Source organism: Pistacia vera, unplaced genomic scaffold (genome assembly GCF_008641045.1).
Source record: "Pistacia vera cultivar Batoury unplaced genomic scaffold, PisVer_v2 Contig100, whole genome shotgun sequence".
NCBI lineage: Eukaryota > Viridiplantae > Streptophyta > Magnoliopsida > Sapindales > Anacardiaceae > Pistacia > Pistacia vera.
Genome location: NW_022195028.1, coordinates 2085552 through 2154810, shown reverse-complemented (window position 1 = coordinate 2154810; position 69259 = coordinate 2085552). Strand labels below are relative to the sequence as shown.

General features: G+C 37.2%; 4 protein-coding genes across 4 annotated transcripts; 2 read left to right on the top strand and 2 right to left on the bottom strand.

The window, feature by feature from the left end:
• Nucleotides 1-8660: 8660 nt before the first annotated feature.
• LOC116129541 (phosphatidylinositol glycan anchor biosynthesis class U protein-like) lies at nt 8661-15284 on the top strand. The gene is given in 14 exon segments (XM_031415291.1): nt 8661-8751; nt 8754-8828; nt 8924-8971; nt 9046-9106; nt 9471-9503; nt 10509-10633; nt 11165-11299; nt 11876-11952; nt 12081-12334; nt 13347-13403; nt 13503-13671; nt 14336-14393; nt 14485-14564; nt 15228-15284. Coding segments are annotated over 14 exon segments (1320 nt in total).
• A 971-nt stretch (nt 15285-16255) lies between these two features.
• On the bottom strand, nt 16256-17507 carry LOC116129447 (uncharacterized mitochondrial protein AtMg00810-like). Its single transcript, XM_031415218.1, has 2 exons — nt 16376-17507; nt 16256-16263 (listed from the first exon to the last, which is right to left on the bottom strand). Exons 1-2 carry the CDS (start codon nt 17505-17507, stop codon nt 16256-16258), a joined length of 1140 nt encoding a protein of 379 aa, XP_031271078.1.
• Nucleotides 17508-27324: 9817 nt separating this feature from the next.
• On the top strand, nt 27325-29770 carry LOC116131576 (cytochrome P450 87A3-like). The gene is made up of 9 exons (XM_031417261.1): nt 27325-27673; nt 27761-28082; nt 28166-28315; nt 28478-28729; nt 28822-28911; nt 29010-29088; nt 29184-29290; nt 29375-29502; nt 29589-29770. The coding sequence occupies exons 1-9, from the start codon at nt 27480-27482 to the stop codon at nt 29695-29697; spliced, it is 1431 nt and encodes a 476-aa protein (XP_031273121.1). The 5' UTR covers nt 27325-27479; the 3' UTR covers nt 29698-29770.
• A 385-nt stretch (nt 29771-30155) lies between these two features.
• Nucleotides 30156-44116, bottom strand: LOC116129364 (protein HAPLESS 2). The gene is made up of 19 exons (XM_031415136.1): nt 43924-44116; nt 39433-39554; nt 38895-39041; nt 38717-38805; nt 37605-37644; nt 37170-37227; nt 36997-37057; nt 36355-36433; nt 35411-35545; nt 34700-34894; nt 34168-34248; nt 33985-34085; nt 33418-33535; nt 33058-33090; nt 32873-32966; nt 32672-32760; nt 31498-31610; nt 30837-30937; nt 30156-30752 (listed from the first exon to the last, which is right to left on the bottom strand). The coding sequence occupies exons 1-19, from the start codon at nt 44114-44116 to the stop codon at nt 30349-30351; spliced, it is 2253 nt and encodes a 750-aa protein (XP_031270996.1). The 3' UTR covers nt 30156-30348.
• Between the last annotated feature and the right edge of the window lie 25143 nt (nt 44117-69259).

Genomic DNA, 69259 nt, shown 5'->3' with positions numbered 1-69259 from the left:
TCGCCGCGGCGAAGAAAGAAACAGATCTGGAGCGTCTAGCGTACTTCGCCGCGACGAAGGAAAAATCTTCGCCGGGGCGAAGCTATTTGACGAGTTCTGAAATTACAGAACTGCCACTTTGCTTGCTTCTTCGATTCCTTCTTCGATTTTCAATGCTCTCCCTTTGGAACAAGCCTCATCGTGCTTTATCCTGCTTCTGAACTCTCCTAACTTCTGAAATCCGCTAACTTTAGAGTCAAAAACTTCCAGTTTTGTCCTTATTTGCATAAATTGTCCATTTTAACCTGAAACACAGAATGTAAAGAATTAAACAACAATTCAGGTCAAAATGCACCACAAAGTACTTGAAATCCGAATAAAAAGACAAAATAAAATTGTATAATCCACGGATTATCACTACGACCAGATCCATTTCTTGGATGACTCCAATTATTCAGTATCTCTGAGATGAGACTCTACCCAACGATAAAACTGAGGCAAGAATCCTACGAATTAGAGTTGCTCGTTACACACTTATCGAGAATCAGCTGTATAAGCGAGGGTTTAGCACTCCCCTCCTCTGTTGTGTAATTGATGATGAAGCAGACTACATCATAAAGGGAGATACATGAAGGAATCTGTGGTAATCACACTGCTGCATGATCTCTCGCCAATAAAATTGTCTATCAAGGATATTATTGGCCTCTACTTCACGAGGAGACCTTCAATTTTGTGAAGCAGTGTAATAAGTGCCAAAGATTTGCGAATGTTCCGCGAGCTCCTTCCCACTAGCTAACGACAATGGTCAGTCCCTAGCCATTCTGTATGTGGGAAATTGATCTCATCAGGCCCATGTCGACCGGTAAAGGGGGCATCAAGTATGCAGTGGTCGCAGTGGATCCTTTGACTAAATGGGCCGAAGTTGATCCTTTGGCCGCGATCACTACCAAGAAGCTCAAAGACTTTGTCTTCAAGAATATAGTTTGTCACTACGGGATTCCTCATACACTCATATTTGATAATGGGAAATAGTTTGACAATGAGGAATTCAAGCAGTTTTGCGACGAGTTGGGGATTCATAAGAAGTTTGCCTCAGTAGCAAGACCGCAAGCCAATGGTCAGGTTGAAGCTATCAACAAGACTATTAAGCACACATTGAAGGCCAAGCTTGGCGTAGTCAATGACAATTGGGCTGATGACCTCCCGGAAGTCCTATGGGTATATAGGACAACTCCGAGAACCTCTACTTCAGAAACACCCTTCTCGCTAACGTATGGCTGCGAGGCAATTATTCCAATGGAAGTAGGAACTGGTTCACTTCGGAGGGAATTTTTTAATAAGGCAGACAATAAAGCACTCTTGCGTGCAAGTTTAGACTTGGTTAAAGAGCACTGCGACAAAGCTCGGTTAAGGATAGCTTCCTACCAGCAGCGAGCAAAAACATTCTTCGACTCCAAGGTCAGAAAATGAGACTTTCAGGTTGGCAACCTGCTTCCGAAAGAAGTCATTCTCGGTACAAGAGAACCGAGTGCGAGGGTATTGGGACCCAATTGGGAAGGTCCATACCACATCGCAAAGGTAATATGACCTGGGACGTGCCACCTTAAAAGACTTAACAGTTCCGAAGTACCACGAACTTGGAATACTGAGCATCTTCGTCCCTATTATCGGTAATTTCGAACTCGCTTACAGCATCGATCATTTCTTTTTACTTGTAAAATTTTCCTTCTTGTAAGTATTATGAATAAGATTGTTTAGCTTCATCTCGAAGAAAAATTTGTGTTGTGATCTCAAGTCATTTTGTTAATAATCTTGTTCTTTGTAACATTTTGCAAGTTCAATGGTCAGATAAGTAATATTTGTTTTGTGAAGTGTTTAAGTTATAAAAGTACTATCACAAGTGACCAAAAGTTCTTTTTATATATTGAGAAAATATGTACAAGAGGCGACAAAGAGTCACAAAAGTTAAAAGTTGTAAGAACTATAAGAACATAAAAGAGAGCGATCATTGGTCTTCATTTCCAGGACCCCTTAGTGCGACCTCCCGATCCTCTGGACGATCGTCAGCCTCTGGATTGTTTGCCCTATCTTTAGGAATTTTTAGCTGATCATCTTCCGAGGGAGGTTCATGTTCCTCCATCTGCTCGGCCTCTTCAGCCTGAAGCATGGAAACAAGGATGGACTAGTATTCGTCCGGAAGGTCGAAGATGTCCATCTCCAGGTTCCTCAGTCGCAAGCTGTAAATGGCTTGTATTGCCCAATGAGAAGCCTTTCTCTCGAGCTCAAGGCTTTGTTGCTTCATCTGCTCGGTCAATAAAGCAACTCGCCCTTGAGACAGCTCGAGGTCCACTTCCATCGCCCTCTTCTGCTTCTCAGAATTCTCCCACAGTTGAGCCTAATTCTCCTCCACCGCCTTTGCGTGATCGGTGCTCACCTTTAGCTCTTTCTCTTTCTCACTCAGCTCCTTGGTGAGTCTTGCCATCGTCCGTTAGAGCTCCTTGTTGTCCCAATCTCTCTTTTCAAGCTTGACCTTCTGAAAGTCTATAGCCCGAAGTGCAGAATCTCTCTTTGCCAAGTACTGATCCGCCTGGATGCGAGCCACTTTAGCCTTTACAAACATGGCCGCGAGGTCCTGCTTCAGCTTGGCATTCTCCTCCTTTAGCTCGTGGAGTTTGCCAACATAGTCCATATCGATCTTCTCTTGGGCCACAGTCAGGGCGACCAAGGACTGCGTGGAAAAAGAGACAAAAGTTAGTTTCCTATTCTCAAAATCATGAAAAGCTAAGAAAGTTCTCGAAGGGAGTTGGCCGTTTTACCTGACTATGCAATTGGAGCACGGTAGCCACCAAGTCGGTAGGTTAGGAAGCAACGAACTCCTCGAAGGCCGCGACAAGTTAGCATTCCAGCAGGGTGTACATTACCAGTTGCAAGTTGATGTGTTGTAACTACAACATGTAATATAGCAAGTGCACTAGTCGCAAAAAGTAATAAAGTGATAAGAAGAGTATCTTTCCCACGAGGGTAGTGTTACTAAGTACTGATTTCTCTAGTTTAAGTCCTAATTGAAGAAATAATAAATTGGATTGATGGAAAATTAACAAACTAAATACAAATTAACAAAATATAAATGAATGATAATGAAATTAAAGCAAAACCCAACAACTTAACTAATTAAACAATGCTAAAAAATGCTAAGGTGTTGATTTCACCTAGATACGCTAACCCAAATCATAGAATCTATTTCCCAAGTTCTAATTCCTTGATTGAAAATCAAATTCCCTAAGTTGTAAAACATACCTTCTCAGGCTACATTTCCCTACTTATCCCTATCAAGCTTCCGCACCCAACAAAATGAAGATTAATAGTTCAAAGTCTTTTAAGCTTTATGGAATTCTATCTAGATTTCATAGATCGCTAAACCTATCTCTAGCGTTTGCTTAATCTACGGTATTTATCCCAAGAGGCACAATCACAAATCACTTCTCAGTCTCATTGTGAACAACACACATTTGAATGGTGATCAAGCATCCAAAAGTCATTAAGCAAAGAGATAAACACTCAATCATGAAATTAAAACTCAAAGTAAATCAGTTCATATAAATTTGAATCATTGTATCAAGGTTACATCAAACCCTAGCTAAACAACTCAGTTCATACTAAAAAAATGAAATAAAATAACAAAAACAAACTGAATCAAGATTCATCATTGAAAAACAAGCAAAAGATGGAGAAATCTTTTCTAATTTGAAGCCCAAATCTTCAATACTCTTCTCCTTCTAAGAGCTGCCTTCCAAATGATGAACCAAGACCCTTTTCTCTTCCTTTTCACTCTAATTTATACCTCTCTCACTTAAGGATGAAGCCCTAGCAAGCCAAAAAGCGTCATTTTATTTTTACATCTGATGTAGGTTTCGCCACGGCGAGTAACTTTCGGGCCAAATTTGAGCATGCTAGAGTCTGAATCTGGAAAAGTGTTAAACATATGAATTGTAGAACTTTAAATTATTTTTCTAATAGTTTATGAATCAGCACAATCTAAGGTCTTCAGCTCAAGTTATGGAAGAAATACTGAAGCATATCCAAAGACATTTTTCTTCAGTTCCCAGCGTACTTTTCACGAATTCAAGCCAAGTTTTCACCCTTGTCCAGTCAGAATTAGGAAAAACCCAAAACATGAAAGTTATAGCTCTTCTTCTTAGCTTTCCAAAGCTTCTAAATTCAGGTCATTCCAAGTTTTCAAGCTCAAGTTACACAATTTACGCTCAAAATTGTCATTAGTGCTCAAAATCATCGTTTAGGCTTGCGAAGCCAAATTAATAGAATTAGGTGGCAATTATGGCCCAAATTGTATGAAAAATATCCTAAATCCTATCAAAATTCAATGAAAAATCATAGTGTAAAATATGATTATCACAAGTGCTCCGGCAGTTGCCCTAGGGAGTCCAGCACGGACAAGTCTAGTCTCAAGGCGGCAGGTACATCCTCGACCCTTTGCTTGCCCGTTCTCTTTTGGGAAGCTGTGGTCGCTCTCGCTCCCTTGGGCGAGCTCTCGGGGGCAGCCGAAGTGCTAGGGGGCCCCTCGGGAGCACTCCCAAGCGAGTGACAGGATAGGGCTGAGTTCTTTCTGGTAGCAGCCTGTAGCCCTCTGGCTCCGACTCTGTTTCCTCCTTAGCAGTCAATTGTTTCCTTTTCTTGGTCTTATGGCCTATGGTTTTCTATTTCATGGCACGAGTAGCCACGAGCCGAGGAGCTTTTTTGCGTCGCTCCATGGTGGTCGCCTTTCGGCATCGATCTGTATCCCTCATGTGGCGATGGCACTGGGGGTCACTTCGGTTGGCTCAGTCAGGTTGACCCGGGGGAATAAAAACCCCCCAGTCTTCATCGACGGCTTTAGAACCCTTGGTGGCATGGTCGTTGCACGGCATGAAAATGTGTTAGCAAAAAAGTCATCTTTGGTACAAGGCTAAAAGTTCTTCTAGATACGAAGACACTTACGGGCTAGAGCTTCTAAAGATGCCTCGGGGCTGAAAAATTCGTACTTTCGCAGGCTAGCAGTGGCACAAGCAGTGTTGCGTCGCCACTCTGATCTAGTAAACGACCAAACACCTCGATACGACTGAAATCTACTAGAGCCGATAACCTGGTCGTCTTGTTCTCTGCGAAAAAGAAAAATTACCTTAGTCTTAACTACCAACAGAGAGTTAAAGGAAAGGATAATCAGTTTGGAAAATAAAAGGGAAAAACCTACTCGGCTCCCTAAATTTACAAATTCCATCGTATTCGAAGAAGAAATATTTGGTGTCATAAACCCTAACGTTGCGGGGGTAACCAAATATCTCTCCCTCGATCGTAGATCGCTTCGAGAGGTTGAAGGAATCCTTATCCTTGCTTTTCTTTAAATAGTAAGCGCATGCGAGTTCCAATGTTGTTAACTCACCGAATTCTTGTTCGTGACATGCTGTATACATAGCAATAGCTATCATATACGCATTAGGCATCAGTTGGAATGGTGCGACCTCGAAGTGGTTAAGAATCGATCTGATAAAGGGGTGAAATGGTATCGTCACCCCGCATTTAAAGATTGCTTCTGAGATCACAGCTGTTCCCTTTAGAGGGTTCTGAGCGGTGTGTGACCTATGCTGGTAGATGTTTACGTTGATCGCAAACTGGTCTACCGCCTTTTGAATCTCATCCACAATGGCTGCTGATAGCACTGCCTATGCAAGACCCGTCGAGGTGCTCAGGGGCTACGAGCTTGTTCCTTTGGTTGCTCTCATCTCCGAAAGTCTAAAAAAGTATGACACGTAGAGGTGACTCAGTCTCCGTACACAGTGTTTCGTATGATGACTTAACAGAGTAAGAAAACCCCTAATTTTCCTTCCTTAGCCCCTAAAAACCCTAAACGTCCTTGAGTATGAGTTCCCAAGGATCTGTGCCCTTGGTTTTCGATTATTAAGAGTGTTCCTTTTTTAACACTACCCAAGAATGTGCATTATGTAAGTTTACCAGGTGTTCAAACCCACCATTATTGTGAAAGAATCGAGTTTTTAATAGGAATGGGAAGAAGAAAGGGAAGAGTTTTCCTTACCTCTTGGTTGATAGGGATGAATGTTATGTCGTAACGGTGAGTGCGCATCAACTGGAAGAAGGATGAACTGGTTTCTTGAGAGAAAAACTCTGTTTTTCTCTCTAAAGATTCGAGTTCTATGAAAATCATGAAGTGGGCTTAGGGTTTTATAGGGAAGGAGGTGATGCTTGGTTTCCTATGCAAGCGATGTTTGTGCGGGATGCGTTCCTAGCCGTTGGATGCGACCACGTGTTGCCAATTCTCGTGAAGAGTAACCTTCACGCTTTAATCGACGTTTCCCTCTGTTGAAAATACCAAACGTCGGCGTGGTTATCTCCATCACATTAAATGCGCCCTTATCCGTATTTAATGCTTAAAAAGAAAATGTCGTTTCAGCATTGCTCGCATTGAATGCTCATGGTTGACACTTATTGCGCAAAGACACGTCTGTCAGATAAATCTTACTTCATTGACTAGGCCAGCTGTCAAGTGCAACGGATAACATCTGAAGAGGTTGTTCGAATGAAACACTCTTCTCTATGTATTGAGCTTGAAGCGAAGCGACTTCTGATTTTCAGCGAAAATATTCTAATTGTTTTTAGGTCTCGAGCGATGGGCAAAGTTCAAAGCACGTTGGTATAGCATTGAGCAAGATCCGACCCCAGGTCGCTGAACCTTTAGGGGATGATCATCTCAAGTTGCTTGTGCAGTTCGCAAAGCCCTACATCGTGACCTCCACTCAGTTCGCTAGTCAAGTAAAATCGTGAACTTCATGTTATTTCAGCCGTTCTCCACTTGTAGTTCGAGCAAGCAATCCTCGGGATGAGTCAAATCATGGCATAATCATAAAGTTCTCAAAGTTCAAGCCTTGAACCTTAAGAACTGGGGGGCTTCTGTTATGCCTAAAAAATTAGGGCTAACGCAAGCTTACTTCAGCGAGGACCAATCAAAATTCAAGAAGGTGTTGTGCCGCCCAAGCGCTGCCACGTCGTCCAAGGACAGAAGGAGTAAGGTTGTCATCAACTTGGCAGGTAAAGGCCTGGCTAGTGAGTGGTTATGAGTCACCCACCTGCCCAAGCCCTGCGTGATTTAAGGATATCTTCCGTGCAACCAGCCAATAGGAATCAGGGTAGGAACTGTACGGCACCTGCCTACTAGCAGACTTGTAATCATTACCCAGAAACCTCTTGCTATAAATAGAGAGCTCCCCTCTCATTTTTCGGGATTCTGATTCTGATAGCATAAACACTCACTCTCCCTCTCTATATTTCTATTTCTCTGATCTCTACTTGCGACCTGATTGTAATCTTTTATTTATAAAACAAACAATGGACGTATGATTCGCTTTGAGCATCAGAACCACTTTAAAAATCGTCTCCCTTTTATTCATTTCTTTTTCAATTCATGTGTAACTTCTAAGTTGCTGAGCACCTTGCACATGCGAATAGATGGTGTCAAAATCTAGTATCAACAACACAAAAAAATGTATACAAATCAACGTTTTTAACTCAATATAGTATTTACACGTTTTAAATGAGAGATGTTTAAGTAATTTTAAGTGATATTTATTGAAATGTGGAGAAATTTGTGAAAAGTAGTGCTAAAATGTTCAAGTTGTCTGGACTCGTATAGCCTTTCAAATGTTGGTTATTTTATAGATCCGCAATTTTTGGTCATTTGAATTAAAATAGGGCTATTTATGTAATTGTCTCAATAGATCTCATGAATGCACCATGGTTTCAATGGAAAAAAAAAAAAAAAAAAAAACGATGGGTGTGTTTATTTTAGTATTTAGAATAGTAGTTTTGAAATAGTAAGAGTTGGGTGGGAATAACGAGGTAAGATTTAAAAATTAATAAAACACTCCCTAGGTTTGTTAATTTACTAAACATCCCTGTAATGAAAACATTAACAATTATAAAAACACCCCCACTCACCCATTAAATACCGACAACCAACCACCACCACTGAAGGGTGGCTGAAGTCGTCGTATCGACGCATGACCAGCTGGATATGGCCCGTCGTACGCTGAGATAGCCTTTTTCAGCCAGATCCATCAAAATCTGGCCATAAAAGGCCAAATCTACGATGGCCGATCTGGCCGCGTTTGGTCGTCAACGATGGCGAAAGATATGGCCGTCGTTGACGACTAGTTACGACCAAAGATCTAGCCGTCTGTAGATCTGGCCTTTTCTGGCCAATCCATTGTAGATCTGGCCGAAAAATGCTATATCGGTGCACTACCAATCAGATCTAGTTGGTAGTGTCGATTGTGTGCCATTATACCAGATTTCGGCCACCTTTCGACGATGGTGGCCGAAATGTGGCAAATGTGGGTGGTGGGGGTGTTTTTATTAATTTTTAAACTCTTTTTAGGGGTGTTTATTTAAATTAATAAACGTAGGAGATTTAAAAAATAATTAAGTATAATATAATAGTATTTTAGAATAAGAAAACTAACGATATATTTTGAAAATAATAGGAATAAGAGAAGAGAAAATATTGAAACAAACGGATCCGACATGGTTGAAGAAAAAGGTCCTGAAAGCTTATTTTACGCTCAGTGAGGGTACCTCATCCTCCGACAACATCGATGCCGTAATATTCGCCCAAAATGGAGATGAAGATAGAAGAGAAGCGCAACAAAATCTACAAAATGTCGTCGTTTTTAGTTTGGGTCATAGCTTCAGTGATTTTCAGGCTAATTTTATTTACTTCCCGAAAAATTTCAACTTATCTTCTTGTCCCGAAGTCTCCACTCCTATCTCCAGCATACGTCGTTGTACTGTCTCTTCCTATACCTCTCTCTACGCGCTGAACTAAAATCAATTCATGATCTGAATTTTTGACCTTTTTTTTTGTTTTAATTTTTTCCAGTGGCGGAGGGATACTGGCTAAAGCAATCGTCAACGTCTCCATATGCAGGTTTTCTGTTTCTTTGGTTCGTTCTTTTTTATTTATGAGATGTTGTTTGTAAAATTTGGTTTTCTAACTTGCAGGTTCAATGTATCATGGTTCTCCTCTGTTACTTTCTCTGCTTGGGCCGCTCACTGTTAAGAGGTGCTAATAGAGCTCAATTAATGTTGTAACAATTACATTAAAGAAATGATGAATTGTTTATTTGGTTAAAGGTGGCTACCGAAGCGTTTAGAGGTGCAATTTTTAGGTTCTTTTTGAAATGTGTTTAAATTTAAATACTTTAGGCAGATGCATTTGATAGATACTTTTTGATGAAGCACTTTTGGTGTTTTTGCGATACCTACTTTTTACTCGAAGTTCTTTGCACAAAAGCGGTCTACACTCATACTTTCATATTGTTAGGTTTCCTGGATCGAGGCCTGAAATTTAACCCTTATTAGTTTGCGATGATTTGTTATTGGTTTTTGATACTTGTTTTGATATGTATTTTAATTTGTTGGTGCAGAATTGAAGGGCAACCCCATCATCTTCTATGCAGGTACTAAATATTAGGTCTTAGTTATTCAAATGTTATGGTTATGGCCGTCTTTGGTATCATGGAATTGGAGTTGAATTGAATTGGAAATGCCAACCCCTAATTTTTTGGAAGAAGATGGCTATTCATTCTGGCCAAGCCAAATTCTATGTCCAGTTCCAATTTGGCAAATGGAATTTGACATTACATACAAGTCTATCAGTGATAATTTTCACTTTTATAAAGTGAATGGATTATTCATTTTAGGTGTTTGGTAGTATTTTAGTATGCTAATAGTTTTATGTCACAATTTGAGACTTAGTTTTTTTAGTGATAGAAGTTTTGCGTATAACCTCATTGAATAGACTTGTTGTTTTTGTTCATATATCAAATATGTGGTAACATATGGAGTGGATGTTAAATGCAAAATTCTCATATACTTTTGTGTGAGGCTCTCTTAGATCAAGTGGCCGAGTTGTTCCATTGCTCACATAGTGCAACTTTGGCTCTTCTACCATTTGATTGTAGAGACACACAAATAAGAGAAAAAAAACACCACGTACTTATTTACAGTAACCTTTTCAAATAATAAAAATTAAAAATGAATAAAAAAGCTCTTTAAAGTAGCAAACAAGAGTTTGGACATTGTAAAAGTAAGCTTATGCTTCTGTTGTTTCTTTGTTCTGTAATTTTTAATGTATAATATTCATAATAATTAATATTACCATAAAAATGTTATAATCCTGAATGCTATTATTATGTGAGTGATGATTTCACGTCCTAGCTGAGATATATAACACTTCCTGTTAATATTTTGAAGTCAGATATCTTTTGATGATGTTAATGGTATCGCATATCTGCCGTACGTTGCTCATTCTGATAATCTGGGATTTCCGTTCAATTCTTCTTTCCTTCTTATACTTAGTATAATTGATTTAGTATTTTGGTTCTTTTTTTCTTCTTCTATTCCTTTTAAAATCTTTTCTCCATTTAGTTGCTTAGTTGATATCAACACATATTTGGATACAGTTTCCTTTTTGTGCTTGCAGATGTCATGAGTGCAATGCTTCTTCGTGCTGCCAGTCAGAATCTTCAGGCAGCATATACTCAAAGATGGAAATCCCTAGAACTTCATGAACTGTCAAAAAATTCAGGTAATTTTATTTGTTCTGAGCAAAATGCTTTTTTCAAGTTCTCTTGTGCAGAGGATATTATAGGATTTTTTCAGTTTTCGTTGATCATTTATTTAATTTCTTAAATGTAAGGACCCTGGATAAAAAGATTAGAAGATTGAAAACTTGTGAATGAGAGATGGCTTTAGTTTCGTGATTTTCATCTATAATATATTGTGCTTTAGTGCGTGGTAAGATCATCACTGTCATTTTAGAGAATTAGTACTCTTCTTATTGCCACCTAGTCTTTCTTCTCTTTTACGAATATCTTATTAAATTGCTAGGAAGTTTGGATGAAAAGAAATGACAGCATGGAACCTTGAGAAACTTAATTTGGAATTTTTTATTGAATTTAGTAAGATTCCAAGTTAATTTTATTGATAAATTTACAGAGATCATGATGGTAAATTTTGCTTCAAGTTGCTTAATTCTTTGTGTTCAGATGTAAATTCTTGCATATTTCCTGCTTGTCCTTCCTTCCCCTTTCCTCGCAAGTATCAATGTTACTTGCAGAGATTATTTCTTCTGGAGATATTGCCGCTCTTGTATACTTGTGGAATCCTTTCACAATAGTAGCTTGTGTACGTTTGTCCACATCACCAGTTGAAAACCTGGCCATCATATCATCTTTCTATGGAGCATGTACAGGTAAGAAATTTCGATTCTTTGTCAGTACTTGGGTACTTGTTATCTGTGCCAAGATCATTTCACCAATTTTTCCTCCAGTTTTTTGATTGAATGCTTGTGAAATTTAAAGAATGAGTTCTACATTTTTAGAGGTTTACCAATGCATTGATATTCCTTTCTAATGTTTCCACCTTTCTTTTCCCATATGCGTATTTATTTATTTTTTTGGGGGTTGTAAAGATATGAATATCTTAAAAATATATTTAAATAGTATCTGTGTCATGCATGCTTATGATGTTTCAGTTCCTGGCTTTTTCAAAATATTTGGAACAATATATGGATAGAGTCATAAGTTTTTTGTTAATATATATGCCTAGTTTGACAAAGAACCACTGCTTTGTGTGTTCACATAGGGAAAGGAACATTGGTCACTATCTTGTATAGATTTGTCTCCCTCATTGGTTTTTTGATATTTTTGTGGATCTCTAGTCCACTGATGTATCTACCTCAATCTCTTTTTAATATATAGTTTTATTGTTTCCTGTCAAATATATATAATTGCAATTTATTAAATACCGTTTGTTGGATGGAATGTAGGACTGCCTCCCTTGGCTGCTTTTGGGTGGGTTATGGCTACTCATCTATCTCTTTATCCTGCAATTTTAATTATTCCGGTATGTCTTTTTGTCTTTATGAAATAGTTAAAGTCTTATAAGAAACATACGAAAAGCTTATATGAAATTCCTTAGTGCTTTTTTATATCAACTCTGCATTTAGTAACTATTGTTAATTTTTTTCCCAGTTGATTTTTTTACTAGGATATGGTCCAGATGCTCCTCCGAGGAAACTGTTCCTTCAAAGTAGATGCAGCAAAGGTGGAGATAATCCCTTAAGTAGTACATCTTGTCAACAGGAGGAACTGAATCAATCAATGACCTTCTCGTGGAAACCAGTCATTCATTTTTTGTTGTGGATTTCTGTCTGGTCTGTCTATGTGCTTATTCTATGTGGCATATCGGTTCAAAATAATGGTGGTCTGTTGGAGATGTTTAAAAGGTATTCCTTATATACTCCATTCGGTACTTGTCATCTGTATGCTAAATCGAAAAACTATTTTTAGAGCTAATCTTCTCTATTTGTACCCTTCTGGATGCCAAACAATGTCTTGCTTATAAAGCATGATACTTGTAATTAACTTTTATGGAATAGGAGGTTGATTAGATATTGGCCAGTATTATTTCTTGAGTTAAAAGAATTAGAAACTGCATAATAACAAAACTGGTTGGAGGTTTCTTCCTGAAGTTCATATAATCCATGTGGATATGTTGGGTTAATGTTTAAATATATGTCATGTAGTTCTGTACTCAAATCTGATGCATTCAGTTCTTGAATTCAAGACCGTAATATTTATAAGCCTAAAAGCTAAAATATTAATTCTCATGGCTGTCTACCTCTACTTTGATTTTTCTGGTTCCCTTTCAGGATTTCTTTGTGTTAGATGTAAGTTGTGTATGTACCTTTTCCATTTTCTTATTGGCTTGTTGGCGCTATTTGGGTTATAGTTTGTTACTACCTTTCTTGTATGTGTTCTGTTTATTTGGGTTATAGTTTTGTTACTAATAAAATAACAAAATTGGAAAACTGATACCATTACAGAGTTCTCACCTTCATATATTCAGAAGATTTAATACAGTAAGTTCCTTAGGTTAAGTGATCCTCTTTGCTATACATTCTACAACCAAATTTGTACATGAGCGTTATCTGCCAAGATGTGAGAATCAATTCTTGTTGTGGAATACTAGCTTCATGTGAACCAGTTGGATTGAAGTTCAACCTTTTGGCTTTCCTTGGTCGCACTGCTCAAGTACATTTAGCATCATGGTTAATCAGATAGAATGGTATCTGATTTCAGCATTGCCATTAATTTTGATGTCTTATTAATTCATCTTTATAATTATAATATTAACATATACAATGCTGTGGTATATCAAGTAAGAGAGCTCTTTATTTTTTCTTTCATCGCCATATAAAAGCTCTGACTCTTCATACATGTGGCTTGTTTCTGTAGTACATACGGGTTCATCCTCACTGTGGAAGATTTGTCTTCAAACATGGGTGTTTTGTGGTGAGGCAAATCAATTTTTGTTTTATGTAGAATTGAGAAATTTTATCCTACATGTGAGGTGTTTCATTATATCTTGTGCACCTGATTTTTCTTTTGCAGGTACTTCTTTGCTGAAGTTTTTGAATTTTTCAGAAATTTCTTTTTGATAGTGTTCCATGTGAATATTCTATTCATGGTATTGCCATTGGCCATACGGCTGAACCACCGACCTTGCTTCTTGGCTTTTGTGTACATTGCTGTCTCATCAATGCTTAAATCTTACCCTTCAGTAGGTCTAAAATTATTTGCTTGTTTTACCCCAATTTAGGTTGGTTGTGCTAATCAGTCCCGATATATTGCACGTGAGATTGTATGTAACAAACTCTGATGTGAACTTAATGTGCTTGTTAAGAAAAACTTGTATACAACTCGTTCAAAATACACCAAGTATTTATGGGATACTAGAAGCTATTACTTTCCTGTTTTAAAGTATTACATTTCATAGACTTGGTGCTGTCTATGAGTTTTCTCTTCCCTCCCAACCCTCAAAGATATAAAAATAAAAAAAATTGAAACAAAGAATCCATCAAACATGATTGAGAAAGCATACCGGAGTAAGGATGACTAAAGTTGCTCATATGGAAGTTTTGGCAAAACTCTTTATCTTTTGTTCCTTAATACTGGAACAATTGAAGTCTTTGGTTCAATCTGTGAAACATCTCTTTTATACTAGCTGTATACTATTTCTGTGCTTCCCTTTTCGCAAATTATAAGTTTCAGAATTCACCTTCGGATTTGCTTGTGGCTAAAACTTTCTTCCTGAGGATAATCATCCTAGTTGCTGTGATAACAGGTAATTGATGGGCTTCATACTTCTATTGTTGATTTCGTTTCTGAATTTATTTGATGTTGTTATCTAATTTGTTCATCCTCTGTGGTTTGGTTTTCATTAGGTTGGCGATTCAGCTTTATATTTGGGTTTGCTAGGTTGGTTTGTTTTTGAATTGGCAGGCAAGTGAAAATGACTCTTTTGTTACTGGTGAATTTTGACTTGGTCTAGCATCTAAAAACCCTCCATCTTCCATGCTCATACTGATATGCAATTCTGTATTCTTCCTCTTTTGCGGATATGTCGGAGTTCCCCTTCTCAGCCCTATGATGCACAATCTATGGATATGGAGGGTATGCCTTTTCCTTGGATTTCATCTAATTGGCTTTAATGACTAAATAAGTTGAGGCATTAATCTAGATCTTTACTAATGCGTTTGTGGAGGCTTAAAGTGAGTTGTAATTCTTCTAAACAACACAAACTTACAAAGCACACTAAAATACATGAACTAGATAAAGTCAAGGATAAATTAAAGATAATACACAACAAATAACAAGATAAAGTAAAGATAAGTGCTAATGATCTTCAAAGCGTAAAGGTTACGCCACCGGGTATGGAACATCATTAACAAGATAGAAGCCAAATTCCCAAGCCTTAAAGGCAATGCCACCGGCCAAGGGTCTTCAAAACGAAAAGGCATGGTCACTGGTTTTGGATTTTACCACCAAGCATGGCAAGAACTTAGATAAAGGAAAAATGATAAAACTCTCTGAAGAGCTTTCACATTTTCACTTCCAAAAATTTAACTCCCAACTTGTATTACAATGAAGGAGAAGACCCTTTTATATAGGGTTACATTGGATGCCACATAGGATAGAGAATTACAAAGTCAAATTCAAGATAATAACAAACTATGGGACACATTTTTATTAGCCACCCTAAATGTTCCTTAAAAGCCAAAATGCCTACAAACATAAGTAAGAATTTTTGACTTAGAAATTTCTCAAAATGATAAGGAACATGGAGCTGTTAAGGATGACAATCTTGTTTTTGTCAAATTGGGACTATCTTGAGCCGCTCATGTTATAATCTTGTCTATTCCATTAAATGTCTCCATGTGCATATGCTTGATTAGCCTTTGTTTCCTACATTTTAACTTGAAAATCTTGGCTCCAACTATTCAAACTACGCTCAAATAAATGGATTGGACCTATTGGATCAACAATTTAGGGGCTTGGACGAAATGGGTTTAACTTGAGCCCATCTTGTTGCATTCCTTCTCCGTGGGCCGAATTGACTATGGGTTTGGATTTGCCTTGCAATATTACTCCAACTTGGGCTGATTTGCTTCAAGAATTATGAATGGCTTTTGCCATGAAGTTTGCTTGGCTCATATGAAGATTAATGGGCGGCCTTAAATGTGAATTCGCATCATTTACTTAATGAAATTTACAAGGTATTGGCAATGCAAACTCTATTATGCAACTGCTACGGCTTTTGCTTGCTTTCAGGTTTGTTACATCTGCCTAACAGCTACTTATTTTTTGTTACATCAAATAGGTCAATAGGAAAGTCTGTATGAGGATAATGTAGCTTCTTTTTACATATAGTTAATCTTATGACAGAAATTGCTAAATTATTATCACATGATGATATTGACATTTAGGTTCCTAACAGTTACCGTTTTTCTAATTTCTGCTGATTTTGGCAATTCAAGTATATATGGTTTTCTCTCAAATTTTTTCAATTGATTTTTTGATTCATAATTAAACTCTAAGGAAGAGACAAAAAACATTTTTTATTAACTTATAGTTATTGTATACATTTTGAACCAAATTAAGAAATCCTGTGTAAGCTTTTTGTGATTTCAACATTTTTTAGTTTCTGTGAGAAAAAATAGATCTTGGATAAATTCTTTTATTGAACTTATGAAGAAAAACAGAGAGGTTATGGTTTATAGACTAAAATCTATTAGACTCCAGCTCACCAATTTAACAAACTAAAACTAACTTGATGTACAGCTAAAATAACAAACTTCAACTGATTAACTAACTATTAACAGAAGATGTTTCAAGCTTATTATGGCTCCAAGATCAAAGACACACCCCCCCCCCCCCCCCCACCCCCCCCCCCCCCCAAGTTGGAGAATGTATGCTTAACATGCCTAGCTTGGAAATAATTGCATGAAAAGGAGCGACAGCAAGCGGCTTCGTAAAAACATCAACTAGCTGATCAGTTGAGGAATAAGGCATGAGGTGAAGGAGACCATTGTGCACTTTCTCACGAACCAGATGGCAATCTATTTCAATATGCTTTGTGCGTTCATGAAATGTCGGATTGGCAGCAATCTGGAGAGCCGATTTATTGTCACAAAAAATCAAAGCAAATTGAGGGTGATCAACATGGAGATCTTGAAGAAGATAACGCAGCCACTGTAACTCACAAGCTGTGGAAGCGAGAGCACGATACTCAACTTTTGAAGAGGAACGTGATACAGTAGGCTGCTTCTTAGCCTTCCTGTTGATCAAGGATGATCCAAGAAAGACACAGAAACCAGTCACCGAGTGCCTTGTGTCAATGCATCTTGCCCAATCAGAATCGCTAAAGGCTTGAAGAGCTAAAGAGGATCTAGCAGGAAAAAAAAGACCATAAGCTGGACAACCTTTGATGTAGCAAAGAACTCGATGGGCTGCTTGAAGGTGCTGAGAGGTAGGCTTGTTTAAGTATTGGCTCAATTGTTGGACGACAAAAAAGATGTCAGGACGAGTAGAAGTAAGGTAAAGTAAACAGCCAATCAGTCGATGATAGGAAGAAGCATCATGCAAGGTGTCACCATGAGATTGACTAAGCTTAGAGGAGCAATCCATCGGAGACTTGGCAGGTTTAGAATCCAAGAACCCTGCATCAGATAAGATATCAAGAGCATATTTATGTTGACATAATGCAATACCAGCAGCTGTACGAGCGACTTCTAAGCCAAGGAAAAATTTTAAATCGCTTAAGTCCTTTATCTTGAAAGCAGCATCCAAATACCTCTTTACATGATCAATTTCACCAAGATTATTGCCTGCTAAAGTTATATTGTCAACATAGACCAGCAAGACAGTGATGGAACTGTCATGGTGCTTGATGAAAAGAGAATAATCAGAAGAGGACTTAACATAACCCAATGCGAGCAAGGCAGAGGTGAGTTTTGAGAACCATTGGCGGCTAGCTTGTTTAAGCTCGTAAAGGGACTTTTGAAGCTTGCAAACCTTATGAGAATGAGAAGAATGGAGGCCAGGAGGCAACACCATGTAAACTTCTTCATCGAGGTCACCGTGAAGAAAAACATTGTTGACGTCGAGCTGCTAAAGGTGCCACTGATGTATGGCTGCTAAAGCGAGCAACAATCTGATAGTGGTGAGTTTAACAACAGGAGAAAAAGTATCGAAGTAACCGATGCCTTCAGTTTGTGTGTATCCTTTGGCGACTAAACGCGCCTTATAGCGTTCAATACTACCATCGGCTTTGTGTTTAACTCGATAAACCCACTTACATCTGATGGGAGTTTTGCCAGCAGGAAGATCCACTAGAACACAAGTTTTGTTTTGCTTAAGTGCATTGATTTCAATTTGCATTGCCTCTCGCCAGCATTGAAATTTTACAACTTGTTGATAAGATTTTGGTTCAAAGGAAGCAAAGACAACAAGTGTAAAATGTAAATGAGAAGGAGATAAGTTTGAATAAGAGAGAACAAAGGACAAAGGATGAGGAGTACTTGAGTGGAGATCACTAGTTACAGTTGTAGTGGTAGAATGGCAATGATAATCAGCCAAGTATGAAGGAGGTTTAGACACTCTTGTAGATTGATGTGGTACAAGTGGTATAGAAGGTTGATTAACTAAAGGTAAAGAAGAATTAGATGATGGTGTAATAGGAGAAAAATCAGAGGCTGGTAAGGAAGATTCATGAACAAGAGGAACAAAATCATTTTTAAAGATGCAAAAGGGAAAATATGTTCATGGAAAACAACATTACGTGAAACAAATATCTCCCTAGAATTGATGTCCAAGAGAACAAAGCCCTTTGTACCAGATTTGAATCCAAGGAAGATACACTTTCTGGCACGAGGATCAAATTTAGTGCGATGAACAGACAAAGTAGAGGCAAAATAGAGGGAACCAAATACCTCTAAGGTGGCATAATTAGGTGGACATTTGTGTAGAATTTCAAAGGGAGATTTGTGCTCAATAAGAGGAGAAAAAAGCCTATTTATGAGATACATAACATGTAAAGTGGCATAATGCCAAAACATGTTAGGAAGGTTAGATTGAAATAATAGTGATCGAGCTACGTTTAATATATGTTGATGCTTACGCTCCACCACACCGTTTTGCTATGGTGTTTCTACACAAGATGTTTGATGTATTGTTCCCTTAGAGGCATAAAAACTTGGAAGATTAAACTCAAGACCATTGTCACTACGAAGGATTTTAATCTTCGTAGAGAATTGAGTTTCAATGAGTGTAAAAAAGGACTGTATAATAGGTCTCACTTCAGACTTGTGTTTGAATTAAAAAAATCCATGTATATCTCAAATGATCATCAACAATTGTTAGAAAATATCTATGACCATGAACAAAGGGTGTAGAGAAAGGCCCCCAAATGTCAGCATGTACAATATCAAAACAATTATTGGATTTTGTAACACTTACAGGAAAGGGCAAATGTTTTTGTTTGGCTAAATGGCAAATAGTACAAGTTGAGTTATCTAAAAACTTAAGATCAGAAATGTATGGTGCAAGGAGTTTAAGCCTGGAATCAGAAAGGTGACCAAGCCTATAGTGCCAGAGATCCTATTCTGCATTGTAGGTTGTAGATGCTAAAATTTTCGAAGGAGGAAAAGGAACTTTGATTGCTGATTTTATCATTAAGTAAAGACCATTCTCCACCTTAGCTGAACCAATCATCTTCCACGAATTCAGGTCCTGTATAATGCAACATGAATCTTTAAAAATCAGGCAACATGGAAGAAGTGAGGTAAGTTTGATCACAAAGATCAGATTAAAAGAAAATTCAAGGATAAAGAGAACATCTGTGAGAACTAAATTTTCAGTGAGATGGACGGTGCCTGGGTATTGTGTTTTGACCTTGGTGCCATTTGGTAAAGTGACAAAGATGGGTTTGATTTGTTTATAAGATGTGAAAAATGATAAATAGTGGGTTATGTGATCGGTGGCTCTCGTGTCCACAACCCATAGTTGTGAACTGGATGAACAATGCAAAGAAAAATGGTTGCCTGCTGAAGAAGAAAAATTAGAAGAAAGAACAGTTGAGTAGTAACTTGATTGGTAATGTGCAACGACTTATCAACACCAGAAGGCTGAATTAAGGCAAGTAATTGTTGATATTGCTCTTGAGTAAAAAAAAAAAAAACACCAGGTTCAAGAATCCCTTTCTGTGTGACAGTATTTTGATGAGATTCATCAGCTCTTTTAGTATCCTCTCCAGAAATGATATTATGAGTAGTAGAGTTTTGATTTCTTGGCTTGTACCCAGGTGGATAACCATGCTTTTTGTAGCATGTCTCGATTGTATGTCTTGGTTTGCCACAAAATGTACAGAATCTATTATCCCCATTGTGCTGTGATTGATTTGATTTTTTGATTCGTTGCTTAGAGGAACTCTACACTTCTTCTCGTGTAGTCTTGCTTACAAACACTTTGGATGCACCTGAGACCATTTGTCTCTCTTGCTGCACAACCAAAGAAAATACCTTGTTTATGGAAGGAAGCGGTTCCATGAGCATAATTTGGGATCTTATTGTGGCAAATTGATCACCCAAGCCCTTGAGAAATCTAATCACATAATCATTGCTTTGATAAGTCTTGATCTTAGTTAAAGCACCACAAGAACACGGATTTGTGCAAGAACAACAAGGAATTGGCCTAAGATTCAATAACTCTTCCCAGAGAATTTTAAGCTCAGTAAAGTAATTTGTTACATTTCGATCTTCTTGTTTGAAAGCATAAATCTCTTTTAGGAGATCTGAAATTCTGAACACATCTCCCTGTGAAAACCTTTCTCGAAGATCTTCCCAAACTTCATATGCTTTATCAATCCACAACACGCTACTAGTTATTGAAGGTGAAAGAGAATGATTAAGCCAAGACAGTACCATTGTATTGCATCTTTCCCAAGCTGAAAACATTGGATCAGTAGTCAAAGGTGCTCGGAGTGTTCCATCAACAAATTTTAGCTTGTTCTTGGAAAGTAAAGCCATTTTCATGGCGCATGCCTAAGAATGATGGTTGGTGCCGTTGAGAACAGGTGTAACCAAGACAATTGCATGATTTTCATTTGGATGAATATAATAATGGCTTGATGGATTCTATGTAGGATCTGAATTCGCCATTGAATTCACCATTGAAATCACAATAGAACAAAGAAGAAGAAGACAAGGGAGCAGAAGCACTCTGATACCATGAGAAAAAATAGATCTTGGATAAATTCTTTTATTGAACTTATAAAGAAAAACAGAGAAGTTATGGTTTATATACTGAAATTTCGTTAGACTCCAGCTCACCAGTTTAACAAACTAAAAGTAACTTGATGTACAGCTAAAATAACAAACTTCAACAAATTAACTAACTATTAACAGAAGATGTTTCAAACTTATTATGCTCCAAGATTCTGAATCTCTTTTCCTATTGTTCTATCCGAGTATCTCTTCCAAATTGTTGTTTTATTGAACGTAAGTCAAATTGACCAGTGTTCTGAAACAGTGAAACCTGAACAGGATTTATATGACTTTATTTCAACCGATTGATGTATTCTAAAGATAATTGCAATTTAGTTTTTCATTTATCAGTCTCATTATGCATACTTAGACCTACCTGATCGAGAATGTAAGTGCAATACTCAAGCACGACAGGAGATTGAGAAAGTTATCCGTCACAAAATCTTGAGATGTTGAATTTTATTAGTTCTTGCCACGTACCTGGGATAGTTCTTACCACTCATCAGAGCCACCATTCTGACTTCGCGGAACTCATCTCCTTGAATGTTCTCTTTTGATGTGACAGTCAACATAATCAGTTAACAGTAGTGCTTTACAGTTTTGATTTGCAACTTAACAACTCATATTTGAATTTCTTAATGTCTAAGCCCCACCACACATCTGAGTTGGTGTAGGTTCATGGGGAGTTGAAGAATCTTTGAAATTGATTATCATACCAAATTATAAGTGTGTGTGAATTGCCAGAAAGTAGCAAAAACATTATTATTATTTTTGTGTGGTTCATATGTAAGTAGTATAAATAGAAATAGTTTCTTGTAAGAATATACAAATTATTTTAAGTGGGTACAGAGCTGTCATTGCTGACTTTCACTTGCCTCCCATGGCTCATTTTAAGATGTCAACTGTCGGTAGATCCAAGCCCAAGGCCGAAGCCCATTAATTAATACTGTTTTCCAGTATGGTTTATAACCTACTAACAAACATTGTTGAGGGCCGGTCGAATTGTACTAAACAAGAATAATTAATTGTATTAAACAAATACTATTACAGCACATTAAAAACTGTCTTTGATTTTAACTAAAAGTTGGTGGAAATGTTTTGGGTTTATTGCACAAAGGAATTTATTACATTTTCCCTCCGGTAAGGTCCCTTAATATTTTAGAAAGTACATTATTAAATAATAGTGCATTTCTGTTCTTAACCTATTCAATAATGGCCCAGCCCAGAAACCACGTCAGATCCTATATGTATTGTCAAAGAGTTAAAGGGTCAGACTCAGGTGGCCTTCGGTGGAAGGGAAACGAGACACAGCAGCTGAACTGAATTTTAAAAAAATTGTTTCCTAAGGAATCACAATAGTAATCAACACATGCAGTTAAAATTAAGTTTTCTCCGACTTTTGAATTAAATTAAAAGTGGTGTAAAACACTAGGTCTAGGCCACAATGAAAAAAATTAAAATAAGAAAACCCATATTAATGTCTCTGCTTACTGCTGGACTCCCTTTATGGCCAGATTAAGCCAAGGTCGGTCTGGTTAATTACTCAATTTTTTTATTTTTAAATTGTGGATTATTATTATTATTAATCAGTATTCAATATATCATCACTAAACACATTTTTGTATTTTGATTAATAATATTTTTGTAAAATTAAATAAATTATCTACATTACATAATAATTTGTATTGGACCCTTCCAATGGTTTTTTAATTATTTGAAATAAAATANAGAACAAAGAAGAAGAAGACAAGGGAGCAGAAGCACTCTGATACCATGAGAAAAAATAGATCTTGGATAAATTCTTTTATTGAACTTATAAAGAAAAACAGAGAAGTTATGGTTTATATACTGAAATTTCGTTAGACTCCAGCTCACCAGTTTAACAAACTAAAAGTAACTTGATGTACAGCTAAAATAACAAACTTCAACAAATTAACTAACTATTAACAGAAGATGTTTCAAACTTATTATGCTCCAAGATTCTGAATCTCTTTTCCTATTGTTCTATCCGAGTATCTCTTCCAAATTGTTGTTTTATTGAACGTAAGTCAAATTGACCAGTGTTCTGAAACAGTGAAACCTGAACAGGATTTATATGACTTTATTTCAACCGATTGATGTATTCTAAAGATAATTGCAATTTAATTTTTCATTTATCAGTCTCATTATGCATACTTAGACCTACCTGATCGAGAATGTAAGTGCAATACTCAAGCACGACAGGAGATTGAGAAAGTTATCCGTCACAAAATCTTGAGATGTTGAATTTTATTAGTTCTTGCCAAGTACCTGGGATAGTTCTTACCACTCATCAGAGCCACCATTCTGACTTCGCGGAACTCATCTCCTTGAATGTTCTCTTTTGATGTGACAGTCAACATAATCAGTTAACAGTAGTGCTTTACAGTTTTGATTTGCAACTTAACAACTCATATTTGAATTTCTTAATGTCTAAGCCCCACCACACATCTGAGTTGGTGTAGGTTCATGGGGAGTTGAAGAATCTGTGAAATTGATTATCATAATTCATACATACCAAATTATAAGTGTGTGTGAATTGCCAGAAAGTAGCAAAAACATTATTATTATTTTTGTGTGGTTCATATGTAAGTAGTATAAATAGAAATAGTTTCTTGTAAGAATATACAAATTATTTTAAGTGGGTACAGAGCTGTCATTGCTGACTTTCACTTGCCTCCCATGGCTCATTTTAAGATGTCAACTGTCGGTAGATCCAAGCCCAAGGCCGAAGCCCATTAATTAATACTGTTTTCCAGTATGGTTTATAACCTACTAACAAACATTGTTGAGGGCCGGTCGAATTGTACTAAACAAGAATAATTAATTGTATTAAACAAATACTATTACAGCACATTAAAAACTGTCTTTGATTTTAACTAAAAGTTGGTGGAAATGTTTTGGGTTTATTGCACAAAGGAATTTATTACATTTTCCCTCCGGTAAGGTCCCTTAATATTTTAGAAAGTACATTATTAAATAATAGTGCATTTCTGTTCTTAACCTATTCAATAATGGCCCAGCCCAGAAACCACGTCAGATCCTATATGTATTGTCAAAGAGTTAAAGGGTCAGACTCAGGTGGCCTTCGGTGGAAGGGAAACGAGACACAGCAGCTGAACTGAATTTTAAAAAAATTGTTTCCTAAGGAATCACAATAGTAATCAACACATGCAGTTAAAATTAAGTTTTCTCCGACTTTTGAATTAAATTAAAAGTAGTGCAAAACACTAGGTCTAGGCCACAATGAAAAAAATTAAAATAAGAAAACCCATATTAATGTCTCTGCTTACTGCTGGACTCCCTTTATGGCCAGATTAAGCCAAGGTCGGTCTGGTTAATTACTCAATTTTTTTATTTTTAAATTGTGGATTATTATTATTATTAATCAGTATTCAATATATCATCACTAAACACATTTTTGTATTTTGATTAATAATATTTTGTAAAATTAAATAAATTATCTACATTACATAATAATTTGTATTGGACCCTTCCAATGGTTTTTTAATTATTTGAAATAAAATATGAACATGTCGTTGGATAAGAATGTGTCATCAGATACGCCACCCATGTAACAATTCTTTTTCTCCTTTTTAAAGGTTAAGATAAAGTAACCTCCTCGCTTAATTTTAATTTAATTCCCAGAAAGAGGGAGGGAGAGGAAATTATATGCTCAAGTCAACCCCCACCCCAAGACAAGAAGACACCAAATATATAATTAAGAGAAGTAAGTTGATAATTTGAAGGGGGTTTTAATTAATTAAGTCATTAGGAATAAAACATCACAATTATCGAGTGTAAAGATGTTGATAATAGGTCTCCTTAGACATGGATTAATTACATTATCTCACACCCCAATCCATCCGATTAAATGGGTGGTCTCTTCGGTCTTCACACTAACCTTAACGAATCTTCCTAGTCCTACAGCCATATTTTCTGCTTGGGTTTGCTTATTTTACATTTCTTGCTTACCCAAAACGAACTTACATTTCTTTGTAGCAAATTTCGGCGATATTTTGGACTTCCAACTACTTTTCCATCTACCCATCACTTTATATCATGTGAATGGTAGTTATCATGCATTTCATTCATGTTTGTAACTTCAATTTTCAAATCTCGATAACATTGATTGATTAGGGTAATGTGAATAATAAGATTATAAAATGAATTACTGTAAAGATTGACTCATAAAAAATACTACATCCTTTATACAAATACAATTATCTAATAAATTTATGCAACATCTTTCACTCAATAGCGATGGATAGTTACTAAATAAATAGTACCACGTCAATAATACTATATACTTTCCCAAAGACTTAAAAGAATAGCAGCATAAAAATCTTGAAACAAACTGATTTTAGCAAGCAATGTGATTCAAGGGGTAATGAACATGTATTTTAAATGGAAGCAAGATGAAAATATCAACACAACACATGATTCATGTGAAATTCAAAGCTATTAGTATTAATTGCTGCCTTGACTAACACTATTAATTTCAATCCCCACGAGCACGGCACAGACAAGAAGAACAACTTTCTGCTCAATTCTCTCTTCTCATCCTCGATTCCTACACCTATTTTATTCATCTCCTTTATTAATTTGACTACTACCAAAATTAACACAAAAACCTGCACTTCATTTTCGCATTGGTAGGCACCCTTCAACACGTGGAGGATTAACAACTAATCAACCAATCAACTTACATACATGATTATTCATTCAAGTCAACCTGATTTTCAGCCGTCCGATTCAGATATCAAACCTCCATCGGATCTGTGGTATTAGTTTTGTAAACTGACATAAGAAATCTCCAGGATATTAGTTTAATTATCATCACAAGAAGCTTAGTTTACCATTAAACTTGACTTAATAGCAAATTAGCAACACCATATATATATATATATATATATATATAAATACTGTATCTTTAATAAATAGAATAATAGTCTGTTTTAGAATTCCAACGAAAGAGATACTGAGCTGTCATTGGTTGTTGTGTGTACCCCTTAAAGGAGACCTTTCCAAGTCCATTCCAAGCAGTTAAGCAATCTGTGTCATCCTCTTAAAGAAACCATTCAACCATTTCAACACTTTTCTGCATTAAAAGCCAACTTGTGCTATTAAAAATAATCACACAGATGAATAAACTTCTTTCAGTGCTTGGATAAGAAAAAGAAAAGAAATACTTCATCAATGGCTAAATGGGATGTAACTAAAGTTGTTCACTGTCTCATTCTCACGTTATATGTATTATATTTCTGACAGCTATGACTATTGACGAACACTTTCATTTCCTAAGGGAGTGTTGATCACCAAGTACTTTGAAGCAAAGTGTAATACCGCGTTAAAAGCTTAGCAATTGCATTGACTTTACAGCTTTAGAAATTAGAATCCCAGATGTTTATTTTTGGATTTAGCATACGAAATAATGTTAAAGGAATCCCTGTGGTCTTGTTTTCTAGCTCTAAAACAATGCCATTCTCTTAGATCCATCCACATCACATGTACATGAAGCTTCGTTCAAATATTTTAATGAAAGAAAGGTGTATCAATTAAATGTATAATCTAATGGCTTAATGCAAATAATGGAGACATATAATTCACAGTAACCTACCTACATTGTAACAGTAGTTGCAGGACAAGGAGGTGTCTGAGTCCGTGGCTCAATGGGCCGATGGGACGGTGCTCTATGTATTGAATGAGTTAACCTGAAGAAGTAGATTAGATTAGATTAGATTAGCTTAACTGGTCTTGAAAATTTTCACCAGTAAAACATACACAAATAGTAGTTGCATGCAAATCTATAGAACTCCACTGAGAATCACTAATGATGTATGCACTTAGATAAGAGAGTTTGACAAAAAAGAAAGAAGGATTAAGAATATGAAAGAATGACTACAGCTAAAGAAGATATAGGAGGAGATCCAAATCTAAAAAAGAAAAATACATAATATGATATCAACACATCACATAGATACTAAGAGTATTTAACATAGATATGAGAAGATTTCAAGTAGTTGGTAAAAACCCAATAGATTTCAGTATTTAATGATGTATTATAGATTGATTTTTAGATACTTAATTTGGTCAGACAGATCCTTTGAACCTCTATCCACTCAAATCTTGGGAAACCCCTTGTGTTCCTGCAAAATCTCCTTAAAAAAGGCCAGAATTCTGCCTCGTGCTTCTTCAGTTTCGTGTAATATGTTCTCTTACACCTGCATCTACTAGAGAGAGAAGAGACTGATAGGAAACATCCTGTAAGTTTCATATATGATCATGGTAGCTACCTAGCTTTTATATTTAAAAAAAAAAAAAAAAAAATAGGGAAAATTATAAATGGGCGCCGTTGACATATAATTAGGATAATATATGAGACGGTCGCTAGACAGAACTATTCCAAACTTGTACTATTCTATTCTATCTTCAACTACTGTACAACTTTTTGTTTTATGCAAAAACCAACTGCACAGAAACAAAGAACCAAAATTATTATTAATTAGCTACTAGTTGTATAACTTGCCTGCCTATTTAAGAAGGCCTCCCCTCTCATGGTTGATGAGATACATGCCAGCACTTTCTTGTCCTCCCTGTCTATTCTCTCCACGTTTCCACACCTCAAACTCTTCCTTTTTCCAGTAATCCTAACCTGTCCTTGTCCATTTTCTTTTCTGTTCAAACCACATTTATATCACCATTTTCTCAATCTATCATCTTCAATTTACATTCTCATTTTAGTAAGATGTGGGCTTTCTGCATTGGAGCTTTGCTTATCATTACCATCACTCATTGGCTTTACAGATGGAGAAATCCCAGATGCAATGGTAAACTCCCTCCTGGTTCAATGGGCTTGCCGCTTCTCGGCGAGACCCTTCAGTTCTTCACTCCCAACACTTCTTCTGATATTCCTCCCTTCATCAAGAAAAGGATGCAAAGGTAATAATTTGACTTAAATTCTTTTTGGTTCAACAACTAGTGAATTCATCAGTATAATCCTCTCTATATATTATCCACATTTTTCAGATACGGCCCAATATTCCGAACTAGTTTAGTTGGACGACCGGTCGTAATATCAACAGACTCTGATCTCAATTACTTCATCTTCCAGCAAGAAGGACACATGTTCCAGAGCTGGTATCCAGATACATTTACAGAGATCTTCGGACGACAGAATGTGGGTTCATTACATGGGTTCATGTACAGGTACCTTAAGAACATGGTGCTAAATCTCTTTGGTCCTGAAAGCCTAAGGAAAATGCTCCCTGAAGTTGAGCAGGTAGCATGTAGGAAATTACAACGGTGGTCAAGCCAGGATACAGTTGAATTGAAAGAAGCAACTGCAAGTGTAATTTCACCCACCTTTCTTCATCTAATTGATTATCCACCTATTGTTTTCTTGTTTGGGGTCTAATAATTCTATCTTTACAGATGATATTTGATCTAACTGCAAAGAAGCTGATAAGTTATGATCAAGACAACTCCTCAGAGAACCTAAGGGAGAACTTTGTTGCATTTATTCAAGGATTAATCTCCTTCCCTTTGGACATTCCAGGAACAGCTTACCACAAATGTTTACAGGTAACCAATCTCTTCATTACACCTTATATTTTTTCTTCCCCTTTCTCTCTCTTTAACTGGATGAATGGCATTCATGAACTGAGTTATATTGCCCTGAATCACAAGTTCTAAATATCAAACAGTTGGCTCTAGCTTTTGGTCTTGAAGTTTAAAAGTTTTCAGGGTAGACAAAGAGCGATGAAAATGCTGAAAAACATGCTACAAGAAAGAAGAGAAAACCCAAGAAAGCATCGGACTGATTTTTACGATTATGTGCTAGAAGAACTTCAGAAAGAGACTACAATCCTCACAGAGGCAATTGCTCTGGACTTGATGTTTGTGCTACTGTTTGCTAGCTTCGAAACAACTTCCCTAGCTTTAACTTTGGCCGTCAAATTTCTCTCGGATTGTCCTCTGGTGCTGAAGAAATTAACGGTGTGTGAATTTTTGTAGCTTCAATTTCTATATTGTCACTTTTCTTCAGTGTTTCCCCAACTAAAATGTTCTAAATGTTTTCACCTTCTCAGGAAGAGCATGAGGCAATTCTAAAGAATCGACAAAAAGCTGATTCTGGACTTACATGGAAAGAATACAAATCAATGACATATACATTTCAGGTACTTCAATCACTTTCACTTGTATTAAAAATGTTTGACATATTGGAATACTAGTATATAACTCTGTTCAATAAATCTAAAACATTTCAATTTTGCAGTTCATAAATGAAACAGTTAGACTGGCAAATATAGTTCCAGGAATCTTCAGAAAAGCACTGACTGATGTCCACTTTAAGGGTAGGCAACAAATTTATTGGTCAAGTTTGCGTTTGTACAAAATAGGTTTATACAAGCAAACAATTTGACATACAATAAAAATTGTAATGGTGCAGGATATAACATTCCAGCAGGTTGGGCAGTTATGGTATGTCCCCCTGCTGTACACTTGGATCCAGCAAAATATGAAGATCCCCTGGCTTTCAATCCAAGTAGATGGACGGTGTGTAGCTTTCTACAAGTATAAAGTGATCTAAAATTTAATCATTTTTCTATAGTTCAACTTTCTAACAAATGGTTCCATCAGGGAATGGAGACAAACACTGCATCTAAGCATTTCATGGCTTTTGGTGGTGGCATGAGATTCTGTGTTGGAACAGACTTTACCAAAGTGCAGATGGCTGTATTTCTCCATTGCTTGGTCACAAAGTACAGGTAAGAGAACCGTGTGATGAGATGAGTGTGTGCTGTTAGTGAGAGAGATAGAGAGGCTAACCTGTTGTGCTTTGGGATTTCTTCAGGTGGCAACCTATCAAAGGAGGCAATATAGTCCGAACACCTGGTTTACAATTTCCAAACGGCTTTTATGTTCAGATTACAAAGAAAGATGTAACACATGAATCCTCATAATCAAACCAGAACTAACCAGGCAGGTCGTTGATGTGGCTAGAAGCAGAATACCTTAAGCTCCTGACTTGGCATCTTACAACTCAATATTCCTATCGCTACAAAAGGAGTATCATAGTCTAAAAATACTCTTGGAGACTGTAGAAAACAAAGAACCAGTTCAATGGTCCCAGCCAAGCTGCAGTTTTGCTCACGGTCAATTTTTTTGTGCCATACACAAGAGTTATGTGCTTTCCTTTTAGTTTGTGTCATTGTATACTTGAGAGACAAGTAGAAAAAAGGAAAAAGAAACATCAAAGTCATCTACAGTGTTCAAAAATATAACATACTCATTACAATGAAATTTACTTGTGACAATAATTGTAAATGTTCTGATCTCATTCTGTATATGAATATCAATTTTACAGCCACAAATTTTCAGAAACATTTCCATTCAACCCTCCAACCCAAAAAAGGAAGACAGAAAGAAGAATGAAATTATGAAAATATATATATATGCTCTAACACAAGTTTAATATAACAGGCAATCGAAATTTGAGTTTATTATTCTCTGTGCTTACTGTTTAGTTTAAACTAGATCATCCAGCAGCTTATGCTTAAGCAAGTTATAGTCCTCTTGCCTCTCTTCTTGATATATGCTATCTTTGATAGCCCTTAATAAGATTCTCTATCCTTCCTGCGTCTATGGTGCCCAATATGATCATTCTCCCTTCTGTCCAAGTGTACTTGCTGCATGATACTTGATTTCTTACCGTGCCCATGTTTATGCTTATCTTTGTGAACATAGTGAAGATTATAATAATAGTCACTGTTCCTGTCAGACTGATCATGTTTGTGATCTATGTGAATACCACTTCGCCTATGATGAGCATCATGCTTGTGGTGCCTACCCTCTTGCTTGTGATGTTTTTCAACATGGATGTGGGAATGGTCAAAATCAATATTGTGCCTTCTCATATCCCTGATTCTCTGCTTTTTAGTCCGAGAATCGTCTTCCCACCAGTCATAAATAGGATCAAAGAGTCCTTTTTGATGTAAAAGCCACAGAAGCACAAGCACTACAACTCAAAGTACATGGTATTATGTAATTTTAATTTTAATACTAAAGAGTATTGACTACTGAATAATGAAGTAACAATTACCTGTTGGAAAAATTGCCAAAATTAGACCAAACATCACTATCCAACTCATGCATATGTACTGTATATGGCAGCTGAAGTCAAAGAAACCAGCACATTTCCTTCTGCATTAGAAAAAGAAAAAATAAGATAAAGAATTAACATCTTTATATGAACTTCTAGAATAAGTGCCTATGTCTGTAACTCATCTCAAAGCAAAGCTTTCTCAATGCCCACAAGAGAGAGCGAGAGGAGTTTATGATGTTAGATGTATCAGATGCAAAGCTTTCTCAAAGCTCACAATAGAGAGAGAGAGAGAGAGAGAGAGAGAGAGAGAGAGAGAGAGGAGTTTATGATGTTAGACGTATTAGATTTGAAAAATGAATTCGACACTGTTTAGGCTATTGTCTTCCTGTGTTCTTGAAGATGATGAAGATCTTACAAAAATTTTGATGCATATTCTTAGTCACATATACATCTACATATTTGGTGACATCCCAGTGCAATATTTGATTAGACTTGGTTACAAAATAATGTTCAAATTCACCTGATTTTCCTCTTGAAAAATATCTAATTGCAGAGATTGGAAGCAATAGAAGATATTCAGATTAAATAACTTCATCCCAGTCCTTATGAATATAACGTTAAACTAGTATATACTAATAGTCCATTCAAGAAAGTATACCTGCACGTTTTTCCAGTGATGAATTCAATCAAACCTTCCCAAAGATTCTTCCCAATGCTTTCAATGGACTCAAAGAATCCATTTATACTGGTCTTTGGAGATTCAAAAGGAGTCTGCAACAAATTTATGGCTAAATTGATTCATTCGATCATATAATCAATCAACAAAGTTTGCAACTTTTAAGCACTGTTGTCAACATGTTGGTTATTTCTTAATAAAAAATTGCCAATGGTCACAGATCTAAATAAAAGTAAATAATGATTAGAAAAAAAAACCAGAATGCAATTCTGTAAAGATGCAACCGACTTTAACGGGTTAAAAAAAATGGAAAAAAGATATATAAAAAAAAAAAAAGAAGAAGCAATTTTCTGTAGCAATCCTATGAGAGAAAATAAATAGCAATCTTCTCCATACCTATGAGGAAATAAGAAAACAATTTCTTATTCTAAAAGGTAGGTAAGTCAGATAACTTTGCTCATGTTGTAAAAGAAAAAATTCCAGTCCACATTCGTGGATACATTTTATACATATCCAAATTGATGAAGGAAACACAAATAAATATAGAAGACATCTTTGTCAATATCTCTAAAGAGGACAAAAAAGTGACTATATTAAACAACCATCAAAAAATTAGTAGTTTCGACAGGTTCTTCATCATCTTTTGTTCAAGTACACAAGGCTTCTTCTTTCTGGTGGACTCCAGAAGGAGCACACTAACAGTAAAGCATTAGCGACCGAGTTCAGCTACTGTTATGAATTGCTCTCTGCGGCAAATATAATGAGATCCTTATAGCCAGTAAGAAGATGCATGCTAAAAATTCATTGGTTTTCAAACCTTTGAAATGTTTGTCGTCTCAATCATTAAAAATATTAGTGCTTATGCTGACATGAAGAATATGCCCAACAGATATGCAGTTAATCATGCCTACACTATATCAACATCCTAGAATGTCCTTGAGAAAGCTCCAGAACTTCATATGCATAAATTTGAAACTTCCAGAATTTCTGCACCTAAAGCGAATCTTAATAGTTTCATCCGAAGGTAAATACACTTCTCCCAAATGTTTTAATTTTGAGAAATGAACTGTTCCTTTACAAAAAATATTTATCTGCACAAACACCTCAAGGTACCAGAAGCCTATTTAAAAAGTCATAATTTTGAAAACTTCCCAACCTGTGAACCATTGTCAAGGACAGTAGCCATGGTGCTGAATTGGCACTCAGCTCTATCAACTTCACTGAAATCAGAGTCCTTTAATATAGCTGCATTCGAGCATAATATTTTTTTTAGTAAGACTCGAACTTTATTCTGCAATCTGATTTAACTCACCCCAAAAAAAGCCAGATATTCTGTAAAGGTCAAGTTTTAGGTCACCTGAACATGTATATTTTGCTGCTTGATCAGTTGTTGGATAGAGTTTGAATGATCTGTTTAAGGTTTGTTTAGGCGTCATTATGAAGTACTGTTCCTGCAGCCATAACAACTTTAAATGATGGTATCTTTCCTAAAGGCTTAATTATGATACCAGGCACATTTACTGAAATGTTCTGAAAAGATACCTCCATAAGGGTGATTCCTCTTGAGCAATCGAACTGCAAGATTGAAAGTTTCATCACAACTAAAAGTAAAATAAAATATTCCAACAACTATTAATTTGAAACCATAGGTACGATACAGCTGCACAGATTTCCAAGCTGTATTTGGAGGGATACTCTAGAAAGTCTTAACCACTCATGAATGAGTACAGAAAACAAACAGCACGGTGTTTGTGAAACTTTCTTTCAGAGAGTCTTCAATTCTTTTCTTATAGCAGTAGTTGAAACCACATTCAAATTTCAAATAAATCAGTTGCAGACTAGAAGTCAACAAAAAACTAGCAATATGACAGAAAATACTAGGTAAAAGTTTGATAGCATTACCGTTAAGCTATATGATGCTTCCACATCACCAGTATTCTGAGTCATAATTGTAGCAATTCCAAATTGTGTAAGGGCTTCGAAGGATGGGATGGTAATGGTAATTATTTTCCCTGGACTCCTACAAATGAATGGAAATCTTAAGAATTTCGAAGACATGTACAGAATAAGATTTTAAAGCACATAAGCATACAACCATCATCAGAACTTTTAAGACATGATAGAATCTGCTTCATTCTAATTGTGAAAATTCGTTCCCTGTATAAAAATCCCTTCTTATAGATGTCACTAATGAGGGGACATTTTTTGACCCCATTTAATCTCAAAAAAGCCCAAGTGAGCTCAAAATGAGGCAAACCGCTTTAAATCAACAAATAAGTTAAACTTCGTAACATTAAATGGAGGAGATAATCAACTCTCATTCGCTTCACCAAGCTAAAACAAATTTATAACATCTTATCACTGACAAAAGATCAAATGAGCATTGTAAATCCACCTCTGGTGAAGAGCCCATCACAAAAAACTCAAGTAAATAGAAGTAGGAATTAATCATGGGGGATTAATATTAACCTTTGGTAGACATATTCTATATCATCAGCACTTAATTCTAACACGATATTTGTATTAAGAACTTCACTGACTCCAATGGAAAATGAATGAGACCCCGCATTCTGCACCCAAATCAAAACAATTAATTAAGGCATATAATAGATATCCTTCTAAATCTAAAATCTACAATTCCAGGAACATAACTGGATGCTGGTTTATCCTTTCATGCCTTCCTTCCACCACATATAGTGGCAGCTGATTCCTAGCAATGCGGTTCTGATCGGCCTGCCAGAAGTAACACAAATTCAGAAACAACAAAACTTTTTTACTTTTCAATTTAAAAGAACTGCAAGTCTACGAGAGAATTGTTCACATATAATTAGTCAAAAGCTAAATGGTCACATTCTACTAAATGTTTCCTCCTAAAAATTGTGAAAAGAAGTTTCCAACTTAATCAGAGAATAAATGTTATTAGAACCTAAATCAAAGTACAAAAGAAAACAAAATTGTGGACATATATGCAGCAGCACACATCATGGTTAGTGGCCTAATAAAAAAATAAAATAAAATAAAATAAAAAGATGAACAAGAGATAGATAACCAGAAACACAATCATCTACTATGGCGCATAAAATATATTCACTACAATCTATAAAAATTCACAGAGAAGAAAACGAAAAGAACAAGTAAAGAATCACTAGAAGAAAGGTACTACTTTTCAGTTTTGTATACTAACTTCCCGATAGTTCCACAACTGGTTGTGCAAGCAAGTCCAAAATGGTGAAGAGCAGAAACTTGGCTGCCTATTGAAAGCCTCATAACTGACACCAATTTTGTCGCATTCAAGGCCATCTAAAGTAAATCTCGTTCTCTCAAGCAGCATCCACATTGATAAGTTCCGCCCTAAGTCTTGGGGTTGACCAGGGTCACCCTTCCACAAACGAAAGGACTAGCTCTCAGCATTATAACATAATTCACTATGCAATTAAAATCAATAAGCAAAAACAGATTCATGACACTCCGGCAAAATGTTCGGTGAAAATGTTGTAGGAGACATATCAGAGAAGGGAAATAACACTCATTTATATTTGGACATCCTTCTTAGACATTCCTTGATAACGGAATAGAGCTACACCTCTACTTGCAAGTTTCTGAGATAGTACAAAATGAAAGCTCAACATAAGCATGCAACTGCGATAATAAACTCCAAATCAAAGATTTAGTTCAGGCAAGATAAATTGATACTTTTGGCTTGTAAAAAATTGAGATGTCTATACAAGTTTCATCTCAATTTAATTCTACGGATCACTGTAACCAATTTGTTAAACTCAAAAACCAAAAGAAAAAATGTACTTGATAAAATAAAAATTGATCTTGCCAGACTTTTGCTTCTTATACGTGTTGCAAGGGCACTATAATCAAAATTATATAAATTATGCTAGCATACCTGCCTTGGAGTAACAAGGTAGAACTCCTCATACAACGGCAAGCTTGTGTATCCAACGAAATCTCCAATAAGATTAACCCTTAAAAAATTGTCGCTGGACATTACCGTTCTATTTGAAGGACCCACAATCACTTCCTGCTAACAAGAACATTACCAAAGTTCTTCATAACTTAATTTTGCATCCCTACTTAATTAAAGTAAGATACAACTAAAAAGTGGCAAATAATTCAAACCAATCATGATTCCACTCCAATGCAATGCAAACAACTAACTACATATTGATGTAAAATCTTCAACTATTGAAATTAAGAATAAATGACATGATTAAAGAATTGGATATGACAAACCTCTACTTGAAGGCAAGTAAGAGACTGCATTTTGAAAATTTCACTTAAAAAACTCTATTGAAAATAAATAGTATCCATATGTTAAGGAAATGATCATGTAGAGCTCAAAAGATTTACAAACTGACATCATAATAGAGGTGCAAACTTATAGATTGCTTGATATTCAAATTATACATTCTGTAACAGAAACACTCCCCATGGTGTCAGGGGAAGAAGGAAAGGTAAAGGCCTTATTTGAATGCATCTACTCTCAAGGAAGAATCCATTTCCTGTACTAAATAAATGTAAGATTAACCATTTTCAAAGCCATCAAACAAAGGAAGGCCAGAAATATCTCTACAATCAGATATAAACCCGTTCAGAACATGAGTTATTTGAAAACATGTTACAAGCCTCAAAAATTTAAATCACGTCAATAATGAACATTAAGTCCACAGGAAGCATTTTGGAATGTATAGACAACTTAAGAATGTTCTGCTTCCATAAGCAATCATAGAACTAGAGCATAATCAATGCAGAAGATGAGTGCTGTAAATTGAAGCATAATCCATAAGTACTTAACATAACTAGATAAAAGAAGTTCAAAAAATAACATACCGACACTTTAGACCCAGTCTTCACCTCAATTCGAACACTAAATCCTATTGATCGCTGCCCAATGCCAAAAACATGGAACCTGAATGCACAAGATTCATAATTTTATGGCATAAATATCTAAGCTTTGCAAACTTAGGGAGAAAATTACAATAAACAAAAATTAACTCGAACCAAATAACTGTAGTTAAAAGAAATTACTTGAATAGTTAATCTTCAAAGTTTCGTGGTAAAGCAGATATCTGCATGACAACATGAGTTGGAACCTACAATCATCCTAGAGAAAAATAAATCCAAACTCTCTAAGATTCAAAATCTTAGATTCCAAGTTTCTACAACTCTCCTAATGTTTCTATTTGGCATATATGTTAACTGTAAAATACAGCTTCTCGTCCTAAGTGTACTTCAAGAATAACACTCATTAATGTTCAGGGAAGCCCCATGTTATACATATAACAAAGCATTGACGAATAACCAACTAAGATGAGTTTAAATACTCTCAGCAAAAAGATGTCACCAAGAATTTGATCTTAAATCCATATAAGCTGCCTATCAGAAGAACAATTGCATAACATGTCCTCATACAAACTTCATTAAATAGAATTTGCTTAGAAAAAAAAAAGTGTAAGCAAAGTAAAGCCATACCAATCACCTGGAAATCGGAGACAATGTGCGGTATTTGCCTTTCCTTTCAACATCTTGTCAACTAATCAAAATAAAGTAAAAGATCAATCTCTTGGAACCTTACTAATCACTAGGAACCTTAAGCTGCATCATGCATTAATAAATCTCAAAATGCTGAACACTAGAGCACATACAGACAGTTCCGCATGAGGAGGGTATTCGCCTCCGTGGTCCACAAGGGCAACAGGTTGGCTGTACATATAGAACCATTGAGGAGAGAAATTAAAGATAAGTTAATCAAAATGATGTTTTAAAGACAAGTAGAAGCTTAATCATTTAAATGCTATATACTTTATAAAGAGCTGACTATTTGATGACCATATAGAGACAAAAGCTAGAAAGCAACAGAATTGCATTAACACCATAAGAATAAAACAAAAGTGGCTAATATAATTATGATAAACAACCGTGAGGATCACAGTTATCTTTGTCAAAACCAAAAGCCGTAAAATATTGAATCCAAAATTTTTTAAGCAATTTCTAAGAAAATCATAACTCGCTACACCGAGCTAACTTTCAGTATAAAGACTAGGATAATTGGAAGAGCAAATAAGATATAAAAAGTTAACCTGAGTATTCTCAATAATGTGACCATTCTCATCTCGCAACCTTCAAAATGGTTAATAGAAACCAGTAAGTCAGACTTGCTAATATAGAAAACCAGTTTATGATATACCTAGGAAAAACCAATTTAAAATGAAAAAGAAAAAGAAAAAAATGAAACAAACCATAGGCTGCCCAAATTGCAGTAACCACTCTCATATCAAATGTTATCAAACACATCCTTGCTACAATAGGATCAATTAAATTGAGAATAATATAGAAAGTTATACCAGTTTTTAAGATAATCCTTTCCAGCCATATAAACGTAATAGAGACAAAGACACGGGGAATGGGATTACCTATTTTTAATGTCAAAGCAAACCCTTTTCAAATGATATTCTGAATGCTTTTATTTAGAGTGAAAATAGGTAAAGCCAACATCTTTTGTTGAGTCCCTAACTGTCTTATAAATATTTATCAATGTGATCAAATTTAACATCTATTTTGGTGGCCTAGATCAGCAGTTTAAAAAAAAAAAAAAAAATAGCCAAGCGCATAGTTAGCAAAAAGAAATTCAATTAATCGACTGCGAAAGCACAACTCTTAGGCACCTTCATTTTTTAAGGCAGAAATTTGGTGGCTTCAAGTAACAAAATCAATATACAGAGAATGCAGGTTTCTGAGTTTCAAAATAATGTTGCAACCGAACTACTGATTGAGTTGTAATATTCCATTAACTGGTAAGCAGGATTTCTAGAACAAAACAAATGTGCTAAAGAAACGAAAAAAACTACTAGTTCATCAACTAATATATTCTCGTCAATGAAAACAATTGCTAACGGTAGTGAAACATATTGTAGCATATTTAAATCGAAAGGATCATAGTTGAATAATTAGAATGGGAAAAGATTAAAAAAGAAAAGCTATTATTGTATTTATTTGACTCATTATTTCACCATGTTTCTGAAGTCTTAAACAAAGTTACAAACATTCAACAACCTGTACAAGGATCAAAACATTGAAACATCACAACTCATTATTCAAACCAACCAATCTTAGACGATGATTCAAATTTCAACCCAAAAATAAAATAAAGAACTTAGTGAAGAGAGGGAAAAGTAAAACAAGATGTTTTTACCTTTCACACATATGCACAACATTCGCACCAGCATCTGGCTCACATTTCCGAGTTTTTACATAGAACTCTTCGGGTTTGTAGGGAACATCCTACCATTCATAAGAAATATATTCTTCCTTAGAAACTCAAAATATATTCATACATACTTAAAGCTATTTAAGCATTACAGATAGCTTACTCGTATATATGTAAGCTCATAGAGTGCATATGCAGCAGATTTGTTGACTGTCAAAACAGGTGGTATTCTCAATGTTCGCATCTGTTGAGTCGAATTCTCCTCCTCAACCTCCACGATTTCTGCTACAATTGAGGCTTCTCCTCCACTCTAAAAACAAAAACAGCGCAAAGCAACAAAAAACAAACTTCCGTTTTATTAAATAAAATAATTTTGAGCGCCACTCGTCTCAGTAAATTGCACTCGAAGTCCATTATCTCACGGACTCCACAACGCTTTCAAATATAAATTGATTAACAAAAGAATCTTAATTTTAATTTATAGTAATCAATCAAACACTGCTCTTCAGTTTGACGAATTTTACAAATTTTAGAAACTTAAAATTTAATTAACCGTTGAAATGCCTAATTAAACCGTTTAAAACTTTAAAAGCTAAAAGAAAGTCAGAAATAATATTTAGCCAACACTGAACATAATCACACAAAAAAATAAAAAAGAAACTGTAAAAATTAAGGAAAGAAGAGGAGATGAAATCGGTTACCGAGCCGCTAGGAACCGCCATGTTAAGGACAATCTTGGTGGTGCAATTGAGACCATCAGATTCCGAACGCTTTTCACATTTTGCAAGCTTTGATTTGGAGAGAATTTGAAGTGCAACAACGCCTTGTGGACAGAAAAGATTAAGAAAGCAGAAGAAAAAGCATGAAATTTGTATAAATTTAGGGGTTTCTGTGTGGTCTTTCATTGTTGGTGAGTTGATTCTTTTGTTCTATTTAAAGTTTTAAAGAGAAGTGAATAAGAAGAGAGCCACATGAAACAGGAAGGAATTTGGGCGGGCTGGAGGCGGTTTAAAACCGCCTCTTAACGGTTATGGATTTTTCAAATTTAAAATTCGTGGCCCTATTAGCCAAGAAAGTGGCACAACACTTATGTATAATGTATTGTTGCATTTATTTTAACCACTATAAAAAAAAAAAAATAATAAAAAATAAAAAATAAGAGTAATGATTGGTCTACAACCCAATCTCACAACTTTCTCTCACCACCCTCAACATGACAACTAATTATTGATCAGCTCACAAAATCGATCCTGCCTGTTTGCATGTGTTATACCTGTTCATTTACAAGCTGACTAATGACAAACTCACTCAAGGGTTATGAGAAAAGGTTGTAGATCGAACATTACTGTAATAGTAATAATTCTTCAATACAATCAATACTCAATAGACAATGAAATTAATTTTTTCCTAGTTTTTACATTAAAAATACATTTTAGAAATTTTTTTGGGGAAATGTTATGAATTATGATATCATTTACATGGTATAATTGATTCATTTGTGAGAAATTATATTAAACTAGGTAGAAGGCCCGCATGTTGCGTGAGTTGCTTATAAAATTGTATACAATGTACAAAGTATCATAAGATTAAGTAAAATAATATATTAGAAAATATTTTTTATAGTATTTAATTTAATGTTCAATTAATAATTAAAAGTAATAAATAATAAATAAATTACAAATTGTAATTTGATATAAATATTACATGCCCATGTATACCTGTTGAATCCAAATAAGTAATGTTAAATTCTAATGTTTTTTTTTTTTTTTTTAAATTATACACTCTACAAAGTATCATAAGATTGAGTAAAATAATAGATTAGAAAAGATTTGTTATAGTATTTAATTTAATGTTCAATTAATAATTATAAGTAATAAATAATAAAGAAATTACGAATTGTAATTTGATATAAATATTGCAGCATCTTCAATGATACTCTTTATTTTAAAGAGCATCTTTCTTGTAAATAAAGAGTATCTTCATTGATTTTTAAATATAAAGAATAAAATTTTTATTCAAATCCAATAGACTCTTTAAATTTTAGGAGAGAGTGTATGTTTTTTTAAGAAACTTAATAGGAGAGATAAATCATAAATAAAATGCATAGAAACTTGTAATTTATTATTTAAAATTAGGATAGAGAGTGAAATTTGACTCTCTAAATGTGGAGAGTCAAACTCACTCTTTAATTTATATTTAAAGAATAAAGAGTCAGTTGGACTCTTGTTTTTATGGATAAACTTTTTATAATAAAGAGTTTGAATAATATAAAGAGTCATTTGGAGATACTTTATACATGTTTATGTATATCTATTTAATCCAAATAAGTAGTATGAAATTGCAATGTTTTTTTAATTAGACAATAAAGAAATTAAGAATAGTAATATAAAGTAAATATTACATATCCATGTATAGCAATTTAATGCAACTAAATAATATTAATTTGTATTGTTTTTTGAATTTGGACAATTAATGTTAAACCAAGTGTTTGGAATTTTTGCTTGAAAATTTGGTTATTATTTACTTAGGGTTAATTTTTTGTGAAGCAGTTTATTGATTTTTTAATAAACGGTCCGGCCGGTTTTATTTCAAATTCGGCTACTATTTAATTAGGTTTTATTTTTTTTCTTTTTGATTTCATCATTTGTATCTCGTCATCTACTTAGTATTGTTGTGTTACTGCCGCTTCGTTTCATTATAACCGTGGTGTTTGTGTTGAAGCTTCTTTAACTAAGGAAACATCATCTCTGTAAGTAACCTCCTGGTGAATGTGAAAGGCCTAAAACGAATCTTTATATCTTTTTATTTAGACCTTCAGAATGGCAATGCAATGCCACTATATAATTTTTATTAATATATGTCATTAATACTTACAAATATCAAACACCAATTAAAATCATACACATCAAAATTATCTAAATTTTATTTATAAATGAAATTACCAACAAAAATTAATAATATTATTTAGACTTTGTTTACATAAACTCTATTCCATTTGTTTTTTTAACAAATCATCATTACAATGAAGTTGGTTTATCCCTAAACAAAGAGAAAGAAATCAATTTGGCTTTAAAATATGAAAGTGATTAAATAGAGGTCTAATAGAAACAAATGTAAGGTTTAGTATGTGAATATCAATCTTAGAAATTATTTTATTCACCTCTCATATTTAAAAAAAAAAAAAAAATGAATGAGTAGTATAGAGAGGGAAAGTCAGAATGCAGAGTGAAGTTCTAAACTTAAAAATTTGAATTTGAGTTGAATAGAAAAAACAGTTAAAACCTTTTTAATCCACACATTAAAAATCTAGATAACTTTCAAAAGAAAGTCTCAAAATGATGTTTTGCACAGCACCTTTAAATAAAAAGTTGCAAAGACTCATATCGGCCCTAGCAAGCAAAAACTTGGCCAACATACACATCTAATGTTACAATCTACTACCCTTACAAATTAAATCACATTCATTTGTTATACACGAAAACATTTAATTTAGAGCATATTACATAGCAATCCTTAACATATTTTATGAAATTCAAGGTCGTTAGACTTAAGCAAAACTTTTTCATTTAGGCCTTCATATGTTTAATTATAACTAAGTATTTTTATTATTAGGAGAATGCTATATATGCATTAAAAATTGAATAAAATTGTAGGAAAAATAAAAATATTTTACTTTGTTATATTCCAAATGTTTTTAGATTTTACAACTAATATATAATTCATATATGGATATTATTAAGTAGGAATGTCTTGAGATTTATAGCATTCACATTAGAGAATGAATATATTAATTCTATATATAGTTTTGAATGATATTATAAAGAAAAAAACTTTGGAAGGTAACTCTTTTATTTTTCATAAGAGTGTCTAAAATGTTAAATTTTTATAAAAGGAAAGTTTTAAAAAATCACACACCATAATAACAATTCCATCATCCTCATCAAATTTACAATAAATTCCCATTTCATAAACTTGTAAATCAGTTTTACACTTTAATTAACAAAAAGCAAATGGTCATTTCTCATTGATGCTTATTTGATGAAATGTTATATCGATGTTACCACGTTTCTTAACATCATCATTGCTTAATGCTTCCTGCTACATCTCCATTAGTTATAATTTTTTTTTTATAAAAGAAAAAATGATTGTAGATGCAAAAAATCTACCGCTACGGAAATAGGGTCTGATCCCGTGAGGTTGAGGCCACCAGCAATCCGCTGTACCTGCACACACAAGAAAACAAGTGTGAAGCAAACGGAAAGCACCGGGATGGTGTTTGCCATAGGCAATCCGACGCTCAAGTTAGCAAGGCTAAATGAGGCTAATTTAGTGAGGGTTAAGGAAAGAGAAGGTTACCAAAAGTCTAATCGGAGACTATAACTACGGTTGTGATGCGAAGTTCTCAAGAGTGAGAACTACAGGGTTAGAAGGTGTAATCTTTTGTGCCAGTGGGAGGGTTGGCCTCTTGTTTAAATAGAATTTGTAGGATCTTCGAGTCCTAATAGGACTGTGAGTCCTTAGGAGTTGAGGTTTTGTAAAAAAGGAGAGTCTTTGACTCCTTTACCTTAGTGGGAAAGAGAGTCCCAACAGGTCTAAGATACGGATCTTAGACAAATTAGGATAATAATGGATCTCTTCGATAGAGTTCTGATGGTGCCAGAGTAAGTAGGCAACTCTGGGCCCTAAGTAGACCCTAAGTCCAGTAGGTGGTCTAGGATCAAAAGGCCTGGGCCTAGACAAATTGATGATGAAGCATATACGAATTGGGGCCTTTGCTGATTGGACCCAAGCAGTGAGCAACAGGGTAGGTGTACTGGGCGGACCTAATATGTAAACTCTATTGCGAGCCCAATCAGAATTGGGCCATGGCTCTGAGCTTTGTTGAAGGTGTCTTCGTCTTTGGGCCTATTGGGGCCGAGGACATTTTTTTGCCCTAACAATTTGCCCCCCACTCTCTAAGTTAAGGAATGCTTAGCTTAGAGAGTAAATGTTGCGTGAAGGTGTGCTTAGTCGTCTTTCATGACCAACTGGTTGAATATGTGAATGTGCTGCTTCTCTGTTTGCGGAATAGAATAGTATAGCTTTTCCTGTAGGTGATGCACTCAGTATACCAGGCCGAGTGGGTGGGTGAAGGCGAAACACAAACATGCCCTCACTCGGCGTATCTAACCAAGTGAGAAAGTGGAGCTGACCTTGAAGAACTCGCTTGGTGCATCGGACCAAGTGAGGGGGAGAGACGAATATCCGTGAAGATGCCCTAATTCGATGCACCAAACTGAGTGAGAGGATGTGAGGCACATCCTGTGAGGGTGTCCTCACTCGGTACATCAAACCGAGTGAGAGGATGTGAAGCATACCCTTTGAAAGTGCCCTAACTCGGTGCATCGAACCGAGTGAGAAATGTTATGAGAGCTTGTATCACTCGGTGCATTGAGCTGAATGATGTGTTGTGAACTAGTTGTTTAGAGCTTCCCATTCGGTCGGGCAGACCGAGCGAATGGATATGAAGTATCAAAGGCGTTTGATCGGGTAAGTAATGAGATGAATCATCAGCGCTTATTGGAGGTGTACTCACCCGTTTAGGTTGACCGAATGATGATACTAAGGCAAGCGCAATCATCATGCTTCTGGGTACATGCGTGCCTGAAGAGGTGGCATGTGTAAGGTCAGGATTTCAACCTGTTTTGGGTGGGAATTTGGAAAGCTGAGTCATCTCGGGCAAAACGAGGTTTTGCCACATGGCCCTGTTTGAAGAGAAAGTCATTAAATGCCATCTAGAAGCGTCTTTGGGTATTTCATCTTTCTCATTTCAAACACCGAAGAGTTTCTTCGCAGGTCTTTTGTAGGGGAGAACTTTTAAAGCTTTAGAGATTTTTCGACATTTCTTCACAGTAACCGCTTCTTCTAAGTCTTTTTTTTTTTTTTTTATTTCTAAGTCTACTGTTGCTTTTGGTTGGTCTCTAGAGTAGCATTCTTGTTGTTTTGAGGAAGTTTTGAATATATAGAAGAAAAAAAAAAAAACAAAAGAGATTTGGGTCTCTTGGGTTTGCTTGTGAAGGGGATTCTCTGATTTTGGAGTGTTTTATTGCGGTTTGTATGTCTGGTTTGGAGGAGTTGTGTTTAATTTTTGGAGTGATTTGCTCGAGTTTTGATTTGTTTTTAGTAAGCGTGAAGTATGTTGGGTTGATTTTTCAAAGTGCTTGGGTTTTTGGCAAAGATAGAAGACAGAGTCAAGTTATGGGGTATTTTGGTTCGGCTCGTATTGGTCTACTTGACCAGGTCGAGTGAGGTGGTTTAAGTGAAAAAGTTTGGTTTTTCAGTAAGGGCTGGGTCACATAGGTTGCCTGGTCTCCCAGGTTAAGTGGAGAGGGATCTAAACGAAGGGTCTTGAGGCAGTAGGTACTTGGTCTTCCTGACTGAGCCAAAAGTTTCTTGGAGGTAAAAAGTCAGATTGGTTTCAGAGCCTGTCAGTCAGTCACTTTGGACGAGTGAAGCTTTTGGAACTGAAGATAAGATTCGGTATTGGAAACCTAATTGGTCACCCGAGTCGAGTAGATAAGGAGTTGAATGTCATAGTCAGAGTCAGGCGATGGAAGTTGGGAATGAATACAAGGAGGCCCCAACAAGGGTAGTGATGCCAAAGGGTGGAGATGTTCCGATCGGCATACCGAAGGGGGTGAATGTGGTTGTTCCTGGGCCAAGCGGTGCTACTTCAGGTGATGATGATTCAAACAGGCAAGGGATGAGTGGGGAAGACTCCAATGAAGTTGACGATTTAGGAAGTTTGTCCTCCATCAATAGTGGCTTTGAGGACGAGCCGAGTCGGCCTAGTAGCGGGATATTAAGTTAGGACTATCCGCCCTTGCTGAAGGAGAGTGATGTGTGACGAATCAGGACAATGTACCACATTCCAGAGTCCGTCAAGATTAGGGTGCCCAAGTCGTATGAGAGGGTCGACTGGGAGGCAAAAGGTTAGGTGAGTGCCTACGAGAAGTGATTCCATGATGGGCTAAGGCTTCCTATTCCCCATCTTGTTTGGGAGGTCCTGAACCATTTTATGATTGCGTCGACTTAGGTTATACCGAATGGATAGAGATTGTTGATGGCCCTGGAGGACCTCTGTGTGCGAAATCGGGTGATGTTTGGGCTGCACGAGTTGCTATACTCATATTTCCTGAAGGAGAATGACAAGGACAAGGGCCGGTACACAATCACTCTCAAACATGATCGGGCTCATCTCGTGACTGACCTCCGATCGAGTGACAAAAACTGGAAGGAACGCTTCTTCTTTATAAGGGGTGAAGCAGCCTTTGGAGAGAGAGGTCAATGTGAGATCCTGTATACCTGGTGAGCGACTGGTGAGGAACTTAGTCTTTATTCGTGCTTTGATTACTAAAGTCTTATTTTGTTTCTCCTTTACAGATCTTGATTTCAATCGTGCCGAGCAGAGTGGGGACAGTTTGGAAGTGCAAACCAGAAAGGTTCTTGCCATTGCTAGGGTGCAAAAAGATTGTCGAGTAGTGTTAGAGGAGGTGAATTTGAGGATGAGTCACTTATGGGCTGGAGTTGGTGCGATTCAGTAAGGTATCCCCTTCCCTTCACTGAAGTAGACTTGGAGTGTGCTGGTCATCCGCTACTGCAATCATATTTTGTCTGATAAGTCAAGGCTGAACCCACTAACTGTTGAGGAATTTACAACTGTAGACAGGCTTATGAAGAAGTTAACAGTCCCGAGCGCGAGTGAGTCTATCGCGAGATGTTGCGAGAAGTGAAAGAGGGACTCTTTGACTAGAGAGGGGGGAAGGTGAGGGATGTGGTTGTAACTCCACCCAGACAATCGCCTGTGCCCGGGGCTGGGTCATCGAAGATAGTGGTCTTGTATAAGGAGACTAAGATGCTTACTTTTAGTATCCCAACCTCTACGTGAACCTATTCAGATGCCGCTTCTATGAGCAAGTTGGTTGACTCGTTCCGGTTCCCAGCAGATGAAAGCTGATTGAATTAGATGGGCGCAGTTGCGGCTGCTAACCAGGGGGTTTCCCACACTTTCTAGGTATGAGCTGGATTTTTATCTTACTGTACTTGTAGTGACTGAACACTGATGAAGTAGTTTTATTATGCAGGCTTTCACAAGTAGCTGCACCTCAAGAAATCCATTGTGTCATAGGAGAAGAAAATACTGGAAGTTTCTAAGTCCAACGCCAATCTGCGACACAAAGAAGTGGCTGCCCAAAAGGCTGAGTGGGAAAGCTAGTAGCGAGTGAGGTTAGTCGAGGCCGAGCTGGAGCGATTGAAGAAGGAGCTGGCCGAGAAGAACGCAGAGGTTGAGTCGCTGAGGGAGCAGTGCCTCAACATTGCTGACGACGCCATCATTAGGGCTTGGGGAGAGCTAATGCTGGAATACAAGGTCGGGAAAACTGCCCACTGGAACCCGGATGAGGACATCTAGCTCTTGCGAGAGATGGAGGAGGAGGCTACTGGTCGTGCGGATTATACCAAGGAGCGGATCGATGACCCGGTATTCGACCTCGCTAGTCAATCGAGATGGTTGGTTACAGAGGATGTCGATAACCAGGCTGCGGGGACGATTGCTAGGGCCAATGATAGGGTGACTGAGTCGAAGATGGGTGAGACGACTCGTACTGATGATGTGGGGTATAATGCCTCTTAGGCTTATGTTTATTTTTTTCTCATGTATTTCTGGGGCCTGCGTTGCTTTTTCATGGCGTATGTGCCTTTTTGTACCTGATACTTAGCCATTTGGGGCTTTTATGATTTATCTGATACTTAGCCATTTGGGGCTTTTATGTTTCTGCTTGTGTTCCCATTTTACTGCTTTCTTCATGGATAGATGGCTTGATTGTTTGTAGATGTGTGGGGGTTGAACCCTCTTTCCTAGGTAATCGCCTCATAGATGTATCTTGTCTAGGCGGAACATTGTAATCGAATCAGCATGGTCTGGTTCAAGTGTGTGAACTGATGCAGCCAGTTTGAGCTGACTGATTGTGTTTGTGATGTGGACAAAGCCAAGTGGCTGAGTCACTAGTGTCGCTTGCAAGCCATTGAATTGTTTTTGGTCGGGTTGAGCCGACCGAATGTGCAAATTTGTGTGAATTGTTAAATCTGTCTTGGCTGACTGAAGGTGTAAGTCGATGAGTCGATCTGAGCCAATTGAAGGTGTGAGTTTGCATGAATTGTTGAGTCGGTCTAGGCTGATTGAAGGTGTAAGTCAATGAGTCGGTCTGAGCCAACTGAAGGTGTGAGTTTGCGTGAATTGTTAAGTCAATCTTGGGCGACTGAAGGTGTAAGTCGATGAATTGTTGTGTCGGTCTAAGCTGACTAACGAAGTAATTTTGCTGTTCATAATTAATGTGAATTAGTTGGTGATGTGGTCGAGTGGCTGTAAACTAAAGGCGAATGCTAGTATATCGCAGAATAGTTCTTTTATTGAATTCAGGCCACGAGGCCAACTAAAGGTGAGGGAGGTGGACAAGCTCATTCATCCTTTTTAAAACAAAAATAAGAATAAAGAATTGACACTGAGACAAATCTGACTAAAAATAATAGCGTTTGAGGTGGATTGCATTCCAACTATTGCTGATGTCCTTGCCCTCAAGGGTTTGAAGTCTGTAGGCGCCCTTTCCTACTTCCTTGGCGATCTTGTAGGGTCCCTCCCAAGTAGGGTCGAGCTTGCCAGAGTTGATCTCCCTAGTGTTTTGAAAGACTTTGCGAAGGACCCAGTCACCTTCTTTGAAAGTTCTCACTCTAATATTACGGTTGTAGTGTCGAGCAGCCTGCTGTTGGTAGATGGTGTTAGGAAACGACCCGGTTGCTCAGCGAAAACAAAATTTTATACAACTGTAGATCGTTCCTTAAAGCCCAAAATCAAGGCACAAATTTTACAGTTTATGTATAATATCAAGAATCTGCAGAAAATAAAATAAATCTAAAGTTTAGATTCATACTCACCTTTGGAGGCTCCACCAATATTGTCTCTGAACGTGTTTGCTACCGATCCAAGTGTAGGATCGAACCGTAGAGGTCCACACGAAGACAATCAACAAGAACCAAAGAGGGATTTGCTAGATCCTCCTTGGCCTTAAGAAATCAAGAAGAACAAACCAAAGAAAAACTTTTGTTCTTTGCAAAAGCAAAAGTGGCGTGAGAGTGAGAGTAAAAATGGGGCTGTTGTGTTTTGGTTTTACAATCATAAATGAGCTAAAAAGTTATGTTTTACAAATAAACATTTTTCTTTTATAGTAAAACCTTAATACCCTATTCCCACATGGGATGGGCTTGGGCTCCAACCCAAACACCCCAAGTTGCCAAACACTCCCAAATTAGATATTTTATTTATTTCATCATTATTTCAATTAAAAATCAATTAATATATATTTAATATATATATTAACATTTAACAATAATGATAATTTATTTAAATATATGCGAACAAATATTTAAACGGAATTTCACTTATTTAATTTTTCTAACAAATTAAATAAAGGCTACGACCTCAGCAAATTTAATTGCACTGTGAAATTACCAAAATACCCTTTCGCCTAAAAAGACGAAAACGCCCTTCTTTCTTCTTGGATCTTAAATTGTCTTCTATGTGTGTGACCCATAGGCTCCTCATCATATCGGCAGTGTATAGTATCGCGATTAACACCAATTAATCGTCTCACTAATACACAGACCAAGATTGGCCCCTAGCAAGGCATCATGGCCACCCGATAGATTCGGATTCAGCAAAGTAGCTACCTGTCAACGATATGGTTACCGTACAATTCGATCATTTCATCATACGTTATCTTGACGAGACGAAGGCATAGAAATAGTGTCAACCTTCGGTTACTCTCGATATTATATATTCAATTTCTGGACCAACGACCCGTATTATAATCTGGATAGAGCAACAACTCAATCCCACTGTGGCCACAGTTTTAGTGTCATTGCCATATACTGAATTGCGTCATGAGATAACTTCTCCCGTACCCAGGAGTGATGAATCCTCTGTCAATCCACCATAGTCTTGATACACTCCTTGATACAGCCAATCACCACCGTACTGACAGCTCTAAATAGAATTGCGTTAGGCTAGTGTCAAACTATACCAATCGGTGCACAAGGCGCTCCGGTGATCTCAAGTCTAAGGATCACATGCACCACCATTCGTTAGAGGATTTGTTCCATAGACACGGGGGTTATCATCCATATGGAATCCTCTGGTGGGTCAGTCCAGTGAACTTGCTGCGGTATATCCGCCTATAACAAGCACCCATGTGTTGCACCAGGTTGTCACCAACCAACCTTGACAAGTGAGATCAGTCACTTCCTTTCGAAAAGGTAATTCAACACTATGATAGTCTTACCGTATTATCTGTGCCCTTACTTCAGAATAATACTGGGGCTACGGACGTTTCTAGAATGGCCACCACATGTGCTCATACGGTTCTCACTATTAAGATTTGAAACACTTGATACCCTCGTCACGGTTCTACCATTCTAAGGACATATATCAATACATATTGCAATAATAATGATTTACGCGATATAGAATAAAATGCCTTTTATTATTGATTAATGAACATTATTACAAAGAGTCAATTCTACAATCATTGATTGGCTCTAGGGCATCTACTCTAATAGATGGCATTGCGGATGTTTGCTCGCTCGCGTAGTTCATCGACTGTGTCCAAATTGTAACAAAGGTTCTGGCTGTTAGCTTCTTCATCTGACCATTGGAGTCTAGTCAAGGGGACTGATACTTTGACTGGGATGACTACCTCGAATCCATATGTGAGGGAGAAAAGGGTTTTTCCAGTGGACAAAAGGGTTGTTGTTCGATAGGACCAGAGGACCCCTGGTAGTTCGTCTGCTCATGTGCCCTTAGCTTTCTGGAGGCGCTTCTTTAAAGTCTGCATAATTGTTTTATTTGATGATTCAGCCTGGCCGTTCGATTAGGGGTTGTGAGGGGTAGAGAAGCTGAGCTTGATCCCCCACATGTTGCAAAAGTCTCTGAAGCCTAAACTGATGAATTGGGATCCATTGTCGGTGACTATTTCCCTCGGTATTCCGAATTTGCAGATGACATGTTTCTAGATGAAGGCTTTTACCTCTCGGTCTCTAACTTGGGCGAGTGCTTCAACTTCGATCCACTTAGTAAAATAGTCGGTGACTGCTAACATGAAGACTAGTTGCCTGAATGCGATCGAGAGTTTTCCAATTATTTCCATCCCCTACTTCATGAATGGCCAATGTGTGAGGGTGAAGTTGAGTCATTCAGGTGGGAGGTATGAGACATGGGCGAACCTTTGACAGCTATCACATTTCTTCACATAGGATGTTGAGTCAGTGCGTATAGTTGGTCAATAGTAACCAATGGTGATCACCTGGCAGGGAAGGCTGCATCCTGATGCATTCGTCTTCATGGAGTTTGGCGAGAACATACTTAGCTTCCTCTAGGCTTATGCATTTGAGGTAGGGGCCAGAGAATGACTTCCTAAGGAGTTGGCCCTCATATATGGTGAATCTTGCAGCTTTTTCTCTCAGGCAGTGTGATTTGTTCTTGTAGACTGGAAGTTCATCATGTTCCAAGTATCTGATTATAGGGGTCATCCAAGAGTTGGCTGTTTCGACATCCATTACTTTTTTAGGCTCCTTCGAGTTGGGCAACTTACTTGTTGGATGTTCCTTCCAGTCGGCTGGCCATTGGAGGAATAGTAGTTAGATTGATGACTGGGAGGAGCCTTGAAGGGCTGAGTCGAGGTTGGCAAGGGCATTACCATGGGTGTTCTCTGCTCTTGGGACTTGGGTGATAGAGAATTCTTCGAAGGTAGACTGGGTTTCTTTGACCAAGTTCAAGTAAGTTGTCATCTTTGAGTCTCGGGCCTGGTAAGTGCCTTGCAATTGGTTGACTACGAGTTGAGAATTAGACTTTACCTTCAGCTTTCTTCCTCCAATCTCCTTGGCCAGAGAGAGTCCGACAATAAGGGCTTCGTATTCAACTTCGTTGTTTGTGCACTTGAACCGACACTATATGGCCTGCTGGATGATATCCCCTTCTAGTGTAATAAGTACAATATCGAGCCTGCTTCCATTCACATTGCTTGAGCCATACACTGAGAAAGTCCACTTTAAAGACGACCCACAATTCATGCATAATAACTCTTTTTTCGCCTGGATGATAGTGTTAGGAGTGAAATCAGCAATGAAGTCTGCCAACACTTAGGATTTGATGGCAGTGCATGGTTGGAAGGATATATTAAACTCACTAAGCTCTACTGTCCATTAGGTGAGTCAGCCTAATAACTCTAGCTTATAAAGTATCTTCTTGAGTGGGAAGGAGGTAAGGACGACTATGGAGTGGCATTGAAAATATGGTCTGAGCTTCATGGATACATGGACGAGGGCGAGTGCCAATTTCTCTAGTTGATTGTATCGTGTCTCGGCATCAAGGAGTGATTTACTTACATAGTAAATTGGTAGTTGCTTCACATTGTCTTCTCGGACTAACAATGTTGAGATGGCTGTCTCTAAGACCGCCAGATAGGTATAGAGTTTTTCCCCAACCACGGGCTTGGAAAGAAATGGGGGAGAGGTTAGGTACCTCTTTAGTTGTTGTTGGGCCTCCTTACAAGCAGGGGTCCACTCAAACTTCTTGGATTTCTTAAGTGTAGCGAAGAAGAGGTGGCATTTGTCAGCGGATTTGGAGATGAAATGGCTCAAGGCAACTACTCGCCCTTCAAGGCGCTAAACGTCTTTGATGTAAGTTGGTGATGGTATGTTGAAAATCACTTGAATTTGGTCAGGGTTGGCTTCTATCCCACGTTGAGTCACCATGTATCCCAAGAATTTTCCTGACGAGACCCCAAACAAACACTTGATTGGGTTTAGCTTCATATTGTATTTCCTTGGGACAGTGAATGCTTGGCTGAGGTGGTCGAGGTGGTGCTCGGCCATAAGGGACTTGACGAGCATGTCATCAATGTATACTTCCATGGTGTCTCCAAGGTGTTCATCAAACATTTTGCTGACCAGCCGTTGATAGGTGATCCCAGCATTCTTAAGACCAAAAGACATTACTTTATACTAATAAGTTCCCTTCTCTATGATGAAAGCTATCTTTTCCTGGTGGTCTGGGTGCATCAAAATCTAGTTGTACCCTGAGAAGGCATCCATAAAACTTAAGAGTTCATGACCTACTGTCACATCAACCATCATGTTGATATGCGGGAGTGGGAAGGAGTCCTTAAGACATGTCTTGTTCAGATCTGTGAAGTCTATGCAGACCCTCCATTTTCTGTTCTTTTCCTTCATAACCACCACGTTTGCTAGCCAGTCAGGATAATAGACTTCTTTGATCAATCTGTTACTTAGCAGCTTGTCAATTTCTTCATTGATGACCTGGTTGCGTTCTAGAGCAAACTTCCCTCGCCTCTGTTTCACTGCAGGGTGATCCGGATCTACATGAAGGTGGTGGATGATTGCCTTAAGGTTGACGCCCGTCATATCCGCATGGGACCAGGCGAAGCAAACCTGATTTTGCTTAAGAAACTCTATAAGTCGTTCTCTTATCTCGGGCTTGAGGCAAGAGCCTATTTGGGTCTTTCTGTCGGGGTGGTCCGAATGATCTACACTTCATCCAACTCTTCCATGGATGGTTGATCTGGCTCGGTCGGAAGGTTGGATGGGACTGTAGTTGGTATGAAGCATGACCTTTGCCTTTGAAAGCGCTCTTGTAGCAGTCTCTGGAGGCCTTAGGATCGCCTTTGATTTCTCTTACTCCCCACTTTGTTGGAAACCTGAAAGTTTGATGGAATGTGGATGGGACAACTCATATGTCGTGGATCCAAGGTCGACCAAAGATGACGTTGTACGGTAAGGGGCAATCAAGTACTAGGAAGATGGTTTGCTTGTTGATTCCACTAGCGTAGATAGGCAAGATGATTTCACCGATGGTGTATTTTTGCTCAAAATTGAACCCAACCAGGATGGTTGGGCATCTGCTAATGTTTGATTCATCTAGTCCTATGGCTTTCACTACTTCAAGGAAGAGGATGTTTGCCGAGGATCCCCCGTCTATGAATACTCTCTTGACCAGGATGTTGGCGATCTGGAGGGAGATGACCAGAGCATCATGATGAGAGGCGACAAAGGTGATTGGCTTATCATCTTCAAACTGAATTATCTGGTTGGTATGCGCCCGAGTGGATGGATGGATGGACCAGACTTTTAGGTGATGGCTGGCTCGCGCATAACGCTTGGTAGAGGAATAACTCACCCCACTGATTTTCGACCTCCAAAGATAATAGAGTAGAACCCCTTCAGTGTTGGTTCCCATGGAGGGGGAGATGTTTCTTTCGAGCTTCTCTGGTCAATTGTACTCTTCCCTTTGTCTGTCAACAGGTCTCGGAGATGTCCCCACTTCAATAGTGTTACAACTTCCAATCTTGGGGCGATGCAATCGGCGGTGTTATGACCATGATCGTCGTGAAATTCTCACTACTTGGTCGTGTCCCTCTTTGCGTTTGGATTGAGCTTTACTGGCCATTTTACGGTATGTCCCATCCCTTTCATGATTGTCACGACCTGAGCTAGTTCAACATTGAGGTTGTACTCTGGAACATGGTTATCAAATCGTGTATCGTATCGTGTATCGTATCGTGTATCGAAAACCTAATTTTTTGAATCGTGTATCGCATATCGTATCGTATCGTAAGATACATCTTTTTCAAAAAAATTAATAAAATAATCAAAATTTTCTAAAAATTAATATAATCCCCAAGATTAATTAAAGAATTTTGTGATATTATTGACTTTAAATTACGGTATTACATAATCAAAATTAATCACAAAATTCCAAGATCAATGTCAATGTCAATATCTATATCTCCACTTATATTATTATTATCATGTAAAATGGGCAATACATATTCCTCTTCACTTTCTCCATGCAAAAGAGGTAAATTTGAACAGGTTTTAGTGAATCGGGTTGGGTGACCCGGTTTCGACCCGAATTTTTTTTTTGGACATTTGGCTCAAATTAATAAAGTCGTATCGATTTATATCGATATTTTTAAGGATACGAACGGATACGTATCGTATCGTAGGATACATATCAACATATCGAATGGTTTAGGATACACTCTCTGATACGTATCGTTGGCGACCTGTATCGAATCGTATCGTATGATACGTATCGGGTATCGTAGGATACTAACAACCATGCTCTGGAATCTTGAATTGGTTTGATCCTGATGGCCTATCTATGGCTCTGGTCGGCTGGCGATCATATGTTTTTTTTATTCTGCTTGGATTGCGTGGAAGGGGTTGATAACGGGGCTCAAACAATTTGGACTCTGGCCTTCTTTCACTCCGCCTTTGGTGACGGTCATCATATCTAGCATGCCTTATTCAGTTCGCCTCGTCTTTCTCCCATCTGATCTAGATCACTGCTCTAGCTAGGGCGTCTTCGATTGTGGTGCAGAAAAGTTTTGTCAAGTCTTTATATAGTTCTCCATCTGGGAGGAGACCCTTTCTGAAAGTATCTATTGCTGTCTCTGGATTACAAGATAAGATGGAGATTTTTTCTTTATTGAATCTACTGACTTACTCTCTTAGTGGCTCATCCCTCTTCTGGTAGACTCTGTATAGGTCGGCTCACAACTTCTCAAGTTTCTTGCTGCTGGCAAATTATTCAACAAAAGTGTTGGTGATATGGGCGAATGAGTTGATTGAGTTGTTTGGGAGGTTAGTGTACCATTGAAAGGTTGGTCCAGAGAGGCTGGAGCCAAAGCTTTTACACATGCAGGCTTCCCTCAATGTTCGGGGCCTTCAGGCGACGAACATCTGCTGCTTGTATGAGGCTATGTGGTCATCCGGGTCGATTGTGCCATCGTAAGGCTTTATGCTGGGGATGGTGAATTTGTGTGGCATCTTGGCTAGTGCAATTGCATCCACAAAGGGTGAATCGGCATAGTTGTGAGGTTGACTCTTTTTGGTTGGGATTGACACTCCAGGTATACGCCTCACCATTGCCTCCATGTCGGTTAATCTTCTGGCCAATATTTGCTCCATGGGCGAGGCAGAGGCAACTAGTTCAGCTTGGTTGGCTTGATTCATCATATGACTTGTACTCGGCATGTTTTATTGGGTCAAGTCACGTGAGGTAGTTTGGTCAATCGCTCTATCGTGTGCCGCTTGGTAATTTGGATCTCCTTTCATTCCCTCGGGTTAGGTGGTTCGCATTGTGATTGATTGGGTGTTTCGGCCTGCATGGATGGTGAGAGGGGTTATTTGGGAGTCACTCAGTCCGTGGGGATGAATGGACTCGAGCGGGGCGGATTGAAGGTGAGGGAGCCCGCTCGACTCGCGAGGGTGAGTCGAGCTGAGTACGGTTTGGGTAGGAATGATTTATTCGAGATGAGGCAGGATGGCAAGGATGGGTGGCTCTTATCGCGGTGGGCTTTCTATTATTTAGATGTCTTGATCTCGTGCCTGGAGTGGGTCTACCGAAAGTGGCTCTGTTGGCAATCCTCGCTCAATTGGATTCTGGGTTGAATCGTCCACTAGTGTTGAATAGAGTTGACGCGATCTAGTGTCTGAGGCAGTTAGTTTGTGATCTAGAGTCTAGAGAGGTTGCATGGACGAAACCGATGCGCGGAAATGATTGGGTTGTACCTGACAAGGCTGAAGCTCAAGGTCATAAAATTGACTCACCTTTTCTTTTAGGGACTGGTTTTCGGCCCGAATGGAGACGTTTTCGGTCTGAATGGCGGTATTCTCAGCTTCCAGTGTTGCCACCTTGTCTGAGTGCTGTTGCATAAGGGCAGTCAGAGCTTCGAGTCTGGCCTCGAGACCAAGATTGGTGTTATCTAAATTTTCAGCCATAGAGAGTTTCCTTGCGAAGCAGTGTTTGAAAGATGAATGATTGCCAGAGGCCCCACAGTGGGCATCAAACTATAGATGCAAAAAATCTACCGATATGGAAATATGGTCTAATCCCGTGAGGTTGAGGCCACCAGCAATCCGTTGTACCTGCACACGCAAGAAAACAAGCGTGAAGCGAATAGAAAACACGAGGGTGGTGTTTGCCGTAGGCACTCCGATGCTCAAGTCAACAAGGTTGAATGAGGCTAATTTAGTGAGGGTTAGGGAAAGAGAAGGTTACCAAAAGTCTAGTCAGAGACTATAACTACAACTGCGATGTGAAGTTCTCAAGAGTGAGAACTACGGGGCTAGAAGCTGTAATCTTTTGTGCCAGTGGGAGGGCTGGCCTCTTGTTTAAGTAGAAGTTATAGAATCTTCGAGTCCTAATAGGATTGTGAGTCCTTAGGAGTTGAGGTTTTGTAAAAAAGGAGAGCCTTTGACTCCCTTACCTAAGTGGGAAAGGGAGTCCCAACGGGTCTAAGATACGGATCTTAGATGAACTAGGATAGTAATGGATCTCTTCGATAAAGTTCGGATAGTGTCGGAGTAAATAGGAAACCTTGGGCTCCAAGTAGACCCTAAGTCCAATAGGCAGTCTAGGATCAAAGGACTTGGGCCCAGACAAGCTGATGATGAAGCCTAAATGAATCGGGGCCTTTGCTGACTGGGCCCAAGCAGTGAGCAACAGGGTAGGTGTACTGGGCGAACCTAATATGTAAACTCTATTGCGGGCCCAATCGGAATTGGGCCACGACTCCGAGCTTTGTTGAAGGTTTTTTCGTCTTTGGGCCTATTGGGCCAAGGACATTTTTTGGCCCTAACAATGATAATGGTCATTACATTAACATTTCTTAAACTAATTGTTATACCAAAAGTATGGTAATGTTTTTGGAAGTAGTATATAGTTTATAAACTCAGTCCATATTTCCCAAACAAAACGTGAAATCAAAGGTTAAAATTATATCCAACAAATTTAGTAAGATGAATATTACTAAAATAATAAAGTTACAGTAACAAAATCTTTTTCTAATTTTCTCTTGAGCCCTCAAATTCCAACTCAAAAAACAGAGACATAACCTTTAGAGGGCGTTTGGTTGGGAGTTATGTGAGATTACTAGGGCTAAGTCATCATATATTACTTGATTACCATGTTTGGTTGTCAAGTAATATAAGATTCCGATAATCTTCAAATACCAATAGTGGCTACTGTTGGTAATATTGGAGGTAATATTTTCTTAGGTATTGTAAGATTACTTGGGTAATCTTTTTTTGTTACAATTATATCCCAAACCCTAAAATTTTAGGACAATAATGCCCTTATTTTTAAATTTATTTACATGAATCTTGCTTTTACCATTTCACCCCAATTAATTAACTTTTTGGATAAAATTACCCTTGAAATCAAAACAAATTTTAGCTTACCCAAGCCACTACCCCCACCCACCTGCTGCCGCCAGCCAAACCACCGTTGGCCGCCGCGAGAAGTCACCGAAAGTCACTTGGAGTCGCCGTGAGCGACCCACCGTGACTGGGAGGCCCCGATATGGCCGTTTTTGGCCATATTGATCGCCAAAAAGGCCATATCGAGAGCAGATCTGACCAGAAATGACCAAATCTATTTTGGTCATTTCCGCCAGATGATTAACGGCCAAACCCTTGGCCTTTAGCGACCATATTTGGGTGAGATCTAGCTGATAAAGGCCAACGATCTGGTCGTTAACGGCCAGATATGCTCCCTGTATGGCCTTTTCGGCCATATTGAGGCCTCTCGGTCACAGTGGGCTGCTCACGGTGACTTCCGACGGTGGTTTGTGGTGGCAGCAGGGTGGTGGGGGTGAGTTTGTTATAAATTAAAGTTTTATATAAGCGGGAGTGTTTTAGCTAAATTTGAAGTATTGGGGGTTAAAAAATTATTTAAAAGTTAATAATAAAAATAATATCATATTAATATTTAAAAAGAGGATAATTTAGTAATTTAAATAATATACCCAACAATTTATTCCTTCTAACTAAACATATTAATATAACATACCTACCAATTTATTTCAACTAACCAAATACATTTTCTTAAAGATTTCCAGTAATCTTGAAAGTAATATAAGATTTCAATAATCTAACATTCCCTGAACCAAACGCACCATTACTCATTTCAAAGACCATCTCGTCGTTTAGTCCTCTTTCTGTCTGTCATTTTCCTTTTCTTACTCGATTAACCAGATACATGAACTCTAATGGTTCACACTTCCACTCTAAATCCAACTCTTTTAACACTAAAACTGCTAAAAGATTACAGTAGAACCTGTTTAACTCCACAACTCCTGCATTAGCTTCCAAGATGGGAGTGTTAACAGAGTCATGGTGTATCTGCAAAGTAGTCTCCAAAACTGAGAGAATGAAAGCTGCCATTTTCACCGGAAATGGGATCTCAGGTACCGGTTTATTTATCAACCGGAATCTTCTTTAGACTACTCATGTCAATCTTCCTTCTGTCGCTGTTGCTGAGACTGTCGACTGCCGCTCCAAAAATTGCCGACATCACATGCTGGCAACAATTGATGGAATCTCACTTTCCACTTCACCCTCTCCATCTGTTGTACACTCCACACTTTCCTGCAAAACACAATATCAAACATTATGAATAATCAGCTAAAAACAGAAACCTCAATAACGAACTGATTTTCAATATAATAATATTAATAAGAGATTCAATATCGTTTTTTAAGTCACTGGGGTCTTACCAAGAAGTAGAATTTGTTGCATCGAATGGAAATCCATTCTCTTGACGGCTGAACCCTGATTTAGAGTCATAACAACAGCCTTGGGTAAGTCATCAGTAGAGTAAGAACTCTGACCGTGACTCTCTTTGGTGTATGCAACATGGAGGATATTTACTGACAGATTATTGACCCCAATCATTTAATAGATTGTTATTTTAATTATTGATGTTTTTGGTGTGATAAAATATAATTNTATACCCTCACTTTCAATGGATTTAACACATGTTCTTGGTCATTTTCACTCTCCACTCTTTCATCTAGTTGTGAGTGAAAAGACCATTTTATGCTTATTGTTTAATTTCTTCCTATTACTTTACAAACGCGTATTTATCTCAGCATCACATCACGTGTATTTTCCATAATTTTTCTACCACTCTATTCTCATGGTTAGCACACTTAATACATTATATTTATTATACTCATTTTCACTTGAACATGTGATTCTACGTGAAATGACCATTTGCCCCTATTGAAACTTTTATGTAATCCTCTATAAAAACTAGTTAAAAATATTCACTATGACTATAAAATAATCCCTACCATATTTCTGAATGTGGGTATTACACATACCACCTAATAGACCTGTTTTGGTTTGGTTATGACTTTGTTATACCTTAGCATGTTTATGGTTAGTGTTCAATCATCTTTTTGGATAGTTTTGTCACATCAAAACACATGAGAGGTCAACAGGTATTTTTCACTAAACAATTTATGTTTTGGACAACTAGTTTGGCAATCATTCACTAAAAAAAATGTCTACATTTAATTGATAAAAGACAATGTGTCTATGTGAGATTTCAGTGTAGTTTTCCAAAGTATTAGGGAGAAAATGATTTTTTTTTCTTTTTACTTGGGGATGGCAATGTAGTTTTCCAAAGTATTAAGGGAAAAAAACTTTTAACTCTATAATACACACATAAGACATAACCATACGCTTTACAGCGAGAGCAAATGATAAAAGGCCATATTGGCCTTGAATTTAATTAAAAGGCCATGTAGTTTTTCAATCTTTACTAAATGACCTTATTTTTTATTAAGACAAATTAATAACAATTAAACACTAATCATGGCTTAATTAGGATTAATGAAGGCATTGAGAAATCTTTCAAAAATTATACTTTGTCCCAATAAACCTAAAATTGTGGCATTTTAACACAAACCCAAATCAAAGAAATTGCTGCCCTCCTTCCCACCATTACCGTCAGAACAGCCGCCCCTATTGCTTTTTGTTCTTAGCAAAACCAAAGCCCCTCCTCCTCTTCCTCTACATCTTCTTCTTCCTCTACATCTTCTTTTTCCTCTACATCTTCTTCTTCCTCCGCCATTAACATCTTCTCCACTGAAGATCCACCTCCTCCTCTTCGTAACATTTCATCCAGGTATGTGTATCTCCTCTTTGTATTTTATATTTCTATTTACAAAGATTTAATGGATTGGGTTTGGGTTATGATTTTGATTTTAGTGGTTTAGGTTTTTGGGTTATGTTTGATCAAATCTAAATTTGGAGATCCCTATGATAGATTTAAGTGATCTCAAAGGTGAGAAGAGGGACAAAACAATGGCGCTTTTGCATCAAGCTTGTGAGAAATGGGGCTTCTTTCAGGTAAAAAAGATGGGGTTTTCTTTATTTGAATATTTGATGAACACTTCATTCTAATACCAAAATGCTTTCTACAGGTTGAGAACCATGGAATAGACAAGAAGTTGATCGAAAAAGTGAAGCAACTGGTGAACTCACACTATGAATATAACTTGAAGGAAAGCTTCTATGAGTCAGAGATGGCTAAAAGGTTGAATAGCAAAGATAATTTAAATGATACGGGCTGGGAAACAGCTCATCATCCAAAATCTAACATCAATGAAATTACAAATCTATTGGAGGATCTTCGATTAGTCACTATGAATCTGTCAAGCTAGAATTATCAACTTATATATCTAGTTCAAAATAATATCAATAAATTTATTGAGCTAGGATCGATTTGTTTCATGTTTGTTAACTTAAAATTGTTTTGCAGTGTGTTCTTGTCCTTGTCATGAGGTCACTCCATCTGCTATGCTATTTCAACTTTTTATATGAGGCTTCTCTAGTCAACTGTATACTACTTAAATATGCACCTAATCCTGCCACATTGTAATTCTTTTAATGGCCCCATATTATTAGGTGTCCTGTGTTGTTGAGTTGTTGCCATATTCTTCCCACTTCACTTTAGATAAATTTCCCCTTTCATTTACGGTTCAAGTAAATGATTACTTAATATAATATTCAACCTAGAATATTTTGGGATTGAGCATTTAAACTCGTCTTCATGCATCTGCTAAGTGTAATTAGTCCTGCAAATATTTCAAAAGTGATTTAAATTTAATTTTCACATATAGCAGACTCGGATGGGAATGTACCATTATGGGATGCAATGTTGGGTGGTCATGAACATGTGATCAAACTTCTTATGGATAATAGTCAAACCTTAATTCTGGAGATATGGGTCACTTTGCATGTACTGCCGCTAAGCAGAACGACTTAGAATTACTTAAAGAAATTGTTCGCCATGGAACGGTTGTCACAGAACCTAGGAACAATGGCTCCACTGCTCTCCATGTTGTAGTTTGTGAAGACAACATTGAAATAGTTAGATTTCTCTTAAACCTGGCGATTTGTCTGTTAATGGTTCAAAAACTTTGAAGCAACGAAGGGAGGAAGAAAGGAAGGCATCTAAAGCTAGTGGAGATACAAAAGCATGGAATAGATTTGGCCGTGTTTTTTGAGCAGCAGAAAGTTTATTTAGTTAGAAAGGGTAGGCAGGATCCATGGAATCTTTAGAGTAGGGATTCAAAGTGCATTTAGTTGAGACAAATGCATGTTTTGGTAGGTTGTTATTTTGGGAACTGTTAGAACTGCTGAAACTATCATTTTCCAGATTTCTTTATTGTATTTGCTTCCTGTTAATTAATATAATTTCCTCAGTTTTTCTCTTAATTGATTGTTTGGTGAGTGATGATCTTGGTTGACAGATTTTTAGGCTGCTATTTTATCAGTTTTTTCTCTTAATTTGTTAAAAACTTATTAGTGAATCAGAAAACAATTTTAATGGTTTTGATGAGTACTTTATGAGATTATCAAATTACCCTTGGTCGCTTAAGCAATGTGGGCGATTGCTTAGGCAATCAAGGCTTATCTATATTGGATCACTTACGCGAGAGCTGATATCGCTTACGCGATCGTGTACTTGAGGATTATTTAGACACAAATTAGCCTTGGTCGCTTAAGCGATGTAGGCTATCGCTTAAGCGATCAAGGCTTATATATGCTAGATCGCTCAAGCGAGAGCTACATCGCTTAAGCGATCGTGTACTTGAGGATTATTAAAACACAAATTAACCTTAGTCTCTTAAGCGATATGTGCTATCAATTAAGCGATCAAGGGTTATATATGCTAGATTGCTTAAGTGAGAGCTTCATCGCTTAAGCAATCTTGAATTTCAGAATGATTAGTCAAGTTCAAAGAAAATTGGCCTTGTTCGCTTAAGCGACGTAAGCTATCGCTTAATCGATCACAACTTATTTATATAGGATCGCTTAAGCGAGATCTGACATCGCTTAAACAATCAAGGGTAATTTACTTTTGTGCTTAGAATAATCCTTCTCAAATACACAATCGCTTAAACGGTGCCAGCTGTCGCTTAAGCTGTAATATTCTTTCTAGCTAGTAATTCTTTAGAAAAATATAAGTAAAACTCACTAAACATATGATAGAAAATATATATGTATATGAGTATGAAATAGAGGGCCAATAACTAATTTTTCTTTACATACAAATCTCTACATTAAGTAATAAAGTCACAAAAATAAACTCAAAATACAATCGGACAGTGTTGCCTTTCTCCTCCACTGCTTGACGTTCCATCCGACCGCATCTCATCTACTACCTGCAAAAACAATGAAATCAACGGAGTGAACACTAATTGCTCAATAAGTAAACCCACAATACTTCTATTCTTTCTTCGTTACTCAGATTCTGGATTTTCTTTCATGCACCAAACTTTTCAATTCTTCTCTACTCATTCTAAGGTTCTTGTTTCTCACTTACCGATATGTAAGTACAAAAAAAAAAAAACTAACTCAGGATAGTCGAAATGGCATGATGCATATGCACAAATGCATAAACTTTTTCTAAGCAATGCATTTTCTTTTCTGTTTTTTCTGTTTTCTTATTATGTTTTCCATTTCTCATTTTGTTTTTTGTTCTCTTTCTTTTTTTGCGTTTCTTTCTTTTTCTATTTCTGTTCTTTCTTTCTTTTTCTGTTTCTCTTCTTTCTTTTTTGTTTTCTATTCTTTCTTTTCTGTTTTCTATTCTTTCTTTCTTCTCTATTCTTTCTTTTCTATTCTTTCTTTCTTTTCTATTCTTTCTTTTCTTTTATTTTCTTTCTTTCTTTCTTTGCCGATCGGACTCAGTTAAGGCATGGATTCGGAACCTTGGCCATGTGAGTGTATTCTCAAATTCTTTCTGGCTACAGTCCTCATCCACATGCACTTCTAACGGACTGTACAAATTCTTCTTTCTTATTCTAAGGCCACTTACTAAAGGCGTGCATGTGGGGCTATTCTTCTTCTCTGTCATTCACGGGTTCCCCATCGCAACAACCTTCTCTTCTCTTATCTTTTTACATTTCTTTAAATAAAATTTCAGATTTGACTATTCTTTAATTATATTCTTTAGAGGACAATTCTACAATTTATTTCTTTTCTTTCTTTCTCTTTATTCTTTAATGTTCTCATATGTGTATATATGCATGTAAGTAAGAGTATTCTTGCTATTCTTTCTAAATGCAAATACTCAAAATTAAAGAATGCATTAGGGCATATAAAGATACCATTATAGGAAAAATATTCTCTACCAACAACAATACATAACAAGGTAATAATGCTAACATACTCATATATGCACTTTCTTTGAACTTTCATCAAACTCGTTACATGCACATACAAACCCTAAATTGGTTACACTTCCACATATCTCTCAAGCCACCAAAAATTGGAGCAAAAACTCCCTAAGGCCAACAATCACCCTAGCCGAATTTCATCCTCCACCATACCACATCCATTCTTTCATATTTCATCCAAAATTTCATCAACTCAACACAAACAAATACATCACTTCTCATGGCCATGAGATTAACATATCAAACAACCTTAATTTCAATCCACAATTCTCATCATCCAAACACACATACAACATGTTAGGTAAACAATCAAGTTATGGCAGCGGAAAAACAAAAACATTTACAACATGGATCATTCCTTAGAACCAAGATCAAGGTACAAATTTACAGTTTATATATTAAATAAGAATCTGCAGATTTTAGTTTAGAGGTTTAAGAAATCATACGCAAGTTTGGAGGCTCCTCCAACTTGGCTCTGAACGTATTTCGCTACTAATCCAAGTGTAGGATCGAACTAATATAATCCACACGAAGATAACCTCAAGAAACTAAAGAGGGATTTGCTAGATCCTCTTTAGCCTTTAAGAACCAAGAAGAAATCAAAGTGTATTTGATTTTAGCAAAAATTGCAATCTAGCATGAGAGAATGTAAAGGGGTTGGACCTTTTCTCTTTGAATGAAAATGAATGAGTTAATTAAAATATTTTACAAAGTGTGCACTTATATAGTGCACATTATACCCTATTCCATCATGGAATGGGCTTGGGCTCCAACCCAAACACCCCTTGTATCCAAACATCCCCTTTAAGATATTTTAATTTTAATTTATCATTATCTCAATTAAATTCAATTAATATATATATTTATAATATATATATTAACATTTAACAATAATGATAATTTATTTAAATATATGCGAACACATATTTAAACGTAATCTCACTTATTTAATTTTAATATCAAATTAAATAAAGGCGACGACCTCAGCAAATTTAATTGCACTGTGAAATTACAAAATGCCCTTTTGCCTAAAAAGACGAAAACTCCCTTCTTCCAAACTGGTTCTTAAATTATCTTCTATGTGTGTGACTCATAGGCTCCTTATCATACCAATAGTGTGTAGTATCGCGATTAATCGATTAACACCAATTAATCGTCTCACTACACACAGGCCAAGATTGGCCCCTAGCAAGGCATCATGGCCACCTGATAGATTCGGATTCAGCGAAGCAGCTACCTATCAACGATATGGTTACCGTACAATCTGATCCTTCTATCATCCGTTATCTCGATGAGACCGAGGCATAGAAATAGTGTCAACCTTCGATTACTCTCAATATTATGTATTCAGTTACTAGACCAATGACCTGTGTTATAAACTGGATAGAGCAACAACCCAATCCCACTATGGCCACAGTTTTAGTGTCATTGTCATTTACTGAATTGCCCCGTGTGATAACTTCTCCCGTACCTGGGAGTGATGAATCCTCTGTCTATCCACCGTAGTCTTGATACACTTCTTGATGCAGCCAATCACCACCATATTGATAGCTCTGAAAAGAACTGTGTTAGGCTAGTGTCAAACTACACCAATCGGTGCACAAGGCGCTTCAGTGATCTCAAGTCTGAGGATCACATGTACCACCATTCGTTAGAGGATTTGTTCCATAGACACTGAGGTTACCATCCATATGGAATCCTCTGGTGGGTCAGTCCAGTGAACTTGCCTATAGCAAGCACCCATGTGTTGCACCAGGTTGCCACTAAACAACCTTGACAAGTGAGATCAGCCACTTCCTTTCGACAAGGTCGTTCAACACTATGATAGCCTTACCATATTATCTATGCCCTTACTTTAGAATAATACTAGGGCTACGGACGTTTCTAGAATGGCCACCATATGTGCTCATAGGGTTCTCACTATAAAGATTTGAAACACTTGATACCCTCGTCACGGTTCTACCATTCTAAGGACATATATCAATACATACAACGATGATTTACGCGATATAGAATAAAATGTCTTTTATTGATTAATGAACATTATTACAAAGAGTCAATTCTACAATAATTGATTGGCTCTAGAGCATCTACTCTAACACAACATACAATAAATTTCTCTACACAAGTATTTATCCCATCAAAGCTAAAGTTGGATTTACTTACCTTGAATTTGAGCAATTCTAACACTATAATCTCTCTTTGGTAGAATTCCCCTTTCCTCTTAAACCCTAAGCATATAAAACCATAAGAATTCAAAATTTTAAAATTTAATCTCACATCTTGTACAAGAATCTTACCTTTGGATGCTTAGGATTGAAAATCTATTAAAATTTAGCCAAAATCCCATGAAATTCCTTGGAAATTTAGTGAAGAAATTTGAGAGAATTTGGGGTGAAGGTGGGGTGAACAATGGGTGGAGTGGCTCGGGTTTCAATTCTTGAACTCTTATTACTACATAAGAATATATATAGTTTCCCATTTTACCCTTGCACTTTCTAAAAACCCCATCTATGTCCCTTAGTCAATTACAATAATGCCCTCATTTATATTATCTTCTCCATGTTATTCTACTTCTTTTCATTCCCCACTCTTTCATATAATTATGAGTGGAATGACCATTTTACCCCTAATAACATTTTAAAGAATTTCTTTAACACTTGTCCAAGATAACTCTAACAAGATTCAACTAAGGGTATTAGGGCATAAATAAAGTTACATACCTTGATGTGGGCGTTACATAAGGGATCTAGCATAGATAAGTCATGATTGCTTAAGCGATAGCCTACGTCGCTTAAGCAACCAAGGCCAATTTGCTTCTTTTCTCCTCAATCTTTTAATATTGTGAATGTTTGATTGAGAAATTATATTCCGTAATATGGGTCAACTATCTATTCAATCATAACCATCCATATTTGTGAAATGAGGTATGTTTCTACTAACATGTCACACTAGTGTGCTATGACATTTCTCCATGTATTATAGGGTTGTTAGTCTGTGAGGACCCGGATTCGGCTCATGGGCTATCCCAATCTTGGGCTCTTTCCCTCATGGGCTTTCCCAATCTTGCCCCGGCGGCCCCAATCACTAGGACTATCCCCCCCCCCCCCCCCCCCCTTAAGGGATTTCTTTCGCCTCCCCCACCACTCGAACCCAAGACCAAGGGGCTATAGTCAATTGGGAAGCATGGTGAGTACCATCAGGCCACCAATTGACTATAGCCCCTTGGTCTTGGGTTCGAGTGGTGGGGGAGGCGAAAGAAATCCCTTAAGGGGGGGGAGATAGTCCTAGTGAGTGGGGCCGCCGGGGCAAGATTGGGAAAGCCCATGAGGGAAAAAGCCCAAGATTGGGATAGCCCATGAGCCGAATCCGGGTCCTCACATAATCACATATCATAACTATTATATTTTGATGTTATGAATGTCTGAGGTTTAAATTAATGATAATAATCTTCTTAAATGGCCTTAATATGTGTTAATGGAATTCGGTTATCAAATAATCCTCTATAAATTGCCTTAATATGTGTTAATAACCGATGCCGCTTAAGCGATCAAGGCTAATTTGCTTCTTTTCTCCCGAATCTTGTGATGTTGTGAACATCCCAAGTTAACATTAATGTTACTTAATATGGGGTTGTCAAATAATCCATATAAAAAACATGATCGCTTAGGCGATGTAGCTCTTGCTTAAGTGATCGAGCATATATAAGCCTTGATCGCTTAAGCGATAGCCCACATCTCTTAAGCGACCAAGGCTAATTTGTGTCTAAATAATCCTCAAATACATGATCGCTTAAGCAATGTCAGCTCTCGCTTAAGCGATCCAGCATAGATAAGCCTTGATCGCTTAAGTGATAGCTCATACCGCTTAAGCCATCACTTAAGTGACCAAGACTAATTTGTGTCTAAATAATCCTCAAGTACACGATCGATTAAGTGATCCAGCATAGATAAGCTTTGATCGCTTAAGAGATAGCCCACATCATTTAAGCGACCAAGGCTAATAATAATCATCAAGTACACAATCGTTAAAGCGATGTCAGCTCTAGCTTAAGCGATCCAACATGGATAAGTCTTGATCACTTAAGCGATATCCCACATTGCTTAAGTGACTAAGGCTAATTTGTGTCTAAATAATCAAGTACACGATCGCTTAAGCGATGCAGCTCTCGTTTAAGCGATCCAGCATATATAAGCCTTGATCACTTAAACAATAGCCCACATCACTTAAGCAACCAAGGCTAATTTGTGTCTAAATAATCCTCAAGTACACAATCGCTTAAGCAATGTCAGCTCTCGCTTAAGCAATGGCAGCTCTCGCTTAAGCGATCTAACATAGATAAGTCTTGATCACTTAAGCGATATCCCACATCACGTAAGCGACCAAGGCTAATTTGTGCAAATAATCCATATAAAAAACAAGTTCGCTTAAGCGATCCAATATAGATAACCCTTGATCGCTTAAGCGATAGCCCACATCGCTTAAGCAACCAAGGTTAATTTGTGTCAAATAATCCATATAAAAAAAACAAGATTGATTAAGTGATGTAGCTCTCGCTTAAGCGATCCAGTACTCATTACCACCTAATATCATCTATTCAAAACTTCAAACAAAAAGATCCTCAATCACCAAACAATCTCATAAAGTACTCATCAAAACAATTAAAATTTTGATCTGATTCATTAAAATTGGCTTGGCAACTGATAAAATAATAGCCTAGAAGTACAAAAGTCTATACAAGGAAATTGTGTTCTATTTATGCTTCTTCCAAGGGAGCTGCCTTGTCCTTTTCATCAATATAAGTACAGAAGTCTGTAGAAGCAAATAAATCTAGGACACGAATTAGGAAACCTTGAATGGATTCTATTGATTTCTGCGACAA

Excerpts from the sequence above, each read along its gene's own strand:
- LOC116129447 (XM_031415218.1), bottom strand. The coding sequence starts at position 17,507 with ATGGTGTTGCCTCCTGGCCTCCATTCTTCTCATTCTCATAAGGTTTGC.
- LOC116131576 (XM_031417261.1), top strand. The coding sequence starts at position 27,480 with ATGTGGGCTTTCTGCATTGGAGCTTTGCTTATCATTACCATCACTCAT. Across the intron at positions 27,674-27,760 it reads ATCAAGAAAAGGATGCAAAG|ATACGGCCCAATATTCCGAA; the intron begins GTAATAATTTGA and ends CACATTTTTCAG. Across the intron at positions 29,503-29,588 it reads TGCTTGGTCACAAAGTACAG|GTGGCAACCTATCAAAGGAG; the intron begins GTAAGAGAACCG and ends GGATTTCTTCAG.
- LOC116129364 (XM_031415136.1), bottom strand. The coding sequence starts at position 44,116 with ATGCACCGAGTTAGGGCACTTTCAAAGGGTATGCTTCACATCCTCTCA. Across the intron at positions 37,228-37,604 it reads ACATTATTGAGAATACTCAG|CCAACCTGTTGCCCTTGTGG; the intron begins GTTAACTTTTTA and ends CTATATGTACAG. Across the intron at positions 30,938-31,497 it reads ATCACTGGAAAAACGTGCAG|AAGGAAATGTGCTGGTTTCT; the intron begins GTATACTTTCTT and ends TTTCTAATGCAG.